At 34.8% G+C, this 72,089-nt stretch overlaps 2 protein-coding genes and 2 non-coding genes across 18 annotated transcripts; all 4 read left to right on the top strand.

Moving 5' to 3' along the window:
- LOC105171242 (gamma-glutamyltranspeptidase 1) lies at nt 2,603-6,644 on the top strand. 3 transcript variants are annotated; one of them, XM_011092290.2, is made up of 7 exons: nt 2,603-2,798; nt 3,265-3,605; nt 4,374-4,892; nt 4,972-5,207; nt 5,400-5,664; nt 6,036-6,173; nt 6,305-6,644. In XM_011092290.2, exons 1-7 carry the CDS (start codon nt 2,735-2,737, stop codon nt 6,530-6,532), a joined length of 1,791 nt encoding a protein of 596 aa, XP_011090592.1. In that variant the 5' UTR covers nt 2,603-2,734; the 3' UTR covers nt 6,533-6,644. The 3 variants fall into 3 exon arrangements, with proteins under 3 accessions (XP_011090592.1, XP_011090593.1, XP_020552231.1); XM_011092291.2 differs by having other exon boundaries at nt 2,604-2,803; XM_020696572.1 differs by lacking the exon at nt 2,603-2,798 and adding an exon at nt 2,810-2,930.
- TRNAW-CCA lies at nt 34,355-34,426 on the top strand. Its single transcript has one exon. It is a non-coding gene; the product is annotated as a tRNA-Trp (tRNA).
- On the top strand, nt 34,520-34,591 carry TRNAW-CCA. The gene has a single exon. It is a non-coding gene; the product is annotated as a tRNA-Trp (tRNA).
- LOC105171241 (pentatricopeptide repeat-containing protein At2g22070) lies at nt 44,992-66,430 on the top strand. 13 transcript variants are annotated; one of them, XM_011092283.2, is made up of 10 exons: nt 44,992-45,356; nt 45,699-45,751; nt 45,855-45,960; nt 48,193-50,847; nt 51,216-51,300; nt 51,503-51,559; nt 51,680-51,855; nt 52,348-52,436; nt 57,277-57,392; nt 65,636-66,430. In XM_011092283.2, exon 4 carries the CDS (start codon nt 48,336-48,338, stop codon nt 50,685-50,687), a length of 2,352 nt encoding a protein of 783 aa, XP_011090585.1. In that variant the 5' UTR covers nt 44,992-45,356; nt 45,699-45,751; nt 45,855-45,960; nt 48,193-48,335; the 3' UTR covers nt 50,688-50,847; nt 51,216-51,300; nt 51,503-51,559; nt 51,680-51,855; nt 52,348-52,436; nt 57,277-57,392; nt 65,636-66,430. The 13 variants fall into 13 exon arrangements, with proteins under 13 accessions (XP_011090585.1, XP_011090582.1, XP_011090591.1 ...); XM_011092280.2 differs by lacking the exon at nt 65,636-66,430 and adding an exon at nt 62,467-62,917; XM_011092289.2 differs by lacking the exon at nt 65,636-66,430 and adding an exon at nt 57,603-58,419.

Below are 72,089 nucleotides of genomic sequence, written 5' to 3'. Positions count from 1 at the left end.
CATAGCTATAAGGAACTCAATTGAATCGTGTCAACAACCTTCCAGATCAACACGGTCTCACAGAGTTTTCTTTAGTTTCTTTTATCTCTAATATCTCTCTGATAATGGGATGTCAGAAGATATAATGAAGTACCATTGGATTTGAAGACCATGGCACATATATATAATAATAGGTATTTCAATTTCAACTCATTAATAAAACTGAAATTTCCATTTGTCATTACACATTAAAGGCTCATATCCTATCAGATACATTTAGATCCAAATTACTAAACCCTTATTTGATCATTTTATTGGGCCTAAACTTCATCAGTCCATACATAATTATATTACGTATTAGCCTAACGTTGGATTAAGGATCCAATAATATTGGATTAATAAATCCAACAGCAAGCCCCTTTATTAGTTAAAATTTATCGAATTTATTGATATTAACAAAAAACTAAAAAGAAATCTATGTTTACCCTCAATTAATTATTATTGATTTATAGCAGGTTAAATAAATATTTTTATGATCAAATCACCCTCATACGTCTTCACACGTTAATGCATGTGAGAATGTATATCTTTATCATTATAAGAGTAATTTAGTTTGACAAAAAATATTTAACTTGCAACAAGCCAATAATAAGTCAATTAAAGGTAAATATCAATTTTATTTAGTTTTTTTTTATTAATATCAGCAAATTTAATAAATTTTGACCGACAAAATATATAAAAGCCCCCTGTGTTTTAAAAAATCGGCTAAAAACCCTTTTCTATTTTAAAGATAGGCTAACCTCCCCTGTGTTTCTTAAACATAGCTCAATCGCCCCCTCTCCGTTAAATCTAACTAATAGTATTATTTTTTTTTTTATAAAATGATCGTTATACCCTTACTTAATATATATTATTTCTTATTTTAACGATCGTTGGATCTTTTTATTTATCAAATAATAATTGTTAAATCTAATCAATCAGTCTCAACCGTTAAATTTTGAAAAAAATTAAGGTCTAGATTCAACAAATTATTTAATTTATATTATATATAAATAATTTATAATTAAAAATATGTATTATTATTATTATATATATATATATATAAACTAACTACCCCACCCCACCACAAACCTTACCCCCTTACCCACCCCCACCCCCACCACCATCTCCGTCACGGTGGTGGATTCTTCAAACCATCCGATCTCTGTAAATGCTCTACCAAAATAGTGAGGCCGATCTCATTAGAATCGTCTTGAAGTGACGAGTCTGATAGTGGTGGTCTCCAATCGAGATTCAATCGTATAGTGACGAATCAACGACAAACATGTTCGGCCATTATGGCTTGAGCTTAGTCTCTCCGATCGACAAAAATTCAAATTGAAGGTATGAAACCTTAAAGAGAGGATTCGAATGATATGATACCACTTCGAAAACTCGTCTGGACGGTGCTGGAAACTAAGAGACAATTTTCCGGCAAAAAAGGAGTGAATTGCATAGTTTTTTCTTTTTTTTTAATTTTTTAATTAATTTTAATTATATTAATTAAAATATATTTTAGTTATTTAAGAATATTTTAAATAATTATAATGATTAAGTATTTTAGCTAATTAAGAATAAGTTTAATAATAATTGTTGTATTTTTAATTAATTAAAAATAATCTTTGATTTAACAATTAACAATTATAAAATTATTTGAATTTAAATATAATTTAATTTAATATTAATATTAAATAAATAAATATAATTTAACATTTCAATTTAAATTGTAAAGAAATACAAAAATAAAATAAAAATAAAAGGACATTTTAGTAAAAAACACCTAAGAAAAAGGTCAAAAACAGTTAAAAATACCCTCAAACACACAAAGAAGGCGTGCTATGTGCCTTCCGTTAATTATTAATGAAAGGGTGTTTGTTGCTGAGTTTTACAAAAATACAGGGGGGGTTTTAGCCTATTTTAAAATAGAAAGAGATTCTTAGCCAACTTTTTAAAATACAGATGGATTTTATGATTTTATCCAAATTTTAACTAATGAGGGAAGTTATTTGTTAAACAGAATCAAATATTAAGAATACTTGATATTATTTTCAAAAACACAATGAGTTAATATCTAATTACATCAAAGTTTATGTAACTATCCCTTAAAGTGCATCAAATGAGTACAAATATAAATGAATTACGTGGAGACTTTCTTCATAAAAAATAGGGACTAAAGCGCACCACAGACAGGATCTACACAGCCATATATAACTCTCCAAATCACCTATCAAATACATCAACCGCCGTCCTATCACTTGAAAAAAACATTAATTACTCAACTAAATAAGACTTTAGCCCTCAAACTTACCCATTTAACACAATCCCAACTTTGATTTCTTACACAACATTGGAGAAAAAATCTCCATAGTAACAAAACAATGTCAAAATCAATGAAAGCTACGCACTAAAAAGATACCTTCTGAGATACATGCAGACAAGGATTCCGTATGAGAAAAGAGAAGTCATAATTCTAACCAAGGACAAACGTACACGTCAGGGAAAAATCCAAACCCTCATTTCCAAAAGAGCTGCGAGTGCTCATTCCCACTCAACTCACAACTTCATGAAGTGACAAGACAATCGACACACAACAGTTTCCTCATACCACATCTCCTTTTCCAGTAATTGGCTTTTCAAGAAAGGAAAGAAAACAAAAAACTAATGCTCAAGATTCTGAATACGTGCCTATATGTTGTTTGACTTGTCTTCTACATGAATGAACCGCTTTCGCAATTCCATCGAGAAGTTCATTATTGCTGATCGACCCATTTTTCAAGAACGTGAGGTTTTCGATTTCGACTCTGGAATTCTTACTTGTTTGCCTGAATATATGATGTTTCGCACGTTTATTGTCTGATTAGCTCCAAGCGTTCAAATGGATACAATTTTTGTAATTTTTCAGTTTTATGAAGGTTCTTGCTTAGCTTCTCAAAGATTTTATTCTGTCCCACAGCCTCTAATTCTACATAATCTGGATCTTGATTCTAATTGATCAATGCTTGTTACTGTTCCATTTATGGGCATATTGTTTTTTCTTCTGGATTTTGTACGAATGAATGTGTGTAGATTTTTCACTGTCCGAAGTTGGATTTTGGCAAGTTTCTGCTGGTTTTCCTGTATTAGTTCGATGAAGGGTTCTAAATTCTCAGTTTCATCAAGCAGTTACTTTCATAGAATCACAAAAAAGAATACAGGTTTTGAACCATGGATTGATTAATACTTGGATAAAGTTTTGATCTTTTGCAGCTATGATAATGTCGTGGACGGTCTCTCTATGGCTGTTTCTTTTGTTCTCGTCGTTCTTTTCTTGCATGAGTGCTTCCGAGGCCAATCAGAAATCTGCGAGAGCCGTTGCACGTAATGGCGTTGTGGCCACGGATCACGGACAATGCTCGACAATAGGGAGGGACATTCTTCGCAAAGGTGGACATGCGGTTGATGCTGCTGTGGCTGCTGCCCTCTGCCTAGGCGTGGTCAGCCCTGCATCTAGCGGCATCGGTGGTGGGGCATTTATGCTGGTCCGATCCACTGATAGCAAGACGGAAGCATATGATATGAGAGAAACGGCTCCAGCGCTGGCTTTTGAGGTATAACCTTCTCTTGCATTGTTACTAGCCTGTCTAAGTAGTGATGGATTCTTGTCGTAGAGATAAACGCATAACAAGAGAATGTGAGGGGGAAAATTCTGGTCCTCATCAGATCTGCCCGAACCAAGCCAATCACAAAATAAGTGTAATACACTTGCTATGTAATTGACACAAGTGTATTGCACTTGTAGTGTGATTGATTTAGCTTTAGCCGAACCAAATTTGGGCTAGAATTTCCCACGTGAGGGATATCTCTTTTTCCACGAGAAAGGGGTTGATTGTTGGTTTTCATTTCTCAGTTATGGTTATAGATGAATCTGGTAAGAGTGATTTGTTTCATTGCGTTAGCCCCATCATCAGTTGTTTTGAGAATAAAAGTTATCCTCTGTTTCTTTTGTTGTATATGTAGTTATTGGGCCGACCCAACTATTGAGTATAGAGTCTGACCCAACATTATATTTTCTAGTCGGCTATCACATATCCAACTGTATTGTTAAGGAAAAAAGAATTTAATTTCACAATGTTGTACATTTACAATAAGGATCCTGTCTACTGTATGTACATAATGATTGGTTGGTTGTCGTAATTGTACGCAATTATATTCAAATATGAGAGACTTGAGTAGCAGTGGAGGTAGAGCATTCACATGAAGTTTGTGTATTCTTGTGATTGTTTTTCTATCTTTTTTCCAAATATTTTACAATAAGTCTTGCAATTTCTTAACACCAAAAGACATCTAGAGCTTAGCGGATTTGATTTTCTCTGCAGAACATGTATGCAGGAAATGCTGCTCTGAAAGCTAATGGTGTCCTCTCGGTAGCAGTTCCAGGCGAACTCGCAGGCCTTCACTATGCTTGGAAAAAATACGGGAGGATTCCATGGAAGAGACTCGTTATGCCAGCAGCTCGCCTTGCCAAGAATGGATTCAAGATTTCGCTGTATCTCCATATGCAAATGATGAAAACAGAATCGGGCATCAGGGGTGACGAGGGCCTCCGCGGTGTATTCACATCAAACAGTAGTCTGCTGCAACCAGGAGATATCTGCTATAACGAGCAACTTGCGAAAACATTGAGAACGATATCAAGGCACGGCGCAAGAGCATTATACAAGGGACCGATCGGAGTTAGACTAGTCGAGGATGTTAAGAAGGCTGGAGGAATCCTGACACTTGAAGACTTGCAGAACTACCAAGTTAAAGTTAGGGAACCGGTCTCAGTTGGTTTCATGGGAGTCGAAATATTCAGCATGCCTCCACCATCGTCTGGAGGTGCTGCAATGTCGCTTGTAAGTCACAGAATTTAGTTTCTAAGATTGAAATTCTATGTAATATTACAACATTTTTTCTTGTTTTCTGCTACCTCAGATGCTAAACATCTTGGCTCAGTATAAAGACTTGTCTGATATCCCTGATTCCCTTATGACACACCGAGAAATTGAATCCTTGAAGAATGCATTCGCTGTGAGGATGAACCTAGGTGATCCGGACTATGTCGACATCAAGAATGTCATGAAAGATATGTTGTCAAAAGACTTTGCTGCAAGACTGAGGAAATCTATTTTTGACAATACAACATTTAATGCGAGTCATTATGGTGGGAGGTAAGAACTTGAAGCAGCTGTCATAATATACACATGTCACATGTATAAAATCAATATTATAAATGTCAAAAGAGTATTTTATAGACGTAGCATGACCATTTTGTAATAAAAGATTAGAAAAAGATACCTATACAAACCTGTCTGTATTTTGGGACAAAATACTAAGAGTGTTGTATCTTAGCTTTGTAATAGGTGGAACCAGATACATGATCATGGTACCAGCCACATTTCCATAGTCGATAGGGAACGGAATGCTGTCTCCATGACCACCACCATCAATGCCTATTTTGGCTCTAAGTTCCTCTCTCCAAGAACGGGGATACTTCTAAACAATGAAATGGACGATTTCTCCATGCCGGAAAACACTTCACAAAATGTTCCACCTCCGGCGCCTGCCAACTTTATACACCCGGGGAAAAGACCATTGTCTTCCATGACACCCGCAATCGTCCTCAAGGTAATATATTACTCAATATCTTCAATTTCCCGTTTCTCTCATCACAAATACTTTTTGTTGGAAACTTATAAGGTAGGTCGTCAAGTGTGTGCAGAAACGAAAAGAACAATCACACAAGACCAATAAAATTGACGTGGTTCGGAAAACACTCCTACATGCAGAGTACTAATTAATTTTATCGTACTATGATAGCATTTTGAAAAACACAATAGATAGTCAGCCATCAACTATTTTATGTTAAGACGTCCACAAACTTTTGCAAAATTATAAATTAACCCCTGACAAAACAAGGTACAACCTTAGTACTCACGTTCTTAGACTATGGTTGCAAATTTTACTTACGGATAAATTGTTTCGCAATCCCATTACAGGGTGCAAAACTGAAAGCTGTTGCGGGTGCAAGCGGAGGGTCCCTGATAATAGCAGGCACAACAGAAGTTTTACTTAATCATTTAGCAAGAGGAATGGATCCACTCTCTTCGGTTTTAGCTCCAAGAACTTACCATCAGGTAATGATTTTAGGATAACAATTCCTTCCGACAGGATTCAGAATGACTCTCCAACAAGACATAGGACTACTACATCAATACTTTCAAAGCTTTTTGTTCGCTAGCGTTAACGCTGCTCTTGTTTGATGCAGCTGATTCCTAACGCAGTACGGTACGAGAACTGGACAGTGCCGACAGGCGAACACTTTGAGGTTCCAGCAGAAACAAGAGCTGCCCTGGAAAAGAAGGGACATGTACTAGAAAGCCTGGCCGGAGGGACAATATGCCAATTTGTAGTTCAAGAATTGGAGAGTTCTAAGTCAGGGTATCTTGTTGCTGTAAGCGATCCGAGGAAAGGTGGATTTCCAGCTGGTTTCTGATGATGTTGGAAATGTTTGTACGTAGGCAATAAGAATGCTATCCATTGTCCCTGCTGATATACTTCTACTCGTTCTGATCAATAAATCAAGTCAAGAGTATTTTTAATTGATATTTTTTAGAATAAAAAAATTAATATTTTCACATGCAAAGTGCAATTTTAAATTAATGTTTAGTTGATATATATATATTTTTTTTCTAACTTTGAATCATTATGAGCGAATAAAATTATTGAACCATTTAAATATATATTTTAGATTCTTTTAAATTTAATTATTTAAACCATTAACATCACTTTTAGGTTTAGTTACTATCGTAAATGATATATACCAACCTTCAGAAGTAGGTTTTTATTTTATTTTTTTTATAATATGAATTTATTCTGTGGGCTCTCTATCCCTTTGCAAAATAATGTTTAAGGTATTGGGTGCAATATTGCTCCCATTCACCTCTACAGCTCGTCTAGCCAATGCATGGGCTACTTTATTGCCGATCTACGAGAGAACTAACAGTAATATTGGTATAGTGATCTAACAAAATGCATATATCCTTGATGATAGGGCCAAAAAAGGAGTGATTCCAGTCCCTTTTGTTGATGTCATTTACTACCACCAAGCAGTCGCCCTCCACTTCAATGGTTCTTTCAGGGAAATGCAAGGCCATTTCGATCGCCATCCTTGCAGCGAAATCTTCAGCATATGTGGGGTCAGCAATATGTTTTACAAATTTGGACTGCCATCGTAAGTATTGACCTTGATCATCTTTGATGACTGCACTCGATCCGGCATCAACTTGCGCCTTCAATATAGCTGCATCAAAGTTTACTCTGAGGGCCGCGAGGGTAGGAGGCATCCAACATGGGTTCACGTTGGGACTAGATAGTGAAGATGGCTCAAAGTTTGCTTCCTGGCAAGCAAGTGTTGTGCTCTTCGCTCCAACCACCACATTAAGGGAGTTAGGACTTTGATTCTCCATAAAAAGTTTATTTCTTTCATGCTATAATCTCCACATAACTGCATTACCCAGTCTGAATTGACCGTCCTCAAGATTGTCATACAAAAATTTAATCCAATTTTGAGTCGATTCCAACCAATTAAAGATAGAAGCACAAGGAATTTCTGATAACGCCCATACCTGTCTAGCGAAAACATAGTTGAGGAATAGATGCTCAACGTCTTCAATATGTGACTGGCAAAAAGGGCAGGACGGTTCCATGTCCACTCGTCGTCGTATCAGGTTCGGCGCAATAGGTAATGCATTATTACAGAGCCTCCAAATAAAAATCTTAATTTTATTGGGGGCTTTCAACTCCAAAGGAAATTCCATGTCGTTCTTCATTCTCTACTTGAAGATGGATCTAATACATTGTTATTCCTCTTATGAAGCTTTGAACATAGTAAGCACTCCTAACTAAGAAGAGTCCATTCTTCGAGTAGTGCCACACGAAGACGTCTTGTATTCGATGGCTTGCAAGAGGTAATGCTTTAATCAAGCTAACAATGTCAGGTACAGAAGTTCTGTCAATGAGGTCCTCCTTCCAGTAGTGGTGTGTTAGAGTAGATGACTTGAAAACCAATTAGATTGGCATACTTGTAATCCATTTTGACAATAACTTTATTCTTTGTGATATTATTCACTGAATAAAATGAGTATTCGCTATTGGCATTTCATTTATTGTGCTCATTACACATATATTTGTATTTCTTTTAAACATCACAACAAAGCCCACAAACTACTTTGACAATCGTGCAATAATTGAACTTTGCATTGGATGGTGGTCATGAAACCAACTGCCAAGGGTTGGGTCTGAAATGACCAAGTCTAGGATCTCAAGAATGGACATCGAGTGTCCTATGGAGACTTGCATTAAGAGTCGCATTCATTTGATGAGTGTGGTATTTCATCCGCGACAAACGTGGGACGTCTATACAATCTTGGTGGGTTGATTGGCTAGGTGTCGAATCGACTGAACTGACTCGTGGGGGTCATCATATAGAAGCCTTGGAGGCTTGATCAATATGACTCGAATCCCTGACTCCTATAATACGGGAGTAGTCCTTAGACTTGAGAAATCACGGCAGTCACGTGCATGCGATGGTTGTATCTTAGATTTGTGATAGAGGTGATTATGTCTGAGACATGTTCATCATAAGCCTTGTCTAGTTGAGTCAAAGCATGTAGCGAAGTTGGTGAGTTTCAAGAAGAGGATCCATCCCCTATCAAAATATGATAGAGGTATCTCTTATGCATTTGGGGATGCATTCACGCTCTATAAACATGTGGCCACATTCATTGGTAGAATAGGAAAGAGGTTCTTATGTCGAGCTTTGACGTAACGCGATTTCAAGTATTAAGCATAGACGCCTAGTCCAGGATGGGAGCCGACACCCAATTCCATGCCCTAGACTAAGGCCGACAGACAGTAGACGGAAGGATCAGACCCGTATGGACTCGCCTAAAAGTTGACATGGATATTCGCCTAATCTCTAGTGCCATGGATTGTTGCTAGATGGCCACCCATGGTGACGGGCTTTCTTGATCAAGGGTTGATTGAGAATTATTAATTAAATTAGATTTAATTAATAATAGTGTTTGACACTAGCCCAAGTCTAGCTAAAAGGTAAACCTAAAGAGTCACACACAAATCTTCGAGAAGGGATGAGGGTTAATTGGGAGTTAATTCCATAAATAATTGATTACTATTGGATAGAGGAACCCAAAAATAAATTAATAGGATTAACTTATGTTGGGCTTGCCCTTATTATTTAATAAGTTGGACTTATTAATTAATAAAGGCTCATTGGGGCTTATGTATTTAATTGAATTAAATACATGATGGGCTTAATTAGGTGTATCTTAATTAAATTAAATTTAATTAAAATTAATTAGGCCTTGCATTTTATCTCCATGAAATCGGCCAAACACCCTAATTAAGTTGTTGGAAAATTCTAGTAAAGAAAATTATTGACTAACAATTATCACTTTTGAAAAGTGCTATGTTAGTCATTCTTTATTTAGAATAAAGGATTTATTACCTTATGGATTGTAGAATGAACCTAGACACATTCTAGTACATCCATAAAAGGTATATATATATATATATAAGTTATTGGAATAACTAATGAAAACATAACACAACATAAAATAATTTTCCTACCATAGAGCTCCAATTCAGCCGCCTCTCTCTAAGAACACTTGGTGTGTACTTTTTCTCTTGAATTTTTTTCTAGCAAATTGAATTAAAATTCTGATGTGGTGTGAACATGTCTTTAGAGGAATTCTATGTTGAAGTTTAGCGTGAACGGAAAGAAAAAGGAGTTTGAAACAAATCAAGAAAAAGGTAATTCTTGATTTACATTTTCTTGCACTTCTCGTTATACTTTTTACCATTAGTCCCATTTAATTTTATTATTATTGTTAACTACATCTAACGCTCCAAAACTCCAAAAAATACACCCCTTGGAATTATAGTTTTATTATGTTCGGCTTTAAGGTGATATGTATAGTGGCTGTGTGGGCTAGGAGGTGGGTCGATAGTGGGGTATTTTCCAACAAAAGTGGCAGACAACAACTTCACCTTGAGAGTTGATCTTTCCTTTTGCTGCAGACGAGTTTTTCTCTTTAATTTCTGAAGAATGAGAGGATCCAACTATAACCAATAAATTACCGGCTTCATTTCTTGCATGAGAGGCGCTATTACCATGCACTGCATTTGGGAAATTACCAAAAATTCTAGCTCCTTTCCATTTTGGTGTACCGTCTGCCGGAGTGGAAGCTCCTCTAACCGATGTGGGTACTGGACGGAGAGGTAACACTTGCGATTTCTGGTTCATACCCCCAAGCGAAGCTACATTGCGCTTTGGACCATTTTCTCTTAACCAAGGTCCGAATGGGGAATTTGGACCAGAATCAATGAAACCATCAGTAAAATGCAATTCACAGAATTTTTCGGTATGACCAAGCTTTTCTACATGGACGACCAAGAACACTCGGCCCACTGGGCCGCCTGACCCACTAACCCGACCCACAAAGGTTTGATCCGGTTGACCTATTATTTATACCCTCATCTGTTAACCCTAATCCATTTTCCCCCTCTTTTGGCTTCTCCTTCGACTGCTCTTCTCCTTCCCCAGAAAACCCATCCCCTTGGACTCCCCATTAACCTTTGGGATTCTGTGTTCTCTCTTACTCCAATAATGGTCGTTATTAAGCCATTGATGAACGGCCTCTTTAAATGGCTGGTTTGGTGTGGCTCTTGGTTAACAAGGTAACACTCTTCTACCATCTTCTTCTTACTCTCTAAAACTCTCTAAAAAGCCTAAGTGGCAAACCTTTGTGGTTCACTAAAAAGCCTTCGTGGCATATTCCTGAGTGGATTTCTAGTAGAACCTTTGTGGTTCAGAATACATGTGTCGTCTGTAGTGTTCTTGTGCAACCTGTGAAAGGTTCACGACCTTTGGCCTTGTGTAGGCCGTGGGTTTTATTAGGCTCCTGAGCCTTACAGTATTGATGTCTGCTATTTCCTTAATATTACTGTTTCCTGGTTTATTCCTTGTATCAGTTTTTGTATTCCTTAGAATACTTGTAATTTGTTATAGGAAGGCCTGTAATCTATTTTATGTTTCTGTATTTGTGTTATACTGTAACACGCCGGAGACCGGTCCACTCCTTACAGTGGTATCAGAGCATCCAGGGTGAGTCTCTGGCCAAAAAGGCCATATACGGTAATATTGCTTTAACCTAAACTCATTTAATTTTCTGGTCCCAGAACCCCGAACCCTTTCTGTTTATCTCCCTTGGCCGGGCTGTTGAAGCCGTCAGGTATCTGGTGGAGGGGCAGTTAAGGTCCCTGCACATATATACTGTGATTGGGATATTTTCTGTTAATATCTGTTCTTACTATTATCTTGTAAATTGTGAATACTCTGTGCTGAAATTATCACTATGAAAGTTGCTGTTTTCTGTTTAAAATGTCTGGTTATAACTTGCAACCTTTCGATGGAAAATCTGATTTTTCTATTTGGCAACAAAAAATGAAAGGCATCTTAATACAACAAAAAGTTTTTAAGGCTATCGATGGTAAATATTCTGAAACTGTTTCTGAAGAAAAACGACTTGAAAATGATGAGTATGCCTACAGTTCTATTATTTTAAACTTATCTGATTATGTAATAAGAAAGGTTGGAAAACAAAACACTAAAAAAGACTACAAGTGTTATAATTGTGGGGGAAGAGGACACTTTATAAAAGATTGTAAGAAACCAAAGAAAAATAATCAAAATGATTCTGCTAATGTTCCTGAAGAAACCTTTGATGAAGTATACATGACTTCGGACATTAATTTTGTTGATAATTAAAATAAATTTTAATGGCTTGTTGATTCAGGATGTACTTTTCATATGACTCCTTATAAAGATATTTTGGTGAATTTTAAAACAGAAAAATTAGGTTCTATTTCTATGGAAAATCAGAACCTCACAGAGGTTCTTGGTTTTGGGGATGTTTTTCTGAAATTTGAAAATGGTTCTAAACTTACCCTTAAAGGTGTTAGATATGTACCAGACCTTGCCCATAATCTGTTATCTTGTTCAGCCCTAGAAGAGGATGGGTTGGAAGGGAGATGGGGTAAAAGGGTAATGAAAATCACCAAAGGGTCCTTAACCATTTTTAAAGCAGAAAAGAAAAGAAACCTGTATCTTGGTAAAGTGCAATATGATTTCTAACTCCCACATGAGGAAAAAAAGTAAAAGGTCCCGAGAAGAAAATAATCCTATTTGCCCACTGTACATTGCTAAGTAAGCCTCTCCAGACCATACAAGGGCGTGTCGAGCCCACGCGAAGGGTTTAGTTAAGATATGCCAGATTCCACCAAGTATACAAATGGAACCTAACCATACATGTCCTCCAATTATATCTTCTAAATCGTCCACACTAACAATCCACCCTTCCCCTCCAAAGGGGGATTTTAGTAAATAACCAAAGATAATACTTGGGCTAAGGGTCAAGTTGGTAATTTTTCTGACATCTCCCCCTCCCGGAGCCCAAGTATCATATACGCCCCCAAAATAAAGAGCCTTGAAGACTAGAAGAAAAGCACCTAGACCCAACAAGATTAAGTGAATACCTAAAATTGTGGTCATTTTATTTCTATCTTTCCATACATAACCGAAGAATGGAAAAGATTCTTCCAGTGTTTCGGGTCCCAGAAGTGCATGGTAAATACCGCCAAAGCCCAATATGGTTCTTAAAGAGCTTTCTCTAGACTATCAGAGTGTTCTCGGCAGCTTCATAGAGTTGGAAAGGGACTCAAGCCTCTTCTAGGACTCCATTAGCCACTCTAGCCGGCGGATCACAAATTGAATGGATCGAGGACCGCTTTTGGCAAGGTTCCATACATATGGTCTAGAAATCGTGGCAGGCAACGAAGTTGGCTTGCAGTTTCATCATAGACGGGGTGGAAGGCGGAAAGGGGCTTGGCTTTATTTTACAGAAAACGCTCTTTGCTTTCCTCACTTTCCACCCTTTCTTCCGTTTTTGAGGTTTCTTTTAGTTTCTTAGTAAGAATGGGTGACGGTATTCTGCCTAGGCAGGAACGCTATAGCAAGGTTCTGAAAATGTGTCTGAGAATAATAAATCTGATTTGTGGCATAAGAGACTAGGCCACATAAGTTTAAAAGGTCTTGAATTGTTGCATAAAAATGGTTTTTTGCATGATAAACCTGCCACGTCCAATTTTTGTGATGATTGTATTCTAGGAAAACATCATAAAGTCAGTTTTCCTACTTCCTCATACCCTGTCCCCACTTCTTCAAAATGCATATTAGATTATGTGCATGCAGATGTATGGGGTCCTGCAAATGTTGAAACACATGGTGGCAATAAATACTTTATTTCAATTATAGATAACTATTCTAGGAAAGTCTTTGTTTTCCTTATGAAACAAAAATCTGATGTTTTTGAAAAGTTTCAAAACTGGAAATTTTTTGTTGAAAATCAAACTGGTCATAAGCTTAAAGCTTTAAGAACTCACAATGGTTTATAATTCTGCAACAAACAATTCTCTGAACTTTGTGATAAATATGGCATAAAAAAACATAAAACTACACCTTCCACTCCTCAACAAAATGGTGTAGCAGAAAGGATGAATAGGACTTTGCTTAACAAAGTTAGGTGTCTTTTAATAAGTTCAGGTTTACGAAAAAATTTTTGGGGTGAAGCACTTTTAACTGTTGCTTATCTAATAAATAGATCACCATCTGTGCCTTTGTTTGGAAATATTCCTGAAAAACTGTGGTCTAATTCTGATGTTGATTTCTCTTCTCTTCGCATTTTTGGATGTTCTGCTTTTTGCCTTGTCAATGGTGATAAACTATATCCTAGGTCCCAAAAATATGTATTTATTGGTTATCCAAAGGTGTTAAAGGTTATAGACTATGATTAAGAAACCAACCTGGTTTTAAAGTAATTGTTAGTAGAGATGTCATTTTTAATGAATCTGAAATACCTTGCTTGCACACTACTTCTAAAACCACTGAAAATTATAATATTGAAAATACCTTTAATAAGGTGGAACCTAATAACCTAGATAACCAACAAGGGGAAGAAATAGAAGATAGAGAAGAAAATCAAGTTGACAATAATGAAACAGAAAATGAAAATCTTGAAAATACCTATCAACTTGTAAGAGATAGGGCCTAGGGAACGTAGAATCCCTACTAGGCTTACAGACTATCACTTAGCTTTGAATACTGAAAACTTTGAACCAAATTCTTATGAAGAAGCTTTAGAAAGTTCATATTCAAAAGAATGGTTGTCTGCTATGCATGATGAACTTAAAGCTTTAAAAGAAAATAAAACTTGGGTTTTAGTCCCTAAACCTAAAAATGCTTCTGTTATTGACTGCAAATGGGTTCTCAAAGTAAAAGAAGAAGATAACAATAAAAGATTTAAGGCAAGATTAGTAGCAAAAGGCTTTACACAAAAAGAAGGAATAGACTACACTGAAATTTTCTCACCTGTAATCAAGTTTACTACTGTAAGAATCTTGCTTGCTTTAGTTGCTCAATTTAATTGGGAACTTAAACAGATGGATGTAAAAACTGCTTTTCTGCATGTAAATCTTGATGAACAGATTTATATGTCTCAACCTTATGGATTTGTTGATAAGAAAAATCCTAACCTTGTCTGTTTGCTTAAAAACTCTTTATATGGTCTTAAGTAGTCTCCCAGACAATGGAACAAAAAATTTGATCAATTTATGCATTCTTTAGAATTCAAAAACAGTGCATATGCCCCTTGTCTATATTTCAAGTATGACAAAAATGTGCCCATATTCCTTGTTCTATATGTGGACATGATTAAGGACTTACAGAAAAATCTGTGCAAAACTTTTGAAATGAAATATCTTGGAGATGCTAAAAAGATACTTGGAATGAGCATTGAACGAAATAGGTCTAGTTCAACTATTTTCTTGAATCAAGCATCTTACATTCAAAGTGTTCTTGAAAAATTTTCAATGTCAACTTCTAAACCTTCTTCTGTGCCACTTGCTGCTCATTTCCAGTTGAGTAAGGATTAATGTCCTAAACCTGATTCTAAGAAAGATAAAATGAAAAATGTGCCTTATTCCAATGCTATTGGTTCTGTTATGTATTTGATGGTAAGTACTAGACCTAATATTGCTTATTCTGTTAGCTGCTTGAGTAGATATATGTCAAATCCTGGTTCTTCTCATTGGGAAGCATTGAAGTATCTTTTAAGATATCTTAATGGTACTAAGAAACTTGGCATAACCTTTTCAAAAAGTTCTAATGGTGCAAAACTTGTTGGATTTGTAGATTCTAACTATGCTAATGATAGGGACAGTAGAAAATCTACCACTTCATACATTTTTACACTATTTGATGCTTGCATAAGCTGGAAGTCTCAACTTCAAAACATTGTAGCACTCTCAACTACTGAGGCTGAATATATTGCCACCACTGAGGCAATAAAGGAAGTTATCTGGTTGAAAGGATTACTTTCTGAAATTGGTTTTTTAAAGGAAAAACTCATTGTTTTCTCTGATAGTCAGTCAAGCATTCAACTTTGCAAAAATCCAGTTTTTCATTATAGAACTAAGCATATAGATGTAAGGTATCATTTCATCCGTGATGTGATTAATAAAGGCTTAATAAATCTTGAAAAGATTAAGTGTGCAGATAATCCTGCATATATGGGCACTAAATGTTTGTCTTTGGAAAAATTTAAAATCTGTCTTGATATACTTAATCTGTGAACTGTTATTCTGTATACAGATTTCTGTTTTGCAGGTACCATCCTTAAGGCAATGTTGATGGCCTAAAAACCCACCATCTTGGTTTGGACCAAGGTGGAAATTGTTGGAATTATTTGGCCCAAAACCAAACGCTGGGCCTTTCTACATGGACGGCCAAGAACACTCGGCCCACTAGGCCGCTTGACCCACTAACCCGACCCACAAAGGTTTGATCCGGTTGACCTATTATTTATACCCTCATCTGCTAACCCTAATCCATTTTCCCCCTCTTTTGGCTTCTCCTTCGACTGCTCTTCTCCTTCCCCAGAAAACTCGTCCCCTTGGACTCCCCATTAACCCTTGGGGTTCTGTGTTCTCTCTTACTCCAATAATGGCCGTTATTGAGCCATTGATGAACGGCCTCTTTAAATGGCTGGTTTGTTGTGGCTCTTGGTTAACAAGGTAACATTCTTCTACCATCTTCTTCTTACTCTCTAAAACTCTCTAAAAAGCCTAAGTGGCAAACCTTTGTGGTTCACTAAAAAGCCTTCGTGGCATATTCCTGAGTGGATTTCTAGTAGAACCTTTGTGGTTCAGAATACCTGTGTGGTCTATAGTGTTCTTGTGCAACCTGTGAAAGGTTCACGACCTTTGGCCTTGTGTAGGCCTTGGGTTTTATTAGGCTCCTGAGCCTTACAGTATTGATGTCCGCTATTTCCTTAATATTACTATTTCCTGGTTTATTCCTTGTATCAGTTTTTATATTCCTTAGAATACTTGTAATTTGTTATAGGAAGGCATGTAATCTATTTTAAGTTTCTGTATTTTTGTTATACTGTAACACGCCGGAGACCGATCCACTCCTTACAAATATTAACATTGATCCAGAAACGAAAAGAATTGAGCCACATCAAATCTTCTTCTTCGTTCAGAATTTCCAGCACTGTTCCAACTTTGTTTGTAATAAACATCAAAACAGATTGTTTCCTAAATCTAATGGGTATGTCATGAATATGGACTGTAAATGGGCTACAATCTAAATTGATGGAGGCAACTCCATCCCTTCACTACAAAAAATGCCTTCCTCGGGATGAGCCAGTAGATGCACCCCTGCCCTCAATTTTTGGAGGCTGTGGACTAGGCCCCGTCGAGTCCTGCAGACTCCCTGGCAATGGGGTCAGATGCGGTGGGCTGAGCAGTTCACAAACCTTGGCTCAGCCATTGAATGCATCACCAGCACCACCAGTGCCAGTACTTCCCCTAGTGGCATTACATTAGTCTCCGCAATGCGAGGTACATAAAAGAATTTCTTCAATTATTTTATAATTTTTTATTTTTGAATTGATTTTAATATTTAATTATTATTTTTAGGTTTGGCCAATATTTTCACACTGCCATCAATGTTGCGGTCAAAGGGCATTATCCGCATCCCTAGGCCCATATATCGCAGATCACTAGGAGCACCAGTTATTCTGGTTCTAAAAACTAAAAAAAAATAATATTATTTAATTTTAAGTAATATTATATTTTTTAATTAAATATTTATATTTTTCTTAATTTATCAAATTTGCAGATGTCGTACTAATGGGGCTGTGACGACTAGTGGATGTTCAAAGCCGTTAAGTAGCAGGGGGGAAGTGTCTGCGGAAGCAGTTCCCTGACGCCCAGAACCAGTTGGCTGGATCGTTGTGGCTGGCCGAGGAGATCTAGCACCAGCTCCTGGAGTTCTGGTCAAGCCCAAAATTTCAGGCACAGTCGGCCAAGAATAAAGTCAACTGGACAACCAATCCGAAAGATGGTAAGTATTTTAACGTGTATTAATAGTTTTATTTAATTTTTATATTTCTAATCATTTTTTAAAATAATTTTTGAATAGGAGGCCCAACTCGGACGTTCCATCAATCAGATGGAGGTGTTCGAGAAGGTTTACAAGAAGAAGGAGGACAACCAGTGGAGCGGCCAGAGGGCGGGGGAGGTCGCAGTATGTAATTCACATAATTTATTCTTTTAACTTTGAATTATTTTTTTAATCTAATTATTTAACATGTTCGCAAGAGATGTTCTTGAGGATGATGGAGGAACAACAGAGACAATACAACAATAATGAAAAACCTCCATTATCGTCTCAAGGCTCTGTAGCCCTGAACGAGTAGCAGGTCTAGATGTTATCAACTGTCGGCTGGAAGAGGGGCTGAGGATCCGATCTCAGCTCCGAGGGCTCTGAGGCCCACCACTCGGTTGCTGGACCATCATAGCCTAGCCGTTCCATCGCACTCACCACAACAGCCGCAGCGCCCCGACCTTGATGATCGGGTACTAGCCCTTGAGCTGTACATCAGAAGTATCGATCCCAACTAACCCGATCATTTAGTGCCCAAGCCTCCAGTTGATCCTCCGACACCCGACGACGACGACGAACACGCAACCGTAGGGGATAATGATTTAGATTAGGATTTTTTGTTTTTTGCAAAAATATATTTTTAAAACAATACTTTTATTTTTGTAATTAATTTATTATTTTTTTGTTAAATTATGTATTTTAATATAAATTCATTTATTTATTTTGAAAAAATAGATATTAAAATATATAAAATAAAATAAATATTAAAATATATTAAATAAATAATAATTTTTGTAACAGAAATTGTAACGACCTTTGTAATATACTAAGAACAGATATAATTGTAAGACCGTTACAAAGACTGTGCCAAAAATACTTATCAATTTCGAACATTGCCGTTCAAAAAATCGTTACAAAAGCAATAACAAATGCAGTGGCAAAAATACATAGAATATAATTCAAAATGGTTACAAAGAGTATTAAAAAATCGATCCAAATATCAATCACAACCCTACCTAAATATATTACAAAGGTCGTTACATTAACAATTAAATCAAAATCTACTGAGCTGTTACAAAAGCAGTTCCAAATTCATTTTTTTTTGGTGTGACTAGATTTGTAACGGCACTACAGAAAAAGGTGGGATTTGGGTCGGATTTTGGAACGGTTAGAAGAACACGAACTTATTTGGACCAGGATTTAGAACGGATTTGGAACGGTTCGAAATCCGTCCCTGGAAGTAGCGTTACAAAAATGTAGGAACAATTTAAGGAAAATCGTTCCAGATAGGAACAATAATTGCATCGGTTATTGGTACCCGTTCCTAATATTTAGGCCGAAAAGTTACTAATTTACTAATTGGAATGGTTTGGGACGGACTCTGGAATAGTTTGTTATGATTTTTAGTTGAAATTTTGGAACGGTATTTGTAATACTCGTGAGTTAATTTTGTAACTGTTTGTTCTTGTATCTTAGGAACAGAACTTGGAACATTATTTTGCAATGGGTTGCTGAATTTGGAACACTTTTGGAACTGTTTGTATAGTTTAGAACACATATGTGGTGCTTATTACTAATGCTATTTGGAGAGTTATTTGGAATGATATTATGTAAAAATTATAACATTTTATTTAACATTACTAAAACCGTTCCTAAGTTAAGAATTTTATATTTTTTTTCTTATTTATTAATAGATTTAATAAATTTGAATAAATAAATAAATTTATAGATTTTAATAAATTTTTAGATATAATTAATTTAGTTTAATGAAATTTGAATTAATATTATCTATAAATTTAATTAATTAAATAAATATGAAATTATGGAACTTAATAAACATTAAGAAACATAAATAATTTAAAAAATTATATTAATATAAAAAACATTTAATTACAACATCTTCTGGAACATAATATAAATTATTTAGCTACTTATCGCGACGTCCGCCGCCTTCGGCCACCCTAGCCGCCGTTCTTTTTCTTCTTGTAGCAGCGCTCGAATAATTCCGTCTGCTTGGACGGCCGACCGAGCTCCGTCTCCTGTATAAGGAAAAAACAGTTAATTAATTAATTAGCATACTATCTATAAATAATTATTCATCACAAAAATTATTTATATTTACTTACCAACTTTTTCTTGTGCATGCCGACTGAGGAAGACCCTCCCAAGTAAACATTCGAGGACGACGTGGGTTTGCCGCTCGATTCGCCTTATTCTTTGAGTACTCCTGCTAGAAGCCTTGCTGACCCAGTACCCTGGAATTGGAGCCAGACCTCGTTGGCCAGCTTTAGGTGCCTGACCACACTGGACCGGGCGACCAAGAAAGTCTTTCTAATGTACTTCCAGGCCCACATGTGGAAGACGCGAAACATAAACTCATCGTCCCAGTCCCACCAGTAGGTCATCTGCAGTAATAAGATTAAACAAAACATTAGTAAAATAAATTAAATAATTATATTATATACTAGATAAAAAAAATTAATTTAAAACTAATTACCTTCATGCTCTCGAACAAAAAATGTTGGTGCTCTGGCGGCACCTGACTCAGACACGGCCACTAGTGGGGGAAATGTCCCCGCACGACCGCATTGATGGCTCATAAAACCGCCGGTTAGACCTTAAATGTATTATAAATTAAACAATTATTTAACCTTTTAAAACTAAAATAATTCATTATAAAAAATTAGGTAAACCAACTTACCTTGCCTCATCGAGACTGATGCAATTGCGCATTGATGGTGAGGGGATTGATGGTGGTGGTGGTGGTGGTGGTGGAGCAGCCGCCGGTGTGGTAGGCTGCTGTAAGAGCCGTGCATGAAGCTCCAGATGAACCTGCATCATCTGGAATCTGCGAGGCGAGGGACGATGTGGGCGTATGAGGTGATGTGGGTGGTCGAGCGGATGCTTCCCCAACCTATGAAGCATGTGACGGTATTGGTGGCAGTACCGGGCCACACCCTAGACCACGCGGTAGAAGCGGCGTACCACTAGACATAAAAGTATGAGTTTAAATTTTTAGATTATTGACATTACTATGTTATTAATATATTATTGACAAAAACTACGAAATTGGTCTAAATTAATTTTTTGATTATTACATTATTAATGTGATTATCATCTAAAATTTTATTAAATTGCATAAATTACAGAAATTTGTGTAATAACACATAAATTGCATAGGATCGATAAATTTAACATATATTGCATACATTTCTCAAATAACCGAAATTTGTGTAATAACACATAGATTCTTTAATTGCATAAATTACACATGTATTGCATAAATTATAAATAAATTGCATAAACTACACATAAATAGTATAAATTACACCTAAATTGTATAAATTATACATAAATTTTAAAAGATACAAAAAAAATTAGAAAAATTTTAAAAATTACCACAAATTACAAAATATTATTTTCAAAAAATTTTAAAAAATACCAAAATTTCAAAAAAAATATTTTCAGAAAATAATTCTGAAAAATATTTTTAAAAATTTAAAATCAATTTTTTTTTAACCATTCACTATGTTTGTTTTCATTTTCAAGTTATTTCCGAGACAAGTTAAAACATATCCAATGTTTGCCATCATTCAGAAACACATTATCTAGGTGTTTTAAACTGTTTTAACATAAATACATACTTATATATATACACATACATATATATAAATATATATAAAACAGACATGATTTGACAAAGAATAGTAATTTTTGTCTCTCAAAACACAACATTAAACATACAATACTTATTTTAAATTATCTCCAAAAACAAATCCAAATATACATACTATCTTTAACACACACTTATTTATCTTTATTTTTCTCTCTCTATCTCCACAAAACACAACAAAACACTTAGAAAATGAATCCAAACATTATGATTAATTTTCAGAAATATTTTATAATTATCAATTATTTATAAAAATTACGAAATGTTCAAAAAAAATTACAGAAAATATTTTTTGAAAAAATTACGAACTTTGATTAAAATACCGTTCCTATTTAGTAACCGTTTCAAATAGAACAAAACGGTGTCGTTTCTATGTAGTATTATGTAGACTGTTCCTAATTATAACAAACCGTTCCTAAACGTGTTTCAAATTTAATTTTTCAAAAATTAAGAAAAATAAAAAAATATAGGAGAAACCATCCCAGACTTGTTATTAATCAGGAAAAAGTAGACCAACAAGTAATTAAGGTAATTGGAAGCATATAACGTTATGAATAAAATTTGGCAACTGTTCAAAAAATCAAATGTATTTGTATGTACAGAATTGTTAGTTTTACATAGATGTAAATAGCATCTTATACTGTTGTATTGAATCGCGTAATCAGACCATTAAAATTTTAATCGGAACGTTGGATATTATCAAATCAACAAAATACTACATTCGATGATGTTTTGGACATTTTTGTTGTATGGATCCTGTGATATCATATCTGATACACAATCAATGATATTAAAAACGATGCAACTGTCAATAAGACAGTTCGGCTTTAGATCGGACTATTAGAAATGTTGACATATGATAAGTGTTATTATACATTAAAATTTAGCATTAATCAGGGTCTCGGATGTAGAGATATCGTAATCGAGAACAAAACGATCAGGTTGTGGACATCCGTAGGCACTGATTCAGAAACTCATGGGACAACATTAATTATGAAAATGGGACTATGGTCAGAGTTGATGAGAAATTACCAGGGGTCGAGAAGAAATTATGTAAGAGATAATCAAGAGACGCAGTGAAAAACAATGTCGATAGTGCAAGTTCAAACTTAAGTTTCAAAGTTATAGAAGTATAACTTTCAAACTTAATTTTCTAATTAGAGAGAGAATAAGAAAGATCGAAGAAGATAGTGAAATTAAATGGAAAGAGAGGAACACATATATATAGAAAAAATTGGAACAGGCTTATGAATGGGCATATGAACACTAAGTAGTCATTAAAAAGTAGCCGTTATTTCCTACTTCAGATCGGTTGTGGACACGGTTTTTGGAACGGTTAGTCGACCGTTGAAATGTAGCCGTTGAAGATCACTTGGAACAGACACAATAACACATACCAAATAATTCTAAGGAACTATTCCAATTTTCACCTCATTTAGGAATACATTTTTGAACTGTCAATTTTGAGACACATTTGACAACGGGTATAGGAACAGTTAGATTGTGTTTGTTCCTACATCTAATATAGTGTTCTAAACTGAGTTCCAACGATTTTTCATTATCAATTTGGCACAGAATGTGGAACGGATTTAGTAACTATTTCTTTGGAACTCAACTTGGGACGGTTTGCCGTGCCAAACTCGTAACCCAAAGAAAATATTCCACCTAATGTAATCTTTCAACATCTATTCCTCAAGCGCTACAAAACCCGTTCCAATGTGGAACGGGGTTTGGAACGGGTGCCCTAGCCGTACCAAATCCTGCCTTTTTTCTGTAGTGCGGCTTATAATAGCTGGCAACAATCGTTACAAATTGTAATGGTTTTCAATCAAGCCGTTACAAATAATTTGTAATGCCTGATTTAGCGCGGTACGGCTGTCCGTTACAAAAGCCATTACAATTTAAAAAAATCCGTTTCGAATTAATAAAATGGACATTACAAAAACCATTCTAATAAAATAATTTTTTTGTAGTGTTTCTCTTGTCGGTTCCAAAATCAAAAGATTCGTATCAAATGTCCAAGGTCTTCCGTCTAAGGTTCTTCGCAAATCAACCATATGCTAAAACTTGAAGATTATCAAATCATTATTGAATCTAAAAACTTTCATCCCACGGGCTAGGCATATCAGATTTTGCAGAGTAGATTTTAAAGCCTCGAAATTAACCATTATATGAGTAAGAAGTCTGCCCACAAGTGTAAGATTGAGATAATCCCTTTTAGTAAACCAGTCTGCATCTGGAATAACCACTTCTTCCTCCTCTTCCTCGGTAAGAGATAATATTCGACCTATGTCTATAATATCCCCCTTCGAAGATGTTGGGTTTTTACCCTTCAGCGGAAGCTCGAAGAACCTATTCAACTATTACAGATTTATGGGTTTTGAACCCTTAAGTAATACAACTAGAAATACAACAATAATGATTACTATAGAGATATACAAACAATGAAGGAATGCTGTAACAAAAATATCGGCTCAGGGAGCCAAAGATCCGAGGCGGTCGAACACAGCCACAAGAAGGCCGACAACCACAACCACTCATGGTTGCTTCTTTCTCACCAAGAGTAACACCACTCGTTCACTAAGAACTTCAGCCACAAAGTAGATCAAGCCAACTACTAAGGATTTTACAAAGAGATTCAAGAACACAAACCCTATGTTTGGTTTTGTAATTTGCACACCTACACTAGGTGTACAAGTTTAATTTTAAATATTCTTTTATTCTTTTCTCTCTCTTGTTTCTTTTCTCTCTCTTCTTACATCTTGTCACAGCATTCTTCTCTCTCCTTCTTCTCTTTCTTTCTTTTCTTCTTTCTTCTTTCTTATTATATGTTATTTAATATATAATATTTGTGGAATGTAATTAATAATTACTACTAAAAGCAAATTATTAACTTATGAAATCATTGATATTAAAGATATTTAATATCTATGCTACTTAGTTAAAATATGTAAAACTTTTCTACCTAACGGAAATATTGTAGCAGTTGTGTACACTACTGACAATATATCAGTCTATATACCTAATTCGTATTTTTATTACTTCAATTATCTATTAAAATTTATCAGTTCACATATAAAATTCTAATGAATGTATTTTCAACATGTTATATAGTGCATTTAACTCTTGATTACAAATTTTTTCAACTTAGACCATTTAAATCTTTTGTACTTATAATTTTTCCTATTTCACTGAAACATTTGAGAAATTTGAAATTTGAGGACAATATACCAATAATACATACTTAATTCTAATTTTTTTTAAATTTTATATATTATGTTTTTTCATTCCAAAGATAAAGTCTGACAAAATCATTTTGGAGACAATACTACAATGTATTTAATTATGCATTAAAAATTATAATTATTATTTAAAATATAAAAAGAAATTCATCAATAAAAAAAATTACTTAACATAAATATATATATTATATTTTACTAACAAAAAAAATACTATATACATACACATATATATTACTAAATATATATATTCAAATACATGATTTGACAATGAATAGTAACTCATGTCTCCCAAATCCCAACATCAAACCGACACCAATTTTACACTATTTTATATTATATCAAAACACAAATCCAAACATACCATCTATCTACACATACTTACTTATCTCTATTTTTCTCTCTCTATCTCCAAAACACCAAAACAAAAACATCCAAAACATTAATCCAAACATAATGAAAGGATTTTTGTTCTAGTGTTTGGTTAGAGATCCACAAATGGTAGGAAATATTTATTCCGATGAAAGAGATGAGAGAAGGGTGTGAATGGAGATGGAGGATGTTCCCAACACCATTGGGAAACTTCCATTGAAGAACCAGAGGAGGAGAAGAAGACTAAGAGGCGAGACAAGGGGGAGAGGAGAAGCGGCCGCAGCCAGTGAGAGAGAGGGAAGAGTGAAGTGAGAAACTGAGTTAGGGTTAGGGTTAAAGGGTTTAAAATTCACCGGGTCGGGTCAAAGGGGATGGGCTTGGATCGGGTCATGGGCTGGAGTAAAGTGAGTTGGGCCTTGGTGATTAAAAGGCCATCCAATGAGGGATGGGCTTTGGGCCTTCCAGAATTGGTCATGGGCCACTTTAATTTTATATTCTCTACCTTGGACTAGGACCCAATAGGGAACCTAGCCCAAAGTCAGATCTTTGGCATTCATCACAGTCGAAAAACGCCAGTGGGAGTACCTGCAAAGGACCAAAGAAAAACAGGAGACAATTATCTATATGGGTTAGGATAAAACAAGTAAAGTGACTAGAAGATTACCTTAAATTTAATATTTGAAGGCAGGTGTTGAATTTTTCCAAAGGTAGACATTTTGTTCCCATGTCTAAGTTAATGATATCCTTTCGAACTATATCTCTTATAAAGTGATATCTTACATCAATATGCTTTGTCCTATCATGAAATATTGGGTTTTTGCAGAGTTGTATGCCTGACTGATTGTCAGAAAACATAGTTACTTTATCCTTTAGAATACCAAATTCTTTAAATAGGCCTTTAAGCCAAATTGCTTCTTTGAATGCTTCTGTTGCTGCAATGTATTCTGCTTCAGTGGTAGATAATGCAACTATATGTTGAAGCTGGGATTTCCAGCTTATGCATGAGCCACATAATGTAAACACATATGAAGTGGTTGATTTCCTATCATTGGCATAATTGGAGTCAACATAACCAATTAGTTTAGTTTGATTACTTTTAGAAAAGGTTATTCCACAGTTTATAGAACCATTCAGATATCTTAGTAACCATTTAATTGCATCCCAATCAATTCTTCCAGGGTCAGACATGTACCTATGTAGGCAGCTTACTATATAGGCAATGTCAGGTCTGGTACTCACCATTAGAAACATTACAGACCCTATTGCATTAGAGTAAGGTACCTTTTTCATTTTCTATTTTTCTAAATCTGTTTTAGGGCTTTGTTCTTTATTTAATTTGTAGTGAGCCCCTAAAGGGACAGAAGTTGGTTTTGAGTTTTCCATCGAAAACTTTTCTAAAACAATTTTGATGTATGATTTTTTATTTAAGAAAATCGTTGAGTTCTTCCTATCCCTATTGATGGTCATACCTAAAATCTTCTTAGCATCTCCTAGATTTTTCATTTCAAAATTTTTACTTAAATCATTTTGTAGTTCCTTAATTAACTTGAAACAAGGACTAGCTATCAGCATATCATCCACATACAAGACAAGAAATATAGGGATAAAATTAACGTATTTGAAATACAAACAATGATCATAAGCACTTATGTTAAAACTTAATGATATCGTAAATTCATCAAATTTCTTGTTCCATTGCCTGGGAGATTGTTTTAGACGATAGAGAGAGCGTTTAGGCAAGCATACATGGTCAAGATTAAGATTATCAATAAAACTACATGGTTGATGCATGTAAATTGTTTCATCTAAGTTTCCATGCAACAAAACAGTCTTACTTAATGATATCGTAAATTCATCAAATTTCTTGTTCCATTGCCTGGGAGATTGTTTTAGACAATAGAGAGAGCGTTTAAGCAAGCAGACATGGTCAGGATTTAGATTATCAATAAAACTACATGGTTGATGCATGTAAATTGTTTCATCTAAGTTTCCATGCAACAAAGCAGTCTTAACGTCCATTTGATTTAATTTTCAATCATGCTGAGCAACGAGAGCAAGAATAATTCTAACAGATGTATATTTAACAACAAGAGAAAAAGTTTCATTATAATCAATGCCTTCTTTTTGAGTGAATCCTTTAGCAACTAACCTTGCTTTAAAACGTGTAAGGTTATGCTCTTGTTTTATTTTAAATACCCATTTACAATCAACAATCGTACAATCATTTAGTTTAGGAACAAACACCCATGTTTTATTATCATTTAGGAATTTTATTTCTTCTTTCATAGCTTATATCCATTGTTCAGAATTTTTAGAGTTTAGTGCTTCTTCATAAGGACTTGGCTCTAAATTTTCGACAGTATTTAAAACAAGGTGAAAATCTTTTAGCCTCGAAGGCATTCTACGTTCTCTCCTTACTCTATCTCTAGCAAGTTGGTAGTTTTGTAAATTTGGCTCATTAGACTCACTATTTTCACTGTTTTATTGATTTTCTACTCTACCTTCTTCCCCTTATTGGTTATCCTCAAGAGGAGTCTCTACCTTATTAAAGACAGATATTATGTCTACATCTTTAGACGTTTTTGATGAGGTAATAAGACATGGCATCTCCAGCTCATTAAAGGTTACATCTCTACTAATAATTACTTTAAAACCAGGTTGATTTCTCAACCACAATCTATAACCTTTGACTCCTTCTGGATAACCAATAAAAACACGTTTTTTGGATCTAGGTTCTAGTTTATCATTAGACAATAATGCAAAGGCAGAGCAACAAAAAATGCGTAGATTAGAAAATTCAACAATTTTATCAGACCAAACATTTTCTGAAATTTTTCCTAAAAAGGGAACAGGGCGATCTATTAATTAAATAGGCAGCAGTCAATACAGCTTCCCCCCAAAAAGATTTTGATAAGCTAGAACTTATGAACATGCACCTAACTTTATTAAGTAGAGTCCTATTCATCCTTTTAGCCACCCCATATTGTTAGGGTATGTAAGGAGTGGTCCTATGTTTTTAATCCCAAATTCATTACACAAATCAATAAACTGTTGGTTATAAAATTCTAGGCCATTATCAGTTCTTAGAGCTTTCAGTCTTTTTCCAGTTTGGTTTTCCACAAAGGCTTTCAAAGTTTTAAATTTTTCAAAAACTTCAGATTTGTTTTTCATTAAAAACACAAATACTTTCCTAGAAAAGTTATCAATAATAGATAAACAATATTTATTGCCACCATGGGTAGCAGTATTTGTAGGACCCCAAACATCTGCATTAACATATTCTAAAATGCTTGATGAGGATGAGGGGTTTGGGTAACGTGATGATGGAAAATGCACTTTATGTTGTTTTCCTAACACACATTCATCACAAAAACTTAATTTTCAACTTTGTCAGTTAAGAAACCTTTCAAGTCCTTTGGCACTTATGTGCCCTAACCTCTTATGCCAATCACGTTAACCATTGCTTTAACATCACAACAAATGCTAATAGACCGATTTACATAATCCAAGTAGTTGGGTTGCGCATTGGATGATGGATATGAACAACTTCTGAGGGTTGGTCTAAAATGTTCCAAGTCGAGAATCTTAAGACTGGACATCGAGAGTCCTATTGAGACTTGTACTGAGTGCGCATTCATTGGATGAGTAACTTGTTTCATCGGCGACGGACGTTGGACGTCTATTCAATTTCAGTGGATTAGTTGACAAAGTAGTCAACTAATTGAATTGACTCGCGGGGATCGTCATATGAAAACCTTGGAGGCTTGGTCGGTATGATTTGAGTCCCCGACTATTATAATGCAGGAGTAGTCCTCAGACTTGAGGAAACATGATCACATGCATACAATGGCTATATCTTAGATCTATGTGCGAGGTGATTATGTCACAGACATGATCATCATAAGCCTTGTCCACTGCAGTCAGAGTATATTGCAGGGATGGGAATTTCAAGAAGAGGATCTGTCCCCTATCAATATGTGATAGAGGTATCTCCTATGCACTTGGAGACACGTTCACGCCTTATGAACCTGTGGCCATAGTGGTTGATCGAATAGGAAAAAGAGGTTCCTATGTCGAGTAACTTAGCGTAACATAGTCTCAAATATTAAACATAGATGCTTAGTCCAAGATGGGAACCGACACCAAATTCCATGCGCTAGACTGAGGTCCGGAGACCGTAGATGGAAGGACCGTACTCATATGGACTCAACAGCCTAAATGTTCACAAAGATATTCACCTAATCTCTAGTGCCATGAATCGTTGCTAGACGACCACCTATGGTAGCCAGTGTTCTTGATCAATGGTTGATCAAGAACGATTAATTAAATTAGATTTAATTAATCAGCAGTGTTGGACACTAGCCCAAGTTTAGGTGAAAGGTGAACCTAAAAAGTTACACACAAATCACCGTGGAAGGACTAGGAATTAATTTCGGAAGATGTAAATATTTGGATTATTAACATGTGGGATGATCTATTGGATGTATAATCAAAGATCAAATTAATTGGATTTGTCTTAATCAATTTATTAATTAAAGTGAATTGGGCTTATGTCTTTAATTGGATTAAATGACATCGGGCTTAATTTAGTTGGATTTTATTAAATTGAATTTAATTGAATTCATCGAGCCTTAAATTTATGTTAATTTGACTAAAATAAAATCTGGCCTACTAAATTAAGGTCCACTAACAATAGAGTTGACTTCTATTGTTAGAAGGAGGGTTGGTCAAAATTGCACTTTTGGAAAGTGTAGATTTGACCATATTTGGAACCCTTCTTATATGGCATGATTGGATCATACCATATAAGGAGGTTCTCTTGTAGGTAGGTAGAACGTATCTAATCACATTTCCATCTTCTCATACAAAGCATATATGTATGTGTATTATCATCATTATTCATATGATAACAACGCAAAGTAAAATGTGAAGAGAACATAGACTCTCCTTCCTCCTCCTAGTACTCTTGGCCCTCTCTCTTTCTCCCCCTCTTATCTCTCTAATTCTCTAACTCTCTTTGATCTAGGATCAAAGATAGAGTTGTAGAGAACTTTTCTATGAACAGAATATACTAATCAATAGTGTAGTTCTCTTCTTTCTTCCAAGTAGCTTTGATTTCTTCTAGCGAAGAGATCAAAGAAATCTTCCATAGTGTGGTGTGGATTATATCTAGATGGCTTGGAACCTAGAGTGAACAAAGGAGCAAATGCACGATTGCCGGTTCAAATGAAAAATGAAAGAGATAAGATATCGTTTAAATACCGCTTCACGTTTGTTTCTATAATATGTTGGGCTTTGTTGTTTTATTTATTTTAAATCCACATACTACATTGAATGCCCGGGAGCACTAGGGGTACAACCCTTGGTTGGTCATAGAATAATTTTATTTTTATTTTTTTCTCTCGCTTCTGCTAAAGCGTTTTCAAGCTAATCCGCTTGTCTCTTCAAGTTGTATCAGAGCCCGGTTCGATGTATGGCTATATACTTATGTGTGTTCTTTATTTGTTAAGCATGAAAACGTGTTTTACAGTTTTAAAGCATGGTTTAATTGCTTCAGTTGTTGATGATTATATGTTAGAATTAACTTGTTTAATTTTTTAATTATTTTGGATATTTGGTGTATTTAAGAAAATTGGAATTTCAGTAAATACATATTTTTGTTTCCGTTTAATATGCAGAACAAAAAAATTTGAAAAAACACTGTAGCAGTGCACTGTGCGCGCGCGGGTTCTACCAAAAGTGCCAACGCGCGTGCGCATGGTTGATTGGTTGTACTGCAGTCGAACGGTCGAACAAATGGGCCATTTTTTCGCCGTTTTTTTTGAAAAATTAGAATTTCTGGATTTCTGCATATTTTTCTGAAATAATTAATTTTGCTATTTTAATTTTGGATTAAATTAGATTTTTTCTGAAATTAAATTGCTTAAGTAATTGGTATATTTTGTGCATTGGGTGCACATATTTTACTATCCATTCAATTGCAATTCTAAACTTGTATTTTTGTCCATATAATTGTAATTTTATGATATTGGATATTATAGGTTATATAATATATGGTATGTGTTATATGTGTTGAGCATGATTATTTGGAGTTATTATGCTTAGTTGTTAATTAGATTAACAATGGATGATCACCGAGCCTATGACCGCATATATGGACTTTATTTTCTATTTGATGGGGCATATGTGCCTCTTGATTTACAACTTTCATCTCTTGTTTTATGCCTTGAAATAATAAGGTTTGATCTTCCTACCTATTAATGTACTCCCCCCGATGTTTGATTGGGGTTTCTTTTTTCTTATGTAATGAGAGTAGATAGGACTTTAGTGAGGTTTTATCTTATGAAATTAAAGCAAGCCCACGGAGAAGAAGGCCCACGGTGGATGGAGGCCCAAGGCAAAAACATGAGGAAATCCAAGAGAGATTACAAGGCCCAATAGCATGATAATGGGTAAATAAACTTTTTAATAGTGTAGGGCTACCCTAGACAGACTATAGATCCACTATGGGTTCAGAGGATCGTATAGGTAGGGCTCTTGATCATCCAACAGGAGTATCCTAGGTTTATTTGCATGCATCACATTTATTTTTTAATGCTTTTAAATATTTAGTATTTATGCATGCAAAATACAAAAGTGATAAACTGTTGGTCAATACACAATCAAACTCTCACTTGGTTGAACCAACTTAAAATGTCCAGCCACAACGGACTTGGATCAAAATTGTTTTGATCTGTCCAAACTTTCCATCTACAATAATGTGGTGAGGAAGCTGGGCTACCCAAGTGAAACCTCACGAGTTGTGGCACACTTGGAATAGAGGCAAGTTGTACAGTTATTGTGAACTAAGGAATTCGCTCACTATTTTCCTGTCTCACGAGTCGTGGGGAGCGACAGTTGAGGTGTGATTTGATTGATGGGTTGAGCCTAACACTAAACAAATATTAGGCCCGTAATGGACTTGGATCATAATGGTTTTTCAATCTGTCCAGGCCTTCCATCTATAATAATGTGATGAGGAAGATACTGCTACCCAAATATGGTCTCACGAGTGGTGGCACATTTGGAATAGAGACAAGTTACACTTTTGTTGTGAACAAATGAACACGCTCATTGTTTTCCTATCTCTCGAGTCGTAGGGCTTGATAGTTGAGGTGTGATTCGGTTGATGGGTCAAGCCTAAAATTTGAGTAGCATGATTCACTTAGAGTCCTCGGGATCATGTGAAGATGTGACACAAAATATCTTGGGAATCTCATGTAATGAGAATGGTATTGAATACCTCCCATGAGCCTTTTGCCATATGAATCGTAAAACCGAGGCATAGTAGATTGTGCTTGTGGATTCCAGGCCTACTAGAAAATGGTTTTTCGAAGTCCCACTCGAGAGTGGTGGGCTTTTGTAAAAATAGTGAGAGGGGTAATGACTAAAAGATCAAGCTTTAACTTGAATGCAATGTTACTATAAGCTGCTTGTCTTTTCTACTTTATATTTTGAATGCGTGTCTATAATCCACTTACCATTATATTTTTTAGACTTATTTTATTTGATGGAATGCATTAAACAAATTGGCTACAAAATATGACGATTGTCCTCAATTTCGGAAACTTGGTTTATGTCATGGATAAGCCACTTTCATTAGACTGTACTTGTCCCTGGTCAGTGAGCAAAATCCGTTATCCGTTCTGTACTTGTTTTGCCCAAGGTCTTAAGTTGTCTTACCTTCCACATCATCTGCCACCTTAGGTTCCAAGTCAATTACATTTTACTTCTATTTTTAAACATAAACAACAACTAAGTTCATAGGCTATTTCAACATTGGGCAACTGGCTTGATCATGTCCAATGGTTTGCAACTGGCACAACGACATGTTAGTCGCTCATATTCGTTATCCAACCTCGTCTGGATCTCTAACCTAACAATTCAAGGACTAAGAATAACAAAATGCTTCGGAATTGAATAACCAAAGTCAAGCATTACACAGGAGCATAGTCCAAATGTGCACAAGCCTTAGTAACAACATCAGTGTACAGTGGCTTCCCAACTCCACTAACCACAATACTGAGGCCATCCTTAGTCCAATATTCAACTAGGAGATAGCCCAATCAAATCCATACAGGCACTTGAGTTTGTTGTCTCTTTCTTAACATCATCCCAAGTTCCCATCTTTGAATCACAATAGGTTGACCCTCAAAGAGCCTACCCCCCCCCCCCCCCTTAATGACCTCATCCCATAGCAGCTCCAATTTTGAATTGAAAGAAGTAAAAAGCTGATGTTGTAGCTTGATCTCCTTCACCTAAGCTTAAGTGGATTTAGTGGAGCTACTCAAGTGATTATAATATGGCCTCTTTCCAAGGCATCAATAGATTCAACATCCCCATCATCAAGGACTCGCAAGGCTAGTGATACAATTTTCTCGAAATTGAAGGTCGCAAGAACCTTTTCCAGCAATCTAGGGTCCGTTGGCCCCTGCTTCCTCGCCACCTAACTCCCATCGTTACTGCCAGACTCACCTTTAGGGTTAGGGTCTGAAGTGCTTGCATGGCTGTTAGTATGTGTAATGTGTGTGAGAGAAGAGAGAGAATTTTCCTCTCTCTATGATCCTGATCTTTTACATGTTATTTTCTATTTTAATGATCATTGGATATATTTTTATTTTATAAGAACTATCACATCTGATCAATTAATCTCAACCGTTAGATCTTAAATTCATAAGGAAAAAAAAAATAAGGGTTTAAACTAATCTCAAACATGGTAGATTTGGGCAACAGCGATGGCCGTGGCCACATGGCAGATCTGGGAGACGATGACCCGCCGTTGCCAAGATTTCAAATTTTAGTATATTAGTTTTTGGATTGTGATATTATTTTTCAATTAAATTATTAATTTATAAAAAATATATATATTTTTTGGTATTTTAATATTTAAATAAATATATCTAAGAACAAAATTATTAATTTTTTTTAGAAGGGATGAAAATACAAAAAAAAATACTAAAAATATGATTAAAACAAGTAAAGTTGACTAAGGCAATTTTAAACACAATATGGGAACATTTTATCAATTAAGGGCCAACAAATTTTCAAGACGCACAAAAAATCAAGTTCAAACGCATACCCACGAGTGTACACAACCTTCCATGAAATTGGGGGTTTCATGAACTTATTAAAAAGGGGCGGCCGGGGGAGGGGGGTTGTGTTAGCCTATACTTCAAAATACAAGAGGGGTTTTAGCTAATTTGTCAAAACACAATGGGCAAAATGAAATTTAGCCAATATTTTATGCTTTAAAAAGATTATTTCTGAAACTAAAATTCAGCACATTATAAGCTCCGAAAATATTTTATAAGATTTAAAAATTTATAAAATATTTTAGAAAAGCTCATTCAAACACATTGATGGAATTATCGATAATATAGAAAGTATTGATACCTAGCATCATGTGGATCCGTGGCGCAATGGTAGCGCGTCTGACTCCAGATCAGAAGGTTGCGTGTTCGACTCACGTCGGGTTCAATTCCCGCTTTATTCTTTTTTTTACCCCTTTTGTCCCTCCCGAAATAGCATTAAAAATTGATTATTAATTATTTATAACTTTATCAGATAAGTGGATCCGTGGCGCAATGGTAGCGCGTCTGACTCCAGATCAGAAGGTTGCGTGTTCGATTCACGTCGGGTTCAATTCCCGCTTTTTCTTTTTTCTTTTCTCTTTTCCCCTTTTGCCCCTCCGGACATAACTGATATCTCTATCCACATATCTTCCTACTTATTCGCGTGCGCATGGGGAATTTCACCAATGTTGAAGAGTTTGAATAAGTATGTAACCGCTGCGCGCTGTCCCTATCTACATTTTTATCTTGTGGTTTAACTTTTCTTATATGTTTTTTTACTCTGGTTTCGGGTTTTGCTAATACTCCTACATTCATATTCCATTTTTGGAAATATATGTTTATTGTTGGTTTGTGTTTTCATTTTCAGTAGAAAATTGTGTGTTTTTAATTTTTAATTTTAGTTAATTTACATATTGTAAGCATTAATATAAAGTAATTGAGCTAAAAAGATACCGAAAGAAAATTTAAAAAAACAAAAAAAACAAATGCATTGAGGTTACCACAACAAATATAACATTTAACTATGCTGCTATAGTTAATAATAAATAGTTATTGATTACGGTTAATAATAACATTAAGGGGCTAAAAATACTTACCCAATTGTATTTTTCGTGTGTGAGATACAATTCTAGAAGAGAGAGGATAATTTGCACCATTTTAAATAACACAGAGGGTTATATGATTTTTTCTTTTTACAAAAGCTTATTTAAATATTTTGAATATTACTGGGGCTAATATGAAATTTACCCTAAAATCACTATAATAAGACAAACTTATCAAATCATATTTGAGTGAAAAATCTTGCCTAAAATCTATGATGCAACTGATACCACCAGTTAACTATGTCAATAATTATCTTAACGCAATTTACCTCCATGTGATATTATAAATGAATAAATTATCCTTTTATAAAAAATAATAGTAATTTACTTCCTTATATTTTTTTTTGAAATGAAACAATTTATCTCCCTATCTAAGGAGGTAAATTGCTTCATTTTAAAAAATATAGGACGATAAATTGCTGCATTTTTAAAATACAAAGAGGTAAATTACTTTGTTTAGAAAGATAATTTGCCCATTGGTAATTGTTAGGTTTTTATCCCACAATGATGAGCCCAGAAATCACAAACTATTACAATAAATGGTGGGTTACAAAAAGACCTAAATAATATTACAAGCCGAATTGCAAACTAATTAAAAAGCAATGAAGAAACTATCATATCTACAATATATATATATATATATATATATTACACAAAAATAAAGAAAGAACCCGAAACATAAATCCAACACTTTTTCGGCTCAAAGACCAAATTTGGTGAAGAGTCTCCCACGGCCACTAATGCCGGCAACCTCACTCACTGGTTGCAAGTTTTTATCAGAAAGGCAGGTCAGGTCCACCAAGGACCAAAGCATAACCAACCAACACCATTAAGGTAATTTCTCAAAAAAGATCACAGATATGTTCACAAAGAATAGAGGAAATTTTTGAGGTTCTGGTATTGTTCTATTAAGTTGGAACAAACCAGAAAGAGGAAAGAGTTTTATATTGGTCGAACATTAAAGATGAAGGCGATAGAGAAATTTCGAGGCCATGGAAATCAATGGTTTAGAGAAACAAGGGGGAGAGAGAGAGAGAGAGAGAGAGAATACGAAGGGAAAACAACAGCCAAGGGAATGAGGAAGGAGGAAAGTGATTAGGGTTAGGGTTACCAGCAATATATAGTTAGAAAGCTGGGTCGGGTGAAGAGGTCGGGTAATCGGGTCGTGGGTTGGTGGACTGGGCTGTCATCTAGATGAGTGAGGAAGTTGGCTGTGGGTTTTTGGGCCTACCAAAGAAGGGTTATGGGCCATTTTCCAACAATTCCCCCCTTGGACCAGGACTCAAAGGGAAATCCAGTCCAAGTACTGATTTGGCATTCATCATCGTCATTTTTGCCTGTAAAAATAGAGATGTTAACAACAAGATTCGAAAGATGATACTGGAAGCACTAAGCAGTACACAACATATTTAACAAAGCATTGGAATAACATAGCACACAGCCAATAGCACTAAGCATGTTAACAAACAATAACAATGCTATAACTCATAGCCATCGAGGCAAAGTCTAACAGCCACCTATGCTCAACCAGCCACCTAGGCTCAAATCCACAAAGGAGCACTTTTAATGCACTAAGTATAAAACTTGCACACAGCATTCAAGAAGTAATAAAATTATGGGTTTGATACAAAATCAATAAACTGTAAATACTTCTTCAAAAATTCCTCAAAGGTTACATTCGCTTCTTCCTTATTTCTGTTATTTTTATTTGGCTTTTTATAGTCTTTTATAAAATAACCCTTTGTGCCATAATTATAGCATCTCCTATCTCTATGTTTTTCATCCCTAGTTCTTTCCTCATTATCACTAGATTCAAAACTGGCATGGCTTCTATTCGTTTCTTTACTATGTCTTTTATGTTCGAAATTTTTATATCTTGTTCTTCCTCTAACAAAATTTATCGCATTTTGTCCCTTACTTGGTTTATTAGTCTTTATGTCAATTTCCTTAATCTTTAATCCGTTAACAACAGCATCAAGACTAATGTTATCCCTATCGTATTTAATGATAACTTTAACATCACTATAATAATCAGGAATGACATTCAAAAAAACAATGACATAATAATCATCTATATTCTTATCACTAGTCAATTTTATATCCTGAACCAATTTTGTAAAATCATCCAAATTTTCATCAATATTTTTAAACGAGTCCAGTTTATAATGAAAAAAAAATTCAAGTAAAAACAATTTGCTTGGTAAAGAAGTTTCCGTATACAAATCTTCTAACTTTTTCCACAAATCCTTTGTTGAAACTTATTTTTCAACTTTTATCAAAATAGTATCTGAAAGATTTAAAATTATTGAGCAATAGGCATGATAGGATCGCATTTTGTGCTTATTTTATGTAATATTTTGACCTATTTTGTGATCAAAATGCTCCTAATTAAATATTATTTTGCAGCATTAGGACAAATAAAATGAAAAATGAAAAAAAGCACCAAAATGAAAATCCGGACAAGACTTAAACTCAATTTTTGACAAGAATTTGGAGATGCTTGGACTATATTTTGATGAATGAGGAGTTTAACTAGGATTATAATTTTATTTCCATAAGCCTTTTAGTTTAATTAGGAATCTACTTTTAATCCTAGTAGAATTAGGTATCTAGTTATTATATATAGGGATGTAATTTACTTTAAGTTTTCAGTGTTGAACTCTTGAAATCTCTACGTTTTTATGATATTTTCTTACTTTGCTTTTCATGCATTCTTCCATGAGCATCTCTAGCTGGTTCTCTCATTCCGGTTGAAAACTTGGTAAATGCTTAAATCCAACGAGTTGTGAGATCTAATTATGCTTTCTATTTTTATTCATATTGGTATTTGTGTTTTCTGTGCTTTTATTACAAATAATCTGATTTATTGTCAAAAATATTTGCCTAGTCAATTGAACTTGCAAATCCGTAATTGTTTGTTTAGTTCAATAACTAGTGGTAACATAGCATAATTGATTATGTAGAAGTTTTTGATTATGTTGTGGGGAATGCACAATCTAACTTAAATAAATCCTCGTAGGAATTTATTGGTTAGAATTGGGCCTTTCTAGTTCTTAATGCTGTCGGTAAATTAAATCTTGAGGATGTTCCCAAGGTTGTTTACTGATTAGGGATTTAGTCAACGGACGTTCCTTGATTATCCACAAGGTAAGGAAAGGTGAGGTCGTTAGGTCGTACCAATGGCCATAACTAATTTATCTATCATGAATGATTGTTATCTTTGTATCTATGATCGACCGTGGAATTAAGCATGATCCTGTCTTTAACTGGAATACTCTTCTCTTATATTCATCTCTTCTAATTTTATTATCTCTTTAGTTTAATTTAGTTTTTATTTTTATTCTTCTTCACAATCAAAAACCCCCTAATTATTCTTATTTTTGAAGGAATTAATTTAAAATCAATCTCTGTGGATTCGACCCTACTCACGCTTCTACAAAAGTGTCTGTAGGAATTATTTTTGGTGGATTCGACACCCATCAAGGCATACTCATCAATCTCAATTTTCTTTTTTCTAGAAATATTTTCAGAATATCTGTCATCAATGGCTTTAAAAATCTTTTGTTATATTAAATTGCCTTTCATTTTTTGTTGTCATATTAAAAAATCAATTTTTCCATCAAATTGTTGAAAATTGTAACCAGTCATTTATTAGAGAATATATAACAGGGGTATTAACAGATAATAATTTAAGAGATATTGCAGAAATGATAAGGGGATCTCAGGTCAAGCTCAACCAAATACCCTTTGACCTCAGGGGTTCGGCCAGGTGAGTTATTGACAGAGAGATTGGGTAGTGGATTTACAGAAAATGCACTAAGCAAAATAATATCAGGATACGAAGTAGAATAATATCCAAAATTTCACACGAAGCAAAATAATTCCAGAATATTAATCGACAGGAAATTTTCACAGTAGAATGTAGAAATATCGACAAAAAATTTTTAGCATAAGTATAGCAACACTAATCACCAGAAAAATATTCAGCAAGCGACAGAAATACTCAAATCCTAGTAGAAAAAAATATATTTTCTTTGAAGCACAGAAAAATAGCAGTATAATATTCAAGTGCTCCCATTTTCTAAAAAGTTGTTTAGTAAAATTGCTTGGTGATTACTGAAATTGCCGAATCTTTCTAATTTTGCTAAGTGCATTATTATTGAAGTACAATTTTTGGTTTTGCTTCGTGCGAATAATTTTTTAAGGGCTGAAACTTCATTCCCTCTAATTTTTTTTTAAAGTTCACTTTGTGCGAAAAAATACCTGTGTGGTTAGTCTCTGAAAATCTGAAAAAATTGCTAAGTGGTTAATTTTGAAATTTTGGTATTTTTTAATTTTTTTCTTTTTCTTTTTTTTTTTTGGCTTTGTGCAAATGTTGTGACCTGTTGTGTGTAATGTTATGCTTAGTGCATTAAAGATGTTCCTTTGTGGATGTTGTGGCTTTGTGTTGATAGCCTTTGTGGCTGTTGGTCTTTGTGACTTGGTTTTGGTGGATGTTGAGACTTTTGGCTGTTAGTCTTTGTGACTTAGTTTCTGTGGCTATGGGTTTATACCATTGATATTCTTTTTTGGTAATTTGCTTGGTGCAAAAAAAAAAAAAAAGAAAAGAAAGACTTAGTGTTATTTGTTATGTGCAAATATTATCTGCTATACGTAAATATTATCTGTTGTATGCTACTTAGTGCTTCTGGTACTATGTTTCTACTTCTGTTCTTAACATCTCTATTTTGCATGTACAAATGGCGACGATGATGCATAATCCAATTTTTGGACTGGGTTTTCCTTTTTTGTTGGGTCCTGGTCCAAGGGAGGAATATTTTGGCCCATGACCCAATTGGTAGGCTCAACCCATATCCACCCATCCCAACATACCTGGATGGCTCTACCCAATCCACCACCCGGCCCACTCTAATGTTGACCCGACCTGGTCCATCACTTATTACTCCTCATTCTACTCGGCCGTTGTTTCCCTTCATCTTCTCTCTCTCTCTCTCTCCCCCTCCCTTGTTTCTCTAAGTAACTGATTCCCATGGCTTCAGAATTTTCTCCACCTCTTTCGTCTTCAATGCTCTACCACTATAAATCTTCCAGTGGCTTCTGGCTTTTAGACACAAGAGAATAACTGAGAACAAAAGACAAAAATCGACTGAGTGATTTCGATGGTCTATGGTGGATGAGCGACTTAGCCTTTGCGGCATGTTGGTATGAGCAACTGGTGTGTTTGGGTTGCCGGCCTTGGTGGCCGTGGACTCTCCCTTCCCGATTCGGCTCCCTAAGCCATCTTTCTTTTCTCTGATTTCGATATTATGTCTAATATTCTATAATTTATTTGTTAGTGTTCCTGTAATCCAGCTTGTAATGTTAGGGGGTTTTTGTAACCCTCAATTTTTTGTAATAGATAAATATTTAGGGTTCTATTTATTGGCTCACTACAGAAATAAATTCTCAATAGTAATATCACGAAGGATTACTTGCATTTTCCCCATTCTCAAATACCAAAGAAATAACACTAATTAATAATCAATCCCCCACACCACCAGATCCACATATAAATTCACACGAAGCTTGCCTCAACCCTTACACTCAAACTACACCTAGGCCAGAACGAAATCTCCAACAGAAGTTCGAAGCTTCACCAAGCAACAAAGCTTATGCTGAATATTTCCTTAATCGTTTCAACGACTTCAAGTGACACCACGGTAGGGATTTTTGGGCTCACCAAAATAGGGCGAGTAAACAACAAGATGTTTTGCACTAAAATATATGGGGGAATTAAATGTAATTTATCTTCGTGTAATATGAAAAATGAGTAAAAAATCTCATTAAAAAAATATTAGTAAATTACCTTTATATTTTGAGAAATGAAGTAAATTAAACCCTCTCGCCTGTTCAACGGTTTAGTCGGAGGATTTTGCTTAATTTACTAATATTTTTTGTTTAAAATACATGGGGTATTTTGTTTAAAAAAAATTCATAAGGTAGTGACCAAGGTGAAATAAATAAATTGCAACTGAGACTTGAACGTTTTAGTGAACTAGTAGTAATCACGTGCATTGCACGTAATGTTTATTTTGACAAAATGATTATATTATTTGAAAGTTTAATTAAATAAAAATATAAGGTATTTCATTAATTAAGAAATATTTTTTAATTTAATAACTACTTTATAAATAAAATAGATCATAACTCATTAAGCTTAATGAATTTGGACTTTTACAAATTATGTCACAAACTTTCTATTCAATAAAAATTCAAAAGCTAAATAATATTATTACGAAATAAGTTGTTACGTAAACACGTAGTTTCATTACATTGGCTTGTTCGATTTTGTTGGCAGGATAAATTCCTTGCTTGGTTTCATTAATTTCTTATTTTTTTTGATGAAATTAGTAATTATCTCCCCATTGTTTGGCTTTTGAATTTCAATATCATCTTTCTTATTCATTTTTTCTTATTTCTATCGTCTTACATTGATTAGATCAATACAATCACATAAGTTTGATAACATGCCCATGTCTCTAAAATATTTGGAGTTATGTTATTATAAACTAACAAATTAGTCATTTGAGAATCGAAATATAAAAAAAGATGGCCAACATTATTAAATAAACAAAAATTATACTTAAAAGATAAGAAATTGTTAGTTATATATATTCCTGTATGTAAAAGGAAAAAATATAAATATAAAAAAATATTATCTTTTGGTAACAATTATACACAATTCGTATAAAATTTAAAACATAAAAAAAAAAGAAAAATTAGGGGCATATTCTGGAATTGCAAGTAGACTCTTTAAAGAGTACATATAGTTGAAGGAAGTTAAAATTATATAAGTTAGACGTATGAAATGCTTCTAATAAACCACGTACTAGAAATTTTAACAAATTTAAATTCTAATTATATGGTGTTAGAACTAACAAACTATGAATCCTAATAATATAACTTATAATTCTATGTAACTTATAATTATTATGTTTCATTTTCTATATTGTTGTCACATATAGGAGTGATGCGTTCGAAAAATGTACGGGTCTAATAGATATGGATTATGCTCAAAACTTGAGCCGAAGCGAATGCAAATCCTAAAGAGAGGACCTGCAAAAAAGGGGTTCGTACTTTGACGCCCAAGTTAGTATTGAATTTGAGATTGAACAAAACTAAAAAGTAAATAAATGTAATTGTAATCGAGATATGGTGAAAAAAGTCGGTGAAAAGTGTAAGAACACGTGATAACGTGCTTGTAAAGTGCTTAGAGAATGGTTAGAGAGTAGGAGAGATGATTTAAAGAGTAAGAGAGATATGAGGGACGTGATCAGAGAGTGAGAAAGGTGTTAGGAAGGTGTGAGAGATGATAGAGAATAGGAGAAGTGTGAGGAACTTGACGGGGGTGTTTAGAGAGTGAGAAATGTGTCAGGAATGTCTCATGAATTTGTGAGAGACGTTAGAGAGTGCTTCTGTGTATAGGAGTAAACTTGTATTTATAGGGAGGTGTCCCCCTACTATGGGGCTCTGCACGTTGCCTTCATTCTCGGGGAGAAATGCATAAGGACCATTTGGATAAGCTATAATATGTTCGTAGCTTCTGTTAATCTTGTCGTTAAATGCTTATCTCCAGTTGAGAGGACTCTTCATGAGCGACGACCCTAAACGTTGGAGAGACTTAGCCGCCAAGGAGTCTAGTGCTTTGGGTGGACCTTCCTCGTCTACAAGGAGTCCCAACCGTCAGGGATGTCCTTCTTGCTAGGGCTGATGTAGTTCTAGGGTGGCTGCTGACCTCTGGGCTGATGAGGTGCTACGTGGGTGACTGGGGTGCCACATGTGTGGACTTTTTGGATCGAATAGTTTGTTAGGTTTTGATCATTATCTGAGTAGGGGAATGTCCTGGGCCTCCTCCATTTGCTAATCTAACTCTGGGGGGTACCCACCAGGGCCGCCTACCAGGTCCTTTTGGGTCTCCTAGGATGTTATAAAGCCTTTCGTTTCTTTTTTCTTTTTGAATCGCTTGGACCTCTTTGAGCCAATTTATTTTTATGCACATCAAGGAGTATTGTAATATGGATAATAATTGATGCTTTGGATATATAGATAGTAAATATTCAACTTATATATTTCTACCACGTATGGTGAAGTTATTGTTTTATTATTGTTCAAGTTATGTAAAAGGAGTTCATATAATGACATTCTCAAGATGATCAACGTGATATTTTCTTGTTCTTAAGAAAGAACAAGAAAAGTAATATCAAAAATATAATAGTAATGCATTGTAAAAACAACATAAATACACAAATCAAGACTAAAAAGTTCAAAAATCAAATTTCTCGTACTTAAAATATTTTTAGCAGAAAAAACTTTTGACATGCGAGAAACATTTATCACCAAAAGATTAAATATTATTAATTCAAAGATAAACAAAATTCTTAAATAAAAATTAATTTTAACAATATATATCAATTAAAGTTTGGTGAAATTACGAGAATATAGGTAATACTGTCGACGTGATTATCAAACATTTAATAAATACGTTTCTTCTTGTTCTTCAAGAACAATGACTTATATCTATAATTTACACTCCTTAAACTTCTATTTTATGATGTCTTATCTTTCCTATCCTAATGTATCTTCTATATTGCATAAATAATATTAACGGTACATGAATTCAAATATTTAAATAACTAAATTTGGTCATTAATAACATATTAACTTTATCTACTACAATAAAACCAATCCAAATAATTGTGAACATGCGCCATCACACTACAAGAAAAAATATTTTAGATAACAAAATAATTGTAAAGAATGCTCAAATTGTTACAATAACCAATTTTTTGTAACAAAGGGTAGTGATTGCTATAATAGAGTTGAATTTTAGTAAGAATTGTATGAATTCGTTACAAGAAAATGAATTTTCTTACAAAAAATAATTTTTCATAACAAAAAGAAAAATATTCGTTACGCGAAGTAAAAGATAACTTGAATAGAACTAATGGCGGCAAATGAACTGTTTTTCTTGAAATAATATTTTGAATTGTCACAATAAAAGTAAAGTTTGTAAAAATAACAGTGGCCACAATAAATCTAGAAATTTTAGAAATAAAATTTGTTTTGTTTGTAAATGCTGACACCATTTTTTAAAATTTTTCCTCATATCTTTTTTAAAAAAAAATATATTTGTATTTTCAATAATTTATAAAACTACAAAAATATACTTTTAAATCTATGTAATATATAAAGAAATATGCGTTACTTATTTATGTATTCACTAACAAATAAATAAATATTTTTTGAAATTATTCAACAATTGAAAATCGAAAATGAAGTAAACCGAGAATTTATTGAAAGTAAATAAGGTGACATATGATTTCTTAAGAAAATATTTTGCGAAAAATATATTACAATTAATCATCTCATGGTGAGCCTCACATATGGATCATCAGCATCTAATACTGGACAATAACTTTTTGATTTGCACGACAAACAGAAGGAGGATGAGGTCGAATATTATTTCAATTATTATTATAAAAAATTAAATTTAACCTCTAAATGATAGCGCATGTAACTCGAATCAGATAATAAAAAATGTAGTAGTGATGAAGGGGAGAAAGATAATTTTGAAATAAAACGAATGATCGAAGAAGCACTTGAACATTGATGATTTAGATTATTAATTTTACACTATGTACCTCATTTTATTCTCGTCATCTATTTTATTACAATTATTATTTTTTATTTTTTAAGATAAAATAATTATATAAAATAATTAATTAAAATAATAAATATAAATTTACTAAATTTAATAAAAATTAAGCTCCAAATTTGCCCTCAAATTCCTCCTCTCTTTTTAATTTATTTTCGAAAGCCACTTTTTCTACTTTTCCTCCTCATTCTCTTTCTGTGTTATCTCATTCTCTCCGCCCTTCCCCACTTTTCCTCTCCCTCTCCCCCTCTTCTGTCGTTCTGCCGCCTCTATCCGCCGCTCCTTAATCTCTCTTCTCTCCTCGGCGCGTCTGCCGTCGCCGAGCTCCTTCCCCCCACTCTCTCGTCTCTCTTTTTCCCTCCCCCTTCTCCCTCTCCTTCCGCCGCGTCTTTCTTCTCTGTTCCGCCGCCCCTGTCAGTTGTGAATTCTAATGGAATCTCAGTTTTTACCTCAGTCTATTTTAGTTGGATCTTTTTTCTGATGGAATAATCTCTACATTGTTAATTGAACTGGGATTTTGAGAAAGTAGCATCTGTCTGGTAAGTTTGCAGAAATGTTTTTTATTATCCACTTATTTTTTCTGGTTTGAATTTATAGCTACGGCGTGTTTAGATGTCGAAAATTATATCCCATTGCAACTCTAAATATCCAATTTTTAACTCTTGTCTAACGCTATGTATATGTCTTGAATGTTCTATGTAATTTTATTAAAACATTGTTTTTTTCGTCTATGTCTTGGAGTAATATTGTCGAGTAAGATTTTCGTCTTTACCTGGATATTTCTTTGAATGATCATATCTTGTGTGAATTTTGTTTGGCGGCATGTGTACAAGGTTTGTTTTCCATAATTTGAGATATGGACTTCTTTAATTTTTATATAGATGTCGAAGCTCCCTCATACAAATGCAGCAAGATTCAATTGATTTCTTTTAAGGTATTGTAGTACAACGATATCCCTATTAAGGAATCGTTTTTTTAATTTCTTGACCAAATGCTGAATCTGGTGCCGTTTGTTCTTCATGATTCTATTGGAAAAGACCAGGGAAACAATGTTAGAAAGAAATCTCAGAGTCTTGTAGTTCTTGTAAACAACAAGGAAACAGTACAAGAAGTTTGCAAGAAGGCTGCTGCAAATAGGGACAAGTAAGTAATGATAGCATGTTGTTTGACTGCATACATCACATATACTGGAAATTCAACTTGTACTTGTCTTTTTATTAATTTCCTTACTTGTAGCATTGAAGGGATTAATTTATATATATATATATATCCTAATTGAGAAGCCTCGGGTATCTTTGATCAATGATTGAAAAATCATATACGTATAAAAATTAGAAAGTCATATATGATGTGCTCCACGCAATAGACGAACTTGAACCGGTAACCTAATCATGAAACGATCACTTGTAATCAAAATCATTTGGTAAAATTTTAATGTTTCCTTTAGAGCAATCTTACTAGTATGAAAAATATTGTAACTCTTCGATAGAATTTTCTACATATAATAATATTTATTTTGAGAATGAAGAACGTGCCTCTATTATTTTCGCATATTTTGTCTTTTTGTTCCCATTGATGTTCTATAGTATGTGTAATATATATCTACCATATCTATGTTTAAAATCACATAGAGATATATTGATGCACTTCATTCTTTTACTATAAATTTTTCATCTTCTATTGAAATTGTGTTATGCCTACATTTACTTTATCATCTCTAAAAGTGACATTAAAAGATCTCTTTGAAACATTTATACCATATTCTTATTGATTTAAATTAAGAAATGAAGATGTTCACCAAGCATTTAATGGATGTTGTATCCACTACGATTTTTTCACTTTTGGCTATGGACTATGGTAATTAGCTACAGAATAACTCATTTTTTTTGTAGTGGCGTCAACTAAAATTTATTAGGGATCAGGACATAAGAATTATTATTCATTTCTTGTAAGCTAAGGGGAGAAATATTTTTACTATTTCAAGATATAATATTTATCATTACAAAAAGTGTATATTAGAATGATTATATTATTATTCAATTAAATAAAAATATAATGAACCCAGAAATTGGTCTTGAATTTCCATAAGCACCGGGTAGGTCCCGTTGGATAAAATTTCACCACATCTATGATAAAAGAAACATGTAGTTATAATAGGATCATGAAACTAATTAATCGTGTACAAAAATTTTCACCTGGATATATAACTTTTTTTTTTGTATGAAATTTATGAATTTCTATTTAATGCAAAAAGGTTGATATTTTACATTTTAACTTTTGTTTACTTATTGCAAGGACTTTAAAATTTTATAATTAGCTTTACGATATTTATTTATCATCCCCATATCCATTATGAGATTATATAAAAAATTGATAATTTTACTTATTTTTGTTGTCAATTATCTTCGGTTAAACTTTTTTAGATTCTAATATTCTCGTAATATTACTTTCATCCTTATATTTGTCACAAAAAATCACCATTTAAATTATTGCATATTTCAAATTTGTTTCACTTTTATTACTTATATATAATATAAAGGGGAAAATGCAACCAACCCCTTGTGATATCACAAATGAGATTACCTCTTTATGAAAAAATAAATAGCGATTTACCTTCCTATATTTTTTAAAATATAATAATTTACCTTCCTATGCTTTTTAAAATGAAGCAATTCATTTTAAAAAGTACAGGGGGATAAATTGCGATATTTTTTTCATAAGGGGATAATATGCTCATTTTCAATATGACAGGGGAATAAATTGTTATTCACCCTATATATGATATAAATATAGATTGATACAAAAGAAGTTACTGACCCGTCATGAATTCACCTGGAAAGTTTGTTGGGTAAATTTGCTTGAGATGGCACATATTTAGTTGACGAGGACAACATGGGGCGCAAAAATTTAACCTGAAATCATTTTAATGTAGTTTCTGATAAATAAGTTGATAAAATAAAAAGATTAATGCGTGATATGTGAAATGAGTAAAAATTCTCTTGTAAAAAAGAAAATTAGTAAATTAATCCTCTATATTTTGAAAAATGTAATAAATTACCCTTATCAATGGTTTGGTTTAGATGGAAGAATAATTTGCTTCATCTTTTAAATAAAGGGGATAATTTGTTAATTATTTTTCACAGAGTTTTGTTTTTGGGGGGTAAATTGCATTTTTCCTTAAAAATAATAATGAATCATTCTTGATGCATTTCTCACTAAATTAGAATTTCAAATTAATACACACAAACAAACATAAAGTCTATATATAACACAAAACTTATTATTTTGAAGGACAAAAAGATTTTTAATATGATTGGGCTTTAATGTATAATTTGCTTTTTTCTTCTATTAATTATTTGAATTTCGACTTGCAAGAACAAAAGCCGCTGCCGTTCTGGCCACCATTCTTCTTCAGGACGATTAGAGTTTTTCCTTTCAAAGAAGATTGATGAAAAGAACAACTCAGATAGGTCGAGCGACGGGATTCAAGTTATATTGCCTGTTCGTGACCCATAGCAATGCAAAATCCACCACCTCCCACGTCGCAGGTGGATTTGTATGCATCCATTCTGCAAACAAGTCTCAAAACCAAAAGCCTTTCTGCCATCAAACCAATCCACGCCCGTATAGTCAAATCTGGGCTTCACCTGGGGGTTTTCTTGATGAATAATCTTATGAATGCGTATGCTAAGACAGGGTTTGTTTCTGATGCTCGCCGCGTGTTCGATGGGATGTCTGTTAAGAATGTATCTTCATATAACACTCTCTTGTCTGCCTGTGCAAAGCAGGGTATGATACGAGAAGCGCTTTGTATCTTCAATGAAGTGCCTGAACCCGACTCTGTTTCTTGGACGGCGATGATTGTGGGGTATAATCAAATGGGCCGTTTTGGGGTAGCTTTTCGGATGTTCCTGGAGATGATGAAGTGTAAAGTTGTGCCTACTGAATACACACTTACTAACGTTCTTGCCTCTTGTGCAGCAATTGAGGCGTTGGATGTAGGTAGGAAGGTTCACTCATTTGTTGTTAAACTTGGCCTCTCTGGCTACGTGTCTGTAGCGAATTCTTTAGTGAATATGTACGCAAAGGTGGGTGATGTTGGGACAGCAGTGGCTGTGCTTAATAGGATGAAGTTGAAGAATGTTTCAACTTGGAATGCAGTTATCTCACTGCATATGCTGACTGGTCAGGTAGAGCGTGCATTGGCTCAATTTGAGGAAATGAAAGAACGTGATGTTATTTCTTGGAATTCAATGATTGCAGGTTATAATCAGTGTGGTTTTGATGCCAAAGCACTGAACTTGTTTTCAGAAATGCTCAAGGAGTCTAAACTAAGACCTGATAGATACACTCTGGCCAGTGTATTGTCTTCTTGTGCAAATCTTGAGGACATAGAAATTGGGAAACAAATTCATGCTTATATCATTAGAACTGAATTTGATACTTCAGGAGCAGTTGGGAACGCGTTGATCTCTATGTACTCAAAGTGTGGTGGTCTTGAAATAGCTCAAAGATTGTTGCAGAAATGTGGAACATCTACACTTAATATTATAGCGTTTACAGCTTTATTAGATGGATTCATCAAGCTTGGAGATATAAATCCAGCCAGGCAGATTTTTGACTCATTGCAGGAGCGTGATGTGGTTGCATGGACAGCTATGGTTGTTGGATATGCACAGAATGGCCTCAATAATGATGCAATGGAGCTCTTCAGATCCATGATCAAAGATGGCCCGGTGCCTAACAGTTATACCCTTGCAGCTATGCTAAGTGTCAGTTCGAGTTTGGCTTCAATAAATCATGGTCAACAAATCCACGCAATTGCCATAAAGTTGGGGGAAGCATCATCTGTTTCTGTGAGCAATGCATTAATTAACATGTATGCGAAGGCTGGTAGTATCAACTTTGCCAGAAAAGTATTCATTCTAATTCAACAGAGAAGAGATTCAGTCTCCTGGACTTCCATGATCATGGCTTTAGCACAGCATGGATTTGGAGAGGAGGCATTACAATTGTTTGAAAACATGTTGACATTAGGGATTACGCCAGACCATATAACTTATGTGGGTGTTCTCTCAGCCTGTACCCACGTGGGACTAGTGGAAAAAGGTCGCAGATACTTTAAAATGATGAAAGATGTGCACGGAATTGAACCCACATCAAGCCATTGTGCTTGCATGATTGACCTGTTTGGTCGTGCAGGGTTGTTAGGGGAAGCACAAGATTTTATAAAGACCATGTCAGTTGAACCAGATGTTATTGCTTGGGGGTCGCTTTTAGCTTCTTGTAAAGCCCACAAAAATGTGGAACTCGCAGCAATTGCAGCAGAAAGAATGCTTTCAATTGAACCTGACAATAGTGGGGCCTATTCGGCTCTTGCAAATGTCTATTCAGCTTGTGGGAAATGGGAGGAGGCTGCCAAAATTAGAAAGTGGATGAAAGATAGACAGGTGAAGAAAGAGCAAGGAATCAGTTGGTTGCAAATAAAGAGTGAAGTCCATGTCTTTGGTGCAGATGATGCACTTCATCCACACAGAGATGCAATCTATCAGATGATCGCCAAAATCTGGGAGGAGATTAAAAAGATGGGTTTTGTTCCAGACACTGCTTCAGTATTACATGATCTTGATCTAGAATTGAAAGAGCAAATTCTCAAGCATCACAGTGAGAAACTCGCCATTGCGTTTGCATTAATGAATACTCCAGACAACAGTACTCTAAGGATCATGAAGAACCTTAGAGTTTGTAATGATTGTCATTCTGCCATCAAATTTATCTCTAAATTGGTTAATAGGGAAATCATTGTTAGAGATGCTACACGTTTCCACCATTTCAAGGATGGCTTGTGTTCTTGCCGGGATTATTGGTAAGCATTGGTGAAAAGTACTCCTAGACAAATTTGGGTTGGAAAAAGATCTGATTGTGGCTGGACAAGGTTGCCTACATGGGGAGCATATTTATGCAACATTTATCACGATAGCCAACAGTTTCTCCTGATGCCCAACTTGCCAAGAATTGGAAGGCCTGTAGGTACATGCATTAAATTGGGTGGTGTTTTCCTTAATCAAGATTTTGGGTTGTATCTATATATCTAAGTGAGTATATAGAATAAGTCCAAGGAATGTAGAACTAAATAAATGGACTTATTCATCTTTCTACATGAAAGATACGTATGATAATCAACTTTATTATTTTTCTTCATTTCTTTCTGTTTTGTTCTTGTCTTCTAATTTAATAAAGAAAGAGTTTCTTACAAATTATCGAAAGATTCGTTAGAATGCGACACAACCGGGATTTTGTGAGCAAATGTGGTCGAATGCTTTTTCTGAGATTGAAACATCTGCAATATTCAGCCGAGTTAGTTGCTTGATTAAGATGTTTCCTTTCTATATCTTTAGGAATGCCTGCCTACAGGGTCGATTGGAAGTCATCTCAAGGGAAAGCGCTATTCACACACTACGGGGATCATAATGCTTAACATTGGTCAGTATTACTCATCACCTGAATTTAATCTGCTTTCCTTTATTTGCCGCAACATTATACACTCATCTTTTTTAAGGTTCCTTTTGTTATATAGGTCTTGATTCATCTGAACTTTCAAAAATATAATGCATTGCTGAACTTGTTTATATGCAACATCATCTCTAGTCTAGCTCTCGTTGAAAATTCATTACTGGTTGCGCAGGCTGTTTATCTGGATGCAACACATGCAAATAGACTTTTCTGATGTCCCAAATCCTCGGTATGGTTCTCTGTTCTCATTAGGTATACCATGAGCTGAAGTTTTTTCGTAACATAGCTGGTCGCAATTAGGAACATCAGTTCGTCAAGATTCATTAAACCTGCTTGCTCACTTTGGCAGTGCTCAGCTGTCCAAGCTGACCATTTTTGAGACACAAAATGAAATGCTAAGGGTGTGCTTGCTTGTGGGAAAACGCTACTCAATTGGCACTGTTCACCGAGGAGAAAAAAATGGCTGTTGCAGACGATTACTTGTTTTCTTCTCTATCCATCTTCCCCACTCCCAAATGACACAAGGTATGTTTTGAAACCCATTTTTCCGGTGTTTTTTGCGTTGTTTGTGATGATGAGTGTTGGCCGATTTGGATTTTAGGGTTGCAATTTGAGGCGAAATTGTTATGTTTGTACGATTTCTGTTGGTTTTCTTATGTTTGACCATTGAAAGCTTACTCTATTGTTGGTGGATCATTGGAAATCTGGTGGAATTGGGGTGGAAGTGTTGACAGAAAAATGTGGGGGGTTTTGGCCGTGGCGTAATGTTTATGGCTTCAATTTGTTTAGTAGGAAACACCTTGATTTGATGAGTAAATTCTTGCTGAGGTTTACTGTTTATGGCTTTTGGCCCGGGGTTTTCTTGAAATTCTTGCTGGGTTCATGCATGCTTTTGTCCCTGCTATTTAGAGGAAAAAACAAAATTTTCTACAAATTTACTTTGGGTATGATGTTTGAACACTTGTGAATATTTACTAGCAATACTACCTGTTGATTGTTTGATTATTGATATGCCAGGTTCTACTTTCGTTTTTGTTCAGTTATGGCTATGAATCTCTGTTGCATGGGGAGGATCTGTTGTGGTCTGTTCTCTATTGGAAGATATGGTTAGTTACACTTAAACCCCGCCAAAAATGCTGGAAAATTAGATTTTCCCCCCAAAAAGTTTTGAAACTATATTTATACTCCTACCGAAAATTCTCCAACTCATTTCTATTAGGATTTGGACGAAAAATACTGACGTTAACAAAATATATTATATAAATTTTTAATTGTACCCCTCATTTAACAATCTCATATATATTTTTGTACTTATAAAAGGATGAATATAATATATATATATATATGTAGTTAACATCATTATATTTTTCCCAAAATTTTTACATGGAAATATTAAATTAGGGGTAAAATTAAAAATTTGTGTAATATTTTTGCTAACGTCAACATTTTTTGTCCAAACCCTAACGAAAAGGGGACAAGTATAAACAATGAATTTTTACAGGGGGTTTAAGTATAATTTCAAATTCTTTTTGAAAGAAAGTATAATTCCATATTTTTAGAAGGAATTTAAGTATAATTAACCTAAACAATATGGTGTTAGTTGCGTGTCCACAGTATGATTCTTAATGGAGTTCGAGCTTCAGGCAATAGAAACATTTGGAGATGCTATTTTGTAGTGAATTCAGCACTTACAGTTGTGTAGTTTCTCTAGGAAAATAATTGTTGAAGATTGTAATTGCCCTTGTTGAAATATTGACGAAACATGATTTATTTGGTCTTGAGATGAATCTGTTGCAACCTGGTCTATTTATTTGTGTATATTTTCTGGCGAATCTGTTTCTTGCTGAAAAAATGTTACTGGTTAGTCGGTTTGATGCATGGATACGGATATAATGCGATGCGAGTGCAGCAACAGAAAAAATTTAAAATAAAAATAGGTATAATTACACTCTCTTTCCTGAGATTTGGTATAATTATACGTAGATCACCTGTGATTTAAAAAATTATATGTAACACCTCTGAAGTTTGCTTCCGTCTAACAAATTAGTTCCGTAATTAGTCAAAATCTACAGAATTTGGTGATATTAACAAAAAAATTAGAAAAAATTTAAATTAACTCTTAATTGACTTATTACTGATTATTGTAGGTTTAATAAATCTTTTTATGACCAAATTACCTTCATACGTTTTCGCACATTAACGCATATGAGGAGGTATATTTTTATTGTTATAAGGGTGGTTTAGTCCGAAAAAAATTGTTTGATCTGCAATAAGTTAGTAATCAATCAATTGAGGTAAATATCAATTTTCACTCGGTTGTTTTTTTCGTTAATATCAGCAAATTTAATGAATTTTGACTAAAAGAGGAGTTTATTTGTCAGACGGAAGCAAAGTTTAGGAGTGCTAGATGCAATCTCTCAAATCACAGGAAGTATATGTGTAATTAAATCAAATCTTAGGAGAGGGGAGTATAATTATTTCAAAAATTTAGGACACGACACGACCCTTATATCTATAATATTTATTTTTATTATTATGTATATTCTTAATTTCTCATGCAATTAAGATATGTAATATTAAGAGAAAATATAAAAATAAGCATATCTTACCTCTAAGTTCTCAACCAATTGTGGCTTAAAATATATATATATATATGTATATATATATATATAACTAGTTTAATTTAAAACGCTGTGCATTGAAAAATTATAATTATTCAAATTAGTTAAATCATGAGGATCACCTTTTGATTTTTTGGTAATTTGATAAGAAAAGTTTTAGTGTGAGAGGAGTGATAATTTTTTTTTAAAAAAAAAATAAGCCTAAAGTTCATTTTTTTTAATTGAAAAACAACCCAAATTTTTAAAAATTATAAAAAAATTGTAAGTATATCTAGAGTGTGTAAGACACGGCTTGAAAACGTATGGGACTGACACTGCATTCTCTCTTTTTTTATTAGTTTTATATTTTTGGACGTTCAGATGCTATTTTCGACACATTTTTGAGGTGTATTTCAACTGTATTCATTTTCAATATGTATCCGATACTACATAAAATAAATTTTTAAACTGAGGGTGAATTATATATTAGCGGTATATTTGCTGGTGATATTCTTTCCTTGCTGAAGAAATATGATGGGTTCTTGTTTCAGTTGTTTTAAGTATAGTGTGGAAGTAGTTTGTTTTTGTGTATGCCTAAATGCGGTTTGAAAATAATACTATAATAGTGGGTAGAGGCAATAGTAAGTATACCATTGCTAAGTGGATTTGAACTCCATCACATTATTAATTTTATTGCAATTAATTAGTAAAGCTTATCTATCAATAAATATAATGCTAAAAAAAGCACAAAAATAAAAAAAATAGAAAATAAAGAAAGATGATATGCATATTTTGTTCTAAATCTTTTAAACTCTATTCGGATTTAAGATTTTCCTGAGGAAAGAAAATAAGAAAAAAAATAATTTTTCTTATTTAGTTTTTATATCTTTAAATAATTTTATAAAACTTTCTTTGATCTCAATTCAGATCTTAATAATAAAAAATACTCAAAATTGAATACTTTCGAGTTACAAAAGCACATAGATGTCTTGCGGACAGAAAAATTGACGAATTATAATAATATTTTATATGTAATTTGCAAAAAATAAGCATTAATTTTTTCTCAAAAATATGTTGATATTATCTATTTAAAGGGTATAGTAAAAACAAATATTTTTAAACGATAACCTATGAAAGTGTGGCCTATACATAAAAATAGTGAATAATAGAAAAATAATTATTTTATCCAGAAATAATAAAAAATATGAGATATTTATATGCATTTGATTCTTTATTCCTTTAAACAAATATGAAGATGATTTCTTATCTGGAAAGTGCAAATGGAGATTCACATATATTTAGCATTTATTTTTTTTAACAACAACAAAGACAACTACCATAGAAATTAACAGTTCGAATAAAGAAGAATTAATAAAATTAGTAGATGAATGACTTAGATCTTACTTAATTAAAATCAACGATCTAAATTTGAATTATATTTTATCTAATATTAATATATATATGTGTGGAAATATTAATTTAAAATATAAGATAAATTACAACCACATTATCTGAGATTTGACATAATTACAAGTACTTTTTTGTTATTTTAAAAATTACAAGTACCCCCTAATTTTGACGTCCGTTTAACAACGAATTCATTCTGTTAGGTTTTCATCCAATTTTTGTAATGAACTGATCAAATACTTTTTGAATTATAAATTCTAATTTTATATATTTTATGAACTAATATTTTCTCTAGATAAATTATTTTACCCACCCTCAATTTTTACATTTTTTCAAATACTTTTTTTATTTTTTAAAAAGATTCAACAAAGGTAAAATAGTAATGTCTACTTCACTATTTAGGGGCTATATAATTATTTTCCATTTGAGGGGAGTATTTGTAATTTTTCAAACAATTAGGTAGCATCTGTAATTATGACAAACTTTAAGGGAGGCCGTTATAATTTATCCTAAAATGTATTATATGTATTTATATATATACTTATAGTTCTATATACTCGCAAAGAGAGGCGGGGATTGAAGGCGGAGGGATGGCGACAGCACGCGACAAGAAGTTGGGGGAGGGGGTGTGGGTGCAGCGAGGGGGAGTGGAAGGTGTGGTGGTTTGGGCACGACGACGGGCGAAAGGGATGGGGGAAGGGAGGAGCAACAACTGGTATTGAGAGGGTGGGGGTCGGGGGAGGGGAGACCGATTTTGTTGGCGGCAACGCGACTGATTTTAAGGGTTGGGTGATCTTGGTTTTGAAGGGGGGACAACGCCGAGGTGGGAGTTGGAAAGGGGGAGGAGGGGGGCGCAACAAGGGGCTGCGATGGTGGCTAGGGATAGCATGGTGGCGCGAGCGATTGGGTGGAGGCAGCGATGGGAATGGAGCATTGAGGCGACGGATTTGAGGGGGGAAGGGGATGGGGTGACCCATTGGGATTGTTTTTAAATAAAAAAGTATATATTATAAAAAATATTATATATTTCATATAAATTAGTAGTTTTACATTTTAATAAATATTTACAGACATTATAATTATCAATAAATTATTTATATAATATTACACAACAAATAATATTTATTTTTAAAAAACCATACCCAGTTTCAAGTGGGGCGTGCGAATTACATACCTCCCTTCAAGAGGATAACTTGTTTCAATTTTTAAAATATAAGGAGATAATTTAATATTTTTTTTATCACAAAGGATGTTTCGCATATGATCTATATCATAAAGAGGTAGCATGTAATTTTTCCTTTGTGTTTATACATTTTGTATTTAGGGTATATTTATATAAACATATATAGTTTTCCTTAGTGCTCCACAAAAAGTATCAATGGAAATGAAAAATACGTTGTCTACACATCTCTTGTAGGAACAAAAATGTCATGCCCCCCATTCCGCACTGATTAAAAAAGGGTTATTACACTCTTTTGTATGGTATGGCATTTGCAACAAAGTGGTATAAAAATACAAATTATTGATGTTTAGAAGTGGGATTTGTGTGTGAGTGCTTGATATAAGACCCGACTTAGAGGGGGCTTGTATTGCACGTCTAAAAATGAGATCTATATGTAAATTTCCTGAGGTGAGAATTGGTCGAAAAGGAGTTCACACTACAAGGGGAATGTGGATTGGGCGGAAGAAAATGTTACACACCCCACATCATTTAAGTATCTTGCAATTAATGAAAGATTATTCACTATCTTTAGCCAGAAACTACATATCAGCATAATTATTTCTCACATAAAATAAATGCATAACTTCCTATTAATTGCTTGCTGTATGTATCGATTTCATCATGTTAGAACCAAGTAAAAAATTAGGTAAATCGGAAAATACACCAAGTAATAGAATAGTTTTTCTAATTTCTCTCTTCGTATTTATTTTTTACTAGCACGAGGACAAATCTCACATTCCTGATGTGGTGTGGACGATATAGAAGGCTCCTTTATTGGAGTCTTTCGTGGACAAACACCAGTGGAGGAGAGCAACACGTGTAGCCGATCCAAGGTGAAAACCAGAAAAGGAATTTCTATTTATTTTATGCTGCAGTTTTCCCTTCTCCATAGCCTAGATTGTATGATCCTTGCATTTTAATACACTGATAGCCAGAGAACATTCTAGGGTACATCCCTTAGACATCGATTAATTTCTTTTATTTTTCGCCTTACTGCACTTCCGCCGCTTTTTTGGGTCGATCCGCTCCCTTTCAACAAAAAGAAATGTGAGCTGTTGTCTGCCCAGGATTAGAGTTACTGAGAGTCCGTGGCCAGAGACAAGGAGTGGAAGGATGAATTGGAGTTTTTTATTGATGTTTGATTGGTCTTGATCATGCTCTTGATCATGGTAAGGAGTTGTTTTATTTGACTAATGAATATAAGAGGTTGTGGAGAATAGCATGTTGCCAGGGGACAAAGCTTTTATGCAGTCCCCTATTTTTGAGTCCATTATTGATGGTAATGTATGCGAGGAGTTGATGAGTACCTAGAACAAGTGTATTTCCCAAACTCGAATCTTGAATCGTTATAGAGAGGACTTTGATGTGGGCCTCCTGGACCCGACCAAAGATGAATACTGCAATTTCTTTCTGCAGCGGCTGAAATCCCTATAAATGATGAGTTTTATGCCCTGCTTCCTCCTCCTTCTATTGATCCCATCGATGAGGATGTCAAAGTAGCTGTTGAAACCTTAATGGAAGCCACATGTGGGGTCATCTTTAGAGGTTCCAACTGCTCCTACTATTCCTACTGAAGTCAACATCATTCCTGATCCGTTTGCTCTCCAAGAGGACTGAAGTAAAGAGATAGTATTTGAGGATACAACAGAGCTTAATATGCCACAGGGCTAGGAGGTTGCTCATGCTGATGATCTTTCCATACCTTCATTTGTTCCCTATGAAGAATCTTTTAAGGAGAATATCTATGATCTGGGGAAGTTGCCAGGTATTAAGGGTGTTGGGGAGGATGTTCCCCCTTCCGTGGATTAAATTCTGATGAATATATTTGAAGGCACCCGTGCACCATAAACATTTTCAAAACATTGGTTTGTAATATTCTGGATGTTTGAATGCTGTTGGTTGTGTGGCCATATCTTCTTTTGAATTAATTGAATGAATTTGTATCTTTTTTTTTTTTGGGTCTTTTCAACCATAATATTCTAAGTAATAAGGTCATTTTCGGACCTTCCAGGTTCATAGGTCTTTTTCAAACTAATTTCAAAGTTCAAAGGTCTTTTTGGGACCATTGTCTTTTTCATTCAAGATTGGAGGTCTTTTTCAAACCTTTGTCTTTTCCAAATATTCAATATTGGAGGTTTTTTTCATCCTTTAAGATTAGAGGTCTTTTTTCATACCTTTGTCTTTTTTAGACATTCAAGATTGGAGATCTTTCTCAGACATCGCCTTTTTCAGACATTCAAGATTTGAGGTATTTTTCAAACCTTTAATATTGGAGGTCTTTTTAGACCTTTATTCTTAGGAAATAGCAACACTTCTCTATGAAATCCTCCTTTATTACTTGATTTTGTATACAACCTTCAAGCCATGTAAAACTATGAACAAAATCTTTTGAGATTCTGAGCATTCCATGGCCTTGGAAGATCTTTTCCTGATGAAACTTGGAAACGACATTCCGTTTTTGGCTAGCTTAATTACTTTGAAGGGAATTTCCCACTTTGGATTCAATTTTTCGACATATTTGGAAGCTTCAAGTCTTTTCAACACTAGATCTCCTACTTGAAAAACTCTTATGTTTCACCTTCTTAACATACATCTTCTTGATGTGCTTCTTATACTTGCAAACCTTTGTAAGCTAGTTCACGATTCTTAGGTAGCAGAATCAAATCCATTTAGGGTTGTGCATAGGCATATATCTGAACTCTTGCCTCTGATCTATATACCATACAAAATGGGGGTTCACCAGTGGAATTCGTTGGAGTAGTGCGGTATGCCCATAATACACTGGTAATTCATCTGCTCAGTTTCCTTTGAGGCCTTTGAGATGAGTTTTTAGATGTTGTAATATGATCCCATTTAACCTTGACTTGCCCATTGGCTGGTGGATTAGCCACTGAAGTGAAATTCTGCTGAATCTTCATCTCTTTACACTAGTTTTGCACATTTTCTCATTGGGATTGGGTTCATTGTTTGCAATTAGAGCTCTTGGTATTCCAAAGCGACAAACTATTTTTTCCCATAAGAATTTCATTATTTCATTCTCATTAATCCTTGCAACAACCTATGCCTCCATCCACCTGGTGAAATGTTCGACTACCATAATGCTAACTTTCTCTGTCACGTTGCTAAAGGAAAAGGTTCCAATATCTCTATTCCCCATTGATAAAAGGGATAAGTTATTGGAATATTTACCAAGTTTGTTGGAGGTACATGAGGTATGTTGTTGGATAGATGACCAAAAAGCCAATTAGTTTGGTCTGGATGTAATCTAGTTTGACAATACTCGATATTATATAATATTATTATTTAGTGAATAAAATAAGTCTTTGCTATTAGCTTTTTTCTTTGTTGTGCTCATTCTGTATGTTTATATTTTCTAAAACATTACAACAAAGCCCACAAATTATTTGGACAACTATGTAGTTAGACTATGCATTAGATGGCGATCATGAAATTAACTGCCGAAGGGTTAGTTTTGAGACACTTCAAGTTAAGGACCTCGAGTGTCCTATGCATATTTGCACTAAGGGTTACATTCATTTGATGAGTGCCATATTTCATTGGAGATAGATGTGGGACGTCTATGCCATCTTAATGGATTGATTGGCTAGGTATCAAATCGACTGAACTGACTCATGGGGATCGTAAGCCTTGGAGGCTTGGTTGGTATAACTTGAATTTTTAGCTTCGATAGTACAGGATTAGTTCTCAAACTTGAGGAACCACGGTAGTCACGTGCATATGATGGTTGTATCTTGGATCTAGAGAGACATGATTATGTCACAGATACGATCATTATAAGTTTTGTCTAGTGCAATGCGAATATGTAGCAAGGACTGTAAATTCAAGAAGATGATCTGTTTCCTGTCAATACATGACGGAGGTATCTCCTATGCAGTTGGAGACGTATTTACACCACATGAACCTATGACCAGAGTGATTGGTCGAACAGAAAAAAGATGTTCCTATGTCGAGCAATTAAGGGTAACGCGATTTTAAGTATTAAAGTATAGATGCCTAGTCCAAGATGAGAACCGACATCAAATTTCATATCCTAAACTAAGGTAGGGAGACGGTAGATGGAAGGATTATACCTATATGGAACGAAAGCCAAAATATTCACACGGATATTCACCTAGTCTCTAGTGCCATAGACCGTTGCCAGACGACCAAGCTTTCTTGATCAAGGATTGATCAAGAACGATTAATTAAAGTGGATTTAATTAATCAGAAGTATTGGGCACTAGCCCAAGTCTAGCTGAAAGGTGAACCTAAAGAGTCCCGCACAAATCATCAAGGAAGAACAAGGAATTAATTTGGAATTAAGTCCACAAGGTGTAAGTAATTGGATTACTCACATTTGGGAATTCATTAGATGGATAGCCCAAAATTAAAGTAATTGGATTAACTTGAGTTGGGCTTGTCTTTATTAATTAATGAATTGGATTTATTAATTAATCAGAGACATTTCGGGCTTGAGTATTTAATTGAATTAAATACCTATTGGGCTTAATTAATTGAATTTTATTAAATTAAATTTAACTAAAATTCTTTGGGCCTTGAATTTATTTCATATAAATTCGACCACTGATTAAGGCCCACTACCAAATTGATGGAATGAGAGTTGACCAAGAAATTGTACTTTTGAAAAGTGCAAACTTGGCTATAATTAGAACCCTCTCTATATGGAATGATTGGATCATACCATATAGATGGAAGGGTTACCTTGTAGATGAATGGAATGTATGTAGACACATGACTATTTATCTATGTAATATATATATATATATATTGTATAATTGTTTAGAAAATAATAATTACACAATACAAAACATAAAAATCTCTGCCTCTCTTCCTAGCATCCGGCCGCCCCTCCCCTTTTCTCACTACATGAGATTTTGACTTGATCTCTTCTAGCAAAGAGATCAAGGCCTTGTTCATTCTAGTGTGGTGTGGATCTTCTTTAGAGGGTTGCTACGTTAGTACCTTGGGTGAACGATTCAACATGAGTAGCCGTTTGGAAGCCTGAATTTCTCAAGAGGTAATTTTGATTTTAAATTTATGCTTCTCCTCTTGTTTCTCAATCATAGCCTCATATGAATATTTTATTGTTGTTTACTTTCATCTACATTGAATGCCCGGGAACAATAAAGGTACACCCCTTGGTACGATCATTTTAAATTTTACATTGTTATTTCTCGTCTCTCGCTTCCGCTAGCACGTTCCCAGGCAATTCGCTTGCCCCTTTCATATGTTTGCTCGAAATTGACAACTTATACATTTCTTGGTGATTCCAAGGCATCTTTGAAGGTGTTTCCAAAAATATCCTTGCCGAAATATCTTCTGAGCTAGTGCTCGCCCACCTGAATTGTTCCTCCGCAACACCTTCATGTATCTCCCTCATCACATAAATGGTTTCATTCGTGTTCCAACATTTCAATAAAAATCTCAGAATGTATTCTTTTATATCGCTCGCCTCCAATGATATAAATTTTGATGATCAAATTCTCATTTGTAGTTTGTGGTTTTAATCCTTTGTTCTTCCCCTTGGAGGAATTTGATCATCGATTCTTCCAAAGCATCTGCGAAAATCTGGACATTCAATAACTGCGGACCTTGCCTGGTTCTTCAATGCAAAAGTCTTTTTCAAACCTCAACACCTAAGGGTCTTTTTTCTGACCCACTTGCTGGTAGGTCTTTTTCTAACCTTTCCACTTCTGACTTTTTAGACATACGTAAAGTAATTTTCTTGGATTTTATTACAAAAGATGTGCTTGTGAATTTTGAATAGGGATCAACCCTTTAATTCTCTTCTCTCGGACTTGATGTAATGCAAAGTTTACAAAGTTACATCGAAGTTCCCTTACTTTCTCAACGTATCTTACCATGTTTGCTTCTTTTGATTCATAGACTCCATTAAACTGTTGAGGCACAAGCTGGGAATCTGCATAAGCGATCAAGTGCTTGGCTCCTAACTAGGAAGCTAGACTCATTCTTGCAGTAAGAAATTTATACTCTACGTCATTGTAAGTGACTGTAAAATTTATTTTTAGGGCTACTTTTAGATTCAAGACCTTCTGGGTTCCTCAGAACAATACTCGCCCCCCTTCATATGAATTTGAAGATCCGTCTATTTGAAGAAGCCATTTTCCTCAACTGATTTCTTTGCTTTGGTTGTTCATCTCTACCAAAAAGTCTGCGAGAACTTAAGCTTTGATAGCAGTTCTTGGTTGAAATTCAATATGATACTCTCCAAGTTCCACTACCCATTTAATCAATCTCCTTGATGCATCCGGCTTTGATAGTACTTTAAGGGTTGGTTAGTTAATACAATTGTAGCATGAAATGAAACTGGCAATAAGGTCTCAATTTTCTCGCTGTCACTATCATTGCTAAGGAATATTTCTCAATCAGTATATAATTCTTTTTAGCACCTTGTCTATGACTCACATAACAAACTCGTCGTTGTTCGCGGTCCAGAAATCTTATTAACACAGAGCTTACAGTAGATTGAAAAACAACTAAGAACAAATATTAACGTGTTTGAATAGGTGACTAGGAAGCCAATTGAATTGGTTGTTTTCTATTCGTCAATCTTTATCAAGATAATATTGTAATGACAAATATAATAAGAGTTTATCAAAAGACATTAGTGTTTTGTTGTTCTTACTACTTATATTGTATGACATTTCAAAATTGCAACAAAATGCCCACAGACTGAAAGGTTAATTCGTGGAGTTGGTTGCACATATGTTTTACAATAATGAAACCAACTTCTAAACGACAGTCTAAAACGTTCCAAGTTGAGAACCTCGAGACAGGACATCGACTGTCCAATAGAAATTTGTATAAAGTATTGCATTCATGTTTTGTCAGCAGGAGATGTAGGTCGTCTATGCAATTTTAGTAAGTTGTTGGTAAGGTAGTCAACTGATTGAATTGACTAATGAGAATTTTCATAGCCTTGAGGGCTTGGTCCGTATGATTAGTAATTTCGATTATGATAGTACGGAATTAGTTCTCAAACTTGAGGAATCATGATAATTACGTGCATACAAAGACTATATCTTGGATCTAGCGAGCGGTGACTGTGTCATGAGATAGTTATCATAAGTCTTGTCCAATGTAGTAGTAGTAGTAGTATGCAGTGAGGACAGTGGATTCCAAGAAAGAATATGTCCGCTATTAATATTATGATAACGAGATCTCCTGCGCTCTAAGATGGTTAGACTATTTAAATTTATGGCCATAGCAATTGATTGAGTGGGAAGGGACTCCCTATGACGATTAGTAGAGTAAACACATCTCGAGTATGAAGCATAGATGCATAGTTAAGGATGGGAGCCAACGCCTAATTGCATATCCTAAATTAAGGCTAGAAGTTGAATGACAGTAGGATCGTGCCCGTATGGACTCAGAGACTAGATGTTCACGCCACTATTCAACTAGTCTCTAGTGCCAAGGATGTTGTTAGACGATTGCTCATGGTAATTGGCTATTTCTGGTTATAGGTTAATACAAAATAACTAATTAAATTATTTTAATTAATTATGTGGTAACATGTTTAAGTCTAGTTGAGGGTGAACCTAAAGAGTCGCACACTAATCACTAAAAAGTAATGGAATAAATTTGGAATTAATTTTGAAAGAGGAAAATTAATTTAATTATTGGATCATATATGTGGAGTCGTCCATTGGATGGATGATCCAAAATTTAGTTAATTATATTAATTGAATTTTGAATTTGACCTTTAAATTAATTGGATTAATTGTAGAGGCTTGACCTAATTAATTAGTGAATTGAATTCATTAATTGATTAGTATATGGACTTGTCTAATTAGTGGATTAGATTTATTAATTAGCATTGGGCTAGAAATAATTAGTTGGACTAATTATGGTTGATTGGGCATAATTAATTAAGTGGGTTTTAATTAATTAAGTGTATTTTGGGCTTGTGAATATTTAACTGGATTAAATATTTACTTGGACTTTTTAAGTTGGGCATTTTATTTAATTAAATTAAATAATAAGCCCAACAGAATTAGTTATTGGGCTCAATTTAATTTGTTGGACAAATTAATCAAGTCCGATTCAAATACACCAAGCGTAGCCCAGATTGACTTGTCTAAGTCAACTTAGAGAGTAAAAATAGCTGCTAGGGTTTAATTTTGAGGGTGATTTTCGAATTTTAGGGGGAGAGGAGAGTTTATGAAAAGTTGGTGGAGATAGAAAACTCACCAAGTTGACTAGGTCTTTCTCCTTTTTACTCCTAATATAATTTTCATTCTTCCAACACTCAAAACTCTTAACCCTAGCTGATTTGTGCCTCTTCTAATTGTTGATTTCATCCATCGCACCATCCCTCTCCATCTCTCTTCTTTTTGGTTTAGAACCAAGTCAAGAACTAGGTGGATCGAAAAATATGCTAACAAATAATGTAGCTTTTTCGATCCCTCTTTCCGGATTTATTTTTTGATAGCACGAGAAAAATTTTCATATTCCCACTGTGGTATGGATGCCTTTGGAGAGTTCCTATGTTGGAACTTGCATGGATGATCGTTCAAAGAGGAGCAACGCTTGTAGCTGATTGAAGGTGAAAAACCAAAAAAAGTATTCTCTTTTATTTGTTGCTATCGGTTTTTTCCATTTCTCCATAGCCTAGATAATATTACCTCTAGATTGTAATACACCGCTAGCCAGTGAACGTTCAAGGGTATGGCCTTGAACACCATCCTTGCTTTTATTTTTGCTTTTCCGCACTTCCGCCATGTTATCAGGCCGATCCATTTTTTCAATGGTATCGAGCCGGGATTGGTGTATAAGGCTATGGATCTATGTGTTTTACGTGTTTTGAACATGTACAACATGATTAGATTGGCTAGAAAGCATATAGTTTATTGCTTTCGTACTTTCATAATTATTTATGAAAAATTGCATGTTTAAATTGCTATTGTTTATGGATGAATTTTGTGATTTTTTAGCAATAAATGAATTTTGTGATTTTTTAGCAAATTGAATTTTTTGTAGATTTCAAAATTTATTTTAATTTTTGTATGCTGACTAAAAAAAATTATTTCAGTTACTGTTATAGCGCTCTACCAGAAGACAGAGGCTAGTGTAGGCATAGCATGCGGGCGACAAAGTGGACTGATCGCAGGCACACGATGCTAAGGCAAGGAAACCTATGCGTGTGCGCACAACCATCTATGCACGGGTGGTTGAGACGGCTGAATGGCTGGGCCGTTTTTTCGCCACTTTTTCAAAAAAATTATTTTTTTAGGTTTTTACATATTTTTCTAAAATATTTGATTTTTGGTTGATTTAATTTGAGATGAGATTGGATTTTTCCTAAAATTAATTTGCCTAAGATTTCTAAATTAGACACCCATTGACTTATGATCACAACGCCCATTGTCCTTGTACTTGGTTTATTTTTTGTCGGGTTGGGGCCTGCGTGCCTCTTGTTTACTTATTCCTCTCGCTTTTTAGCCTTGTTATTTAAAGCTTGCTTTTCTCCCTATTTATGTACTCCCCCCAATATTTCATTGAATTTTTTTTTATTCTTCAATTGTAATGAGAGTAGATAGGTGGGAGGTTATTTTATTTTATAAATAAACGATAAGGAACAAGCCCAAGGTAATGGAGGTCCATGGATTGGCCAATAGAGGATCCATGGAGAAGAGGCCCGAAGGACGAAGCCCATGATGGAAGTCCAAGAAAATGAAGAGGTATTACAGGCCCATTATTTGTGAATGGGTTAAATATCTTATAATTGCGTTGGCCAAATCCTAGGTTGACCATAGATCTACATCAGCATAGTGGGGATCTCGTAGGATGAGAATAATATTAGATAGCTCCCACAAGGTTATTTTTCATGTGGATTGTAAAAGTGGGGCATGGAGAATTTCGCTTGTGGGCTTTTATATAAAAAAAAAAAAAACAGTGGTAAAGGTTATATGATAATCTACTAAAAGTATTTTTATGTTAATTGTAGATGTCTAAGAATCAACTGACCTCTATACTTGAGGCAAACAAATTTGATGGAACCAACTACGCTAATTGGATAAGAAATTCGAGGATAGTCCTCAATTTTCAGAGCTACACTTATGTTTTGGATAAGTCTCTACATCAAACTTTGCTGGAGGGGTCCTTACCCAGGGAACATTTGACTCAAAAGTACAAAGTATCGTACTAGGCTCAATGACTAACAAGATCCAGAAATAGTGAGGGAGGTATGATGATGTCTAGTAGATAATGCTTCGAATGAAAGACATTTATGCGGTCCTGGACTAGTATATTAGATATGCCACGATGAAGGCATTCTTTTGCGCTAGACTGATTGAGAGATCATATGTACGTGAGCATGGAGTGATGGTGCTATCCCTTATGGAGAAACTCAAAGACCTCCACGCTGATCTTAAGATGGAAGGTACATTGACGTGATCCTACAGTCTCTACCTCCCGCATTCGATCAATTTATTGTCAACTGCAACATGAATAGGCTTGATAAAACTTTTCATGAGTTGATTAATATGCTGCTCCAATTAAAGGCAATGATTGAAAAATTTGCACCGTCGGTACTAGTAGAATAGGTTCAACCTCTAAAGCAGAAGGCAAGGATGTCGGACGTTGGAAGAGAAAGAAGGATGAGACATCATTATCTGCTACTAACACTTCAAGCACTCCTATTACATAGCTATGAGGGGGCAAAGGAAAGAGGAAGAATGTTTGACAATCAAAGATTTCAATTGATGTTTGCATTTACTACTGAGAAAAAACCATTGGAAAAATGAGTGTCCTAAGCTCCTCTTTGATGAAGGTAAAACTATAATTGTGCATTAACATGATTACTATTCTACTCTTGTTATTGGATACCAATAATTAATAATTTGCGAATGGTTTGCCAGTGGTGATTAGGAGTAGAGAGTTGAAACAAATGATCCTAAGGATTAGCGATAACGGGGCTGTTGTTGAAAAGACTGAGGATTAAGTTAGGGTTAGTAGTAATCATGTTAGGATAATATTTATGTAAATCAGCATGATCAAAATAATATTTTTATTTATTTTTGGGCAATCTTTGATTACCTATTTTTTTTTATCAATAAAGTTATTTTATTTGACAGAAATGGGATTCCTATCTGCTTGTTTCAAATATAAAACTTTCACTATCTTATAATTAGATTATGAATACTCAAATAAAGAATTAAAATGATAATCAAGAATGAAACTTACAGTTTTGGTAAGTCAATATCTTCTACTTGAGAATGAGGAAGATTGATGGATTCAAAGAGTACTAGAAATAGACAACTTGGATCTATCAGCTTGCAAAACTTTTCTAAGAAGGAGAAACACCCATAAATCTGAAGGATCGCGTGGTACGACCCAGGAACACATTGGCGAAATCGGTGAAGATAAAAATGCGTAATAACAAAAATTAAACGCAGAAATTAAACGAATCCAAGGGGTGTATAGTTGGAGTTCATGGGCGCTTGATGTACTAAAATTAAAACATGCAAAGGGCTGATGTGCAAACCATAAAAACCAAAAATGAAGGGTGAAAAATGGTACCTTCTTTTTTCATGATCGCTTGAAATGCTCTTCACTTGAGGTTCCAACGTAGCAGACCTATAATTTGCACACCACAATGGAGTCGGGGTATCTACATCCTCTTTGCTAGAAGAGAATGAGAGGAGAAATTGCACCTTAGTGCACAAAGAGAGGGGCGGCAGAAAATAGCTTGCGGAAGGAGAGGGATTTTTTTTTTTTTGTTGTGTAACAATGATCATAATTATTTTTCAAATAATTATATTTCATATATATATATATATATACCTTGTTTGATAGTTAAAAATATCTCTAAATACATTCTATTATCTACAAAGCATATTTCTCTTTATTCCAAATAAAGAGATCCCCAAAATGGCTAGAAGTGCACTTTTCAAAATTGCAATTTGCTAGTCATTTATTTCCTTCCATAGAATTTTTCTTGGGCTCAAAACAATTGGGCTTGGCCAATGCTTACCCTTCAAAATACATGCCTAATGAATTTTTATTTAAATTCAATTTAATAAAAATCCAATTTAATTGAGCCAAACTTGTATTTAATCTAATTAAATACATAGGCTCAAATTATCCTCATTATTTAATAAGATCCAACTTGTTAGATTATAAAGACAAACCCAATATAAAGTAATGCCACTAACTTATTCTTGGGCCTTTTGCCATACAATGGATCTCTCTTTGCAAGTAATCCAATTACTTGTGAAATCAATTCCAAATTAATTCTTTGTTCCTTTCTGGTGATTTGTGCGTGACACTTTAGGTTCACCTTTCAGCTAGACTTGGGCTGGTGTCTAACAATATTATTAATTAAATCTAATTTTAATTAATAATTCTTGATTAATCCTTAATCAAGAAAACACGTTGCCCTAGGTGGCCGTCTAGCAACGGTCCATGTCTTTAGAGATTAGGTGAATTACTGTGTGAACATTTAGGCTCTCGAGTCCATACGGATTGGTTCTTCCATCTATCATCTCCCGACCTTAGTCTAGGGTATGGAATTAGTTGTCGGTTCCCATTCTGGACTAGGCGTCTATGCTTAATACTAGAGATCGTGCTACACCAAGTTTCTCGACATAGGAACCGTTTTTTCCTATTCGATCAACGACCATGGCCACAGATTCATAGAACGTGGACGCATCTCCAAGTGCATAGGAGATACCTCTGTCACATATTGACAGGGGCGGATCCTCTTCTTGGAACTCATCGTCCTCGCTACATACTCCGGCTATACTGGATAAGGCTTATGATGATCGTGTCTGTGACACAGTCACCTCTCGTACAAATCCAAGATACAGTCATCGTATGCTCGTGACTGCTATGTTCCTCAAGTCTAAGGACTATTCCTACACTATCAAAGCAGGAGATCCGAGTCATACCGACCAAGCCACCAAGGCTTCCATATGACGATCACCGCAAGTTAGCTTAGTTAATTCGACACCTAGCCAATCAACCCACCAAGATCCCATAGACACTTCACGTCTGTCACCGATGAAACACAGTACTCACAATTGCAGGTGACTCTTAGTGTAAGTCTCTATAGGACTCTCGATGCGCATACTCGAGGTCCTCGACTTGTAATGTTTTAGACCCAACCTTTTGACAGTTGGTTTCATGACCGCCATCCAATGAGCAGCTCAACTACACGGTTGTCAATCGATTTGTAGCTTTGTTGTGATGTTTAAGTAAATTGTAAACATACAAAATGAGCACAACAAAATGGATGCCAAAATAAGCGAATACTCAGTTTATTCACTTGAAATAATATTATATGATATCGATTAATTTGTTAGAATAAAATACATCTTAGGCCAATCTGATTAGCTTATGGTCATTTATTCTAACAATCTCCCACTTAACCTAAAGCCAATCCCCATTGTCCGCAAACCCATCTTATCATGATGTTGAGTATGAGCAATTCGCGACACTTAACCTAAAGTCAGTGGATCTGCTGTGTTTTATGCTGAGTTGACTACCGAACATCACCTCTGCTCACCATCTCTAAGTAGATGGTAGCGTCTAAAAATAGGTTTGGAACAGTGATGAGGTCTCGGTTCCTTTGCTTGCGCTATTACCCTGTTGTTATCACAAAAGATAACTTTCAGCTCAACAATGTTAGGCACTACACCCAACTCTTGGATGTAGTTTTTCATCCATCTGCTTCTGAAGTTGCTATGTATTCAGCCTCCGTAGTGGAATCCGCTGTGGTAGCTTTCTTGGAACTTTTCCAAGTCACCACACCACCATTTAGCTTGAATACAATCTGATTGAGACTTGGCATCATTATTGTCTGACTAGAAGCTAGCGTCGCTGTAGCCTTCTAGTATCAATTCTCCATTACCGTAGATCTAGAACATATCTTTAGTCCTTTTCAGGTACTTAAGTATGATCTTGACTGCACTCCAATGTGCTTCACCAGCACACGCCTGATATATGCTCGTTACGTTTAAAGCGCATGTGACATCAAGCCTAGTGCATAGGACAACATACAATTCTACCCACGGCTGAAGCATAGGTGATGTCCGACATCCATTTAAGTTCCTTACCAGTCTTAGGAGATTATTTCTTGGAGATCTTAATCCCATGGCTCATTAGAAGGAATCCTCGTTTTGAGTTATCCATCTTGAATCTCTTCAAAACTTTCTCAATGTACGAGGATTGGGTTAATCCCAACATCCTTTTAGATCTACCCATATCCTTCACATCATTTTCAATGAGCAAGATATCGTCAACACAAAGTACAAGGAACGTAACTTAGCTACCACTGATCTTCTTGTATATACATAGATCAGATTACTTTTTGATGAAATGATATCCCCGTATGACTTCATGAAAACATATGTTCTAGCTTCGAGAAGCTTGTTTGAGACCATAGATGGACTTTTGGAGATGACAGATTTTCTATTCTTCTCTAGTGGAGGTGAAACCTTCCAGCTGATCCATATAGATTTATTCCTCGATGAAACCATTCAGGAAAGCCGTTTTCACATTCATCTGCCATATCTCATAGTCATACCATGCTACTATAGCGAGCAGTAGTCAAATGGACTTGGCCATCGCCCCCGACGAATAGGTTTCCTCAAATTTGACCCCTAGTCGTTAAGTGTATACTTTTTCCACGAGACCAGCTTTGAAGGCGATAACCTCCCGCTCAACTCCAAGCTTACGTTTGTAGACCCATTTGCAACCAACTAACTTAACGCCTTTAGGTGGGTCCACAAGGGTCCAAACTTGATTTGAACTGATCGAGTCCATTTCGGATTTCATGGACTCAAGCCACTTATCCGAGTCAATGTTAGACATCGCTTCTCCATACGTTCTTCGATCACCGTCCAATTTGCCAGTCAAGCTTAAGAATCCATACCTATCGGGATATTCTGGTTGACCTACGGAGAACTAGAGAATTAGTACTGGGAACTGTAGGTACAGATGATGTTGTATTATTTTGATGAGGTATCTCACTTGACTATCATGTAGGTATGGATGATGTTGTATTATTTTATCTCAAGCAGTTCCTCATCATGCCAGCTATCCATAGGAAAACCCTTTTCCAAGAATACTACGTTCCTCGAGACAAAAACCTTTGGTTCCGATAGGTTATAAAAATATTACCTGGAGTTCCTTTCCGGATAATCGACAAACCTGCACAGACTAGATCTTGATTCTAGTTTGTCTCCCACTAGCCTTTTGTCGCATGCAGGACTACCGCATACCCTCAAGTAGATCTAGCAAAGGGAACTAAGGGATCCCATATTCCGTTGATGTCTCACGTGAACGAATCAACTAAAAGAAGTTCGATGCAAATCAAGCAAAAGGTAACCTTGATTTACGTTTCTTGCACTTCTCGTTTTAGTTTTTACCATAAGCCCCATTCTAGTTTTATTGTTGTTATAATTAACTACATCGAACGCCCGGAAACTCCATACACCCCTTGTGATAATGATTTTATTTAATTTGGTTTTTAATTTAGAATT

This window comes from Sesamum indicum, linkage group LG9 (assembly GCF_000512975.1).
Source record: "Sesamum indicum cultivar Zhongzhi No. 13 linkage group LG9, S_indicum_v1.0, whole genome shotgun sequence".
NCBI lineage: Eukaryota > Viridiplantae > Streptophyta > Magnoliopsida > Lamiales > Pedaliaceae > Sesamum > Sesamum indicum.
This window is presented reverse-complemented; position numbering and strand designations above follow the sequence as displayed.

What these genes read in the sequence shown, in the direction of transcription:
- LOC105171241 (XM_020696711.1), top strand. Translation starts at nt 48,336, where the DNA reads ATGCAAAATCCACCACCTCCCACGTCGCAGGTGGATTTGTATGCATCC.
- LOC105171242 (XM_011092290.2), top strand. Translation starts at nt 2,735, where the DNA reads ATGAACCGCTTTCGCAATTCCATCGAGAAGTTCATTATTGCTGATCGA. An exon ending in CTCCAGCGCTGGCTTTTGAG is followed by an intron (nt 3,606 to 4,373) that starts GTATAACCTTCT and finishes TTTTCTCTGCAG; the next exon opens with AACATGTATGCAGGAAATGC. An exon ending in CACCCGCAATCGTCCTCAAG is followed by an intron (nt 5,665 to 6,035) that starts GTAATATATTAC and finishes ATCCCATTACAG; the next exon opens with GGTGCAAAACTGAAAGCTGT.